This window comes from Castanea sativa, chromosome 11 (genome assembly GCF_040712315.1).
Source record: "Castanea sativa cultivar Marrone di Chiusa Pesio chromosome 11, ASM4071231v1".
In the NCBI taxonomy this organism is placed as follows: Eukaryota; Viridiplantae; Streptophyta; class Magnoliopsida; order Fagales; family Fagaceae; genus Castanea; species Castanea sativa.
Genome location: NC_134023.1, coordinates 32,191,198 through 32,263,286, shown reverse-complemented (window position 1 = coordinate 32,263,286; position 72,089 = coordinate 32,191,198). Strand labels below are relative to the sequence as shown.

The window sequence follows — 72,089 nt, the reverse complement described above, 5'->3', positions numbered from 1 at the left end:
AGATGATTTTGAGTGTTGGCTCACAAAAGTTGGAAGAGGAGATCAAGAGTCTCAGAGAGAGAAAGTGAGGCAGAAAATAATGAGTGGTCAAGAGAAAGAATGAGGAGGAATTTTTTTTTTGGCGAAGAGACAGGAAGAATAAAACATGAATAAATAATAAAAAAAAAGCATTTGTAACGTACCATTCCAAAAGGTAGTTAGTATTCATCAATGACATTTAAAACGTTGATTTGAAGGTTTTCGGTATTTGGTGTATTAAATGTCAAAATTTTAACATTTGACCTACCTAATTTTAGTGCTTTAATTCTCATAAAATAATAATAATAATAATAAAAAGCGTAAATGTACTTTTAGTCTTTATATTTTACTTTTTTTTTATTTTAGTCCCTATATTTTATTTCTACTACTTTTAGTTTCAAAACTAATTAACGCGATACATTTAAGTTCTTGAAGCACTATTCTATCACCAAACTAATGAAAAAACTGACGAAGTAATAAAATAATAATAAAATTTATAACTTTCTTATTTTTTAAAAAAGAAAATGAAAAAAAATTAAATTAATTTTGTTTCTCTTTTTTGGGGAAGAACATGAAGAATCTAGAACATGTGTTCTTCCCCTTTAATCATGTTCTTCATTTTCTTCCTAGCAAACCTTGCCGAGAAATTTAAAAAATCATTTTTTTTTTCTCTTTTCTTGTATTTCCTTAGCAATGAAACCCATACAATGCAACGAAACCCATAAAATCAATTAAATTTACAAACACAAAGACATGCCCACAAACATTTACAAACACGTATGTTGGCAATAGCCGCCCGTTCCATCTCGTTGAAATGTCAAAAGATATCTTTAATTACTGTTTTTTTTTTTTTTTTGGGTGCAAAGAGAAATTTTGTATAAAAGAAAACAGATTATAGGATCATACGGTTGTAGCATGTACACTTCTGTATAATCTTTAATTACTGTTGATGATGTAACTATGTAGGCCAAAAAAGCAAAACATCCTTTCTCTAAAACTTCTAGCAAAAAAACATAAAACTATAGTTTCATGCTGATTTTTTCAAAAAACTTGATTTTTTAAAGGTTGAATTTCAAAACAAAGACATGTTCTTAAATAGTTTCAGACATTTCAACTACTCAATAACTTTCACATGAAATTATAGCCAACTAGATCCGAGCTGTGTTGTCTACAAATTAAATCTCCCATCAAACCCACTCCTAGGTCCTAGCCATATGCTACTGCCAACCGCAACAGTGGACCCAAGCCTTCATTGTATTGCAAGTGAAGATCTCAGATCTTCTTTGCTAGTTGTTTTTCATGTGACGCTATCCCCACCTGCGCAAGCTTGAATGTGGGTCGTAGTTGAATATCTTGACATTTCACCTACTAAAAGATTGTCTTACATTATATTTGTTATTTTTTCTTCGTTATTTATTTCAATATGGACCACCACATTAATTGATGTAGGACACAATTTACTGTTTAATTATTGTAATTTATTATTTTTGGTATATTTATGTAAAAACGTTATTTTAGGTTTAGGTGATTTAATTCCTTGTTTTTAGGTGCATTTAATGCTTTTTAGGTCAAATTTGATTCTAGATATGGTAAGGTATCAATTATGAGTTATTTTAGAATATATTTTCTTGTCTATCAAGTTTTATGGAGCTCTTAAATAGGCCTTTAAGTTTGTAAACGTTTTTCATATAATATTATGGAATAAAAATCAGAAAAGGTGAGGCTTTGCTCTCTTTTGGTTCTTCAAGAATTGTGAACTTATCAAGGCTTCTTCTTTGTGGCGTTCAAACTTTATACCTTTGGTTCGTGATTCTTTATAATCATTGGGTCAAGGTCAACTTATACATTTAGTTCGCGTTTCGATTATAAACGTTGGGTCAGGGTTTCTATCAAAAATCTGAATTTTAGCTTTCTTGGGCAAGTATTCCAATATTTTTGTTGGGTCTCAAAGTGTGTCGATTGAGATTCGCATCATTTGGTGTTAAATATTCCAATATTTTTGTTGGGTCTCAAAGTGTGTCGATTGAGGTTCGCATCATTTGGTATCAGAGCACAGGTTCTAAAATCAGTTTTCTATCCCTTTTATCTTTTGTTTCCTGTTATCATACAAAAAAAAAAGTAAAAAAAAAAAAAAAAAAAAAAACTTGAAAAAAAAAAAAGAGATGGTAATTATTGAGAACATTATGGAAGATTCAATTGAGGTCAAATATGAGGATGAGTCCACAACTCACAATCCTCAAGTCTCAGTTGATTTGTTGAAGATGACTATACTATATGTTGATTTTCTTGGAGTAGAAAATTTTAATTTTATTATCAACCCTTTGTTGATTGATGTTGCAAATAAATTGAAAGTAGATGAGAAGAAATTTTCTGCTACACTTTATGAAGGATTCAAATTTCACAACTGGATCAAGTCATTAAAGCATTCGAAGTATTTGTTTATTTGGAGCGAAAGATTTCAGATTTCATCTTTTCAAAGATGAACTCGAGGACGAGTTTGTTTCAAGTGGAGGGGTCTGATGTAGAACACAATTTACTGTTTAATTATTGTAATTTATTATTTTTGGTATTTTTATGCAAAAACGTTATTTTAGGTTTAGGTGATTTAATTCCTTGTTTTTAGGTGCATTTAATACTTTTTAGGTCAAATTTGATTCTAGATATGGTAAGGTATCAATTAAGAGTTATTTTAGAATATATTTTCTTGTCTGTCAAGTTTTATGGAGCCCTTAAATAGGCCCTTAAGTTTGTAAACGTTTTTCATATAATATTATGGAATAGAAATAAGAAAATGTGAGGCTTTGCTCTTTTTTGGTTCTTCAAGAACTGTGAACTTATCAATGATTCTTCCTTGTGGCGTTCAAACTTTATACCTTTGGTTCGTGATTCTTTATAATCATTGGGTCAAGGTCAACTTATCCCTTTGGTTCGCGTTTCGATTATAAACGTTGAGTCAGGGTTTCTATCAAAAATCTGAATTTTAGCTTTTTTGGGCAAGTATTCCAATATTTTTGTTGAGTCTCAAAGCGTGTCGATTGAGGTTCGCATCATTTGGTGTTAAATATTCCAATATTTTGTTGGGTCTCAAAGCGTGTCGATTGAGGTTCGCATCATTAATCCTAGCACTATGGAAATTAAATGTGGCGCTAATTCAGACAGCAATTGTTATCAACCCCCTCCCCCCCGCCCAAAAAAAAAAAAAGTCTTATATGTTTCTTAAGAAAGAAAGGAAAATAGAAAATAGTGTCATGAAAATTTACTCAATATTGTTAGTGCTTTTAATCCATATTCTAAAAATTGAACTCTTTTTTATGATAATTCAGGTCTTTTCAGCAATGATTATTTTGTAGATAAATACTCCAAAAAGTTTTGATTATCCACAATTTTATTTTTATCCAATTATCCCCTTTATTTCCATGCAACCAAGTCTATTTTTGACACTAACTAACAACCAATCACAAAATTATTTAATTAATTTTAATTGTCTAGCCAATTAGAATTAATTTAAATTAATCATGCGTGGTTGATTCCACCTAAACACAATGCATGTAAGCCGTGCAAACTTGATCATATGATATCTTTCAATCCAACAATCCAATCTAGAAATCGGGCATACTGTCACGACCGTTAGAACCCCAATATCATTTTTATGATATGCAATGAATAAATTAATGCATGTAATGCAATCATGAATTTTGGGTATATAAATGGCCACTTTAGTCATCTTCCTTGACTAAATCATGGATTCAATATTGAGTGTCTACATTGGTGTTGGTGAAGTATGGTGACAATCAGACAATTGAATTTTGAGAATAGAGCATTCAAAGTTAGCAAAACTTTATCAATCTCGGGTCAAACTTCAAAGTTTGTTCCAAGACCACTAGATTTGATCAAATTAAGTTGAGTATGAAGGTTTTAAGTGTTTTTTGGTGTTGGTGAAGTATGGTGACAATCATACGATTGAATTTTGAGAATAGAGTATTCAAAGTTAGCAAAACTTTATCAATCTTTTGTCAAACTTCAAAGTTTGTTCCAAGACCATTGGATTTGATCAAATTAAGTTGAGTATGGAGGTTTTAAGTGTTTTCTGGGTATTGGTCAATGTTTTTAAGGTTTTCTCAATATTCATGCATTTATTGATTTCAAGTTTCAAAGTGGCAAAGCAAGGTAGTCAAAAGTTACATGTAAATCCTTATTATATTTTTCTGGAACATGATTTTAGTAAGATTTTTTTGTAGTTTTCCAAAATGACAAAGCCCAAATGGCACTTAGATGGTGTTGCCAAAGTTGCAAGAAAAATAGGGGATGAAAAATGTCCATTTTCATGGTTTTTAGGCGTATTTGTCATTTTGAATTGTGGGTATGGATTTATAAACTTTCTAGAAAGACATTTTGATTGGATGTCAAGGCAATTTTATACTATCAATGGCATGGATGACGTGAATATCAAGCAAACCTTCCTTAATTTTCTTCCGAAACCATTGGGAGACGAAACCCTTCGAATGATGAAGCGAGATCGGTGAGTTGGATTGGTGGAAGGGGTGGGTTTAAGCTGGGCAGGCAAGTTGGGTTCATGGTGGCTGGGCTCATGCAGATCAGCAATGGAGGAAGAGATAAACTCAGAGTGGAGATGGAGAGAAAAAGTGAGGAGAGAGATGGACAAATATAAATGAAAGAAAAGAGAAAAAATAAGGATAAAAAGAGAGAAAAGAAATCAATAAAATAGTCAAAGTAGTGTGAATGTAGGAATAAAAAAGTGTTTTTTTTTTTTACCTTTGAGCTACAGTGCACATCCATGTTTGGCTATAGCTCCACCAATGGAGCCTCACTTTTGCATTTGGTGGTGCTAAAAATAGCAATATAGCTTTTTAGCACCACCAATACTAATGCTCTAACCAAATTGTAGAAACTAAATGATTTCCCTCCCATTCCTTTCTCTCCACTCCTCTTCCTCTCGTTCCTATTCCTTTCTCCTCTCTGGCTTTGAAATTTCATATTACTCACCTTATTTGGGGTGGAAATGAGACTAGGTGCTAAATTTGAGGTATGAATTGGATTGAAAATTTGAAGATGATGAGTAGGGGATTTAATGAAGTCCACTTTTAGCCATGCGTTTGTATTTCACTAGCCCATTAATATTGAGCTTGTAAAGGGGGGAAGGGAAGAGAAAAATAGGAAAAAGCAAGGAAAGTTGGTCATTTTTGTTGTTTAGTTGTATTAGAGAAAAGAAAAGTTGATGAAGTGGAGTGATGCTTTTTCCATGGGGTTCACTGTTTTGGTGCCAGCCTAATTTAAGCAGAAATGGAAAGAAGAGATAGCACTAATTTCTTGGGGTCCACCACTTTATTCTATAAAATGACTAACATATCCTTAACACTTTTAAGAAGTTGCAAGTGTTCTAATAAATGAATTTCCCATCATAAGGGTAAAAAGGTAAAAACATGCATTTTTACTTTTCACTATGTAAACCAAACAAAGGAAAGATAGAATTCTCACATTTTTTTCCTATCCTTTATTTCCTTATCCTAACATATCAAAGGGAAATATTTTCTTTTCTCTTTACCTTCCATTCCTCTTTTTCTTTCTTTTCCTTTTCCCTTTCCCTAGGTACAACCAAACATAGTGTTATTTCACATTTGATCCTTTAAAAATGCTGTAAAACACATCCATATACATAATAATGGAGGTTAAAGTGGTAATATATATGTTCCATCGATGGCGACAGTGAAGTTCATGCTTAACCCACTGGAGTAGAGAAATTTGTCCTAGTGATAAATTTTTTTAAAAAAAAATCCATACCTTTTGTGTGCATCACAAAACACCAATATACTCTTAGCACTATGACAATCATAACCAGCAGCGACGACTATAGCTACAGTAAGACAACATTACACAAATGGAAAATTCGAAATCACTGCATAAATCGCAAATAGCAAAGGTAGCGAACACAAACATTGAAAACTGCCAAGGTCACGTTTATCAATTAGAAACGGAACCTTTTTATTAACATCACAGTTGTGAATCTTGCGCTTATAACTCCTTCTTATACGGATAATATCTTACCAAATCTAGAAGGTTTATTTGGTTTGTCAATCACAAATATCGTTGGTACTTCTCCAAATTAACAAGCAAAATCCTCCTCCATGCCATGTTTTAAGTACTCAACAAAGTGACCAATGTAGCACATCTGATGCAGATTCTCGTCCCCAATTATCGCAGCGGCCTCTCTGACCCGGGCTTTAAATTTATCGCCTTCCTTCGACACCATGACCAACCTTACAGCCTTGGCCATCCCATCCCTACTAAACGATCCGTCCTCTCCTCTCTCAACTTCTACAGCTAGGCCCTTCTCCACTAAAAGCCTTGCATTCAAAGGTTGGTCATAGATTAATGGCAACACAAGAAGACAGTGACCAAATTGTAATATCTCAATTGCAGACCCCCATCCAGAGTGAAACAATGATCCCCCAATTGATGGGTGCGCCAGAATCTCCATTTGCGGTACCCAGCTCATACACACCATTCCTTTGCCAGATGTAGTGTCGATAAAACCCAATGGCAAAGAGTCAGCATCATCAATAGCCCAGAAAGGTTTTTCTCAAAGTCCAAAAAAATGGCACTTGAGAAAGCTGTAGCCCATAAGCAATCTCGTAAACGTGTTCTTTGCTCAGCTGACACTCACTGCCAAACCCTACAAACAAAACTGACTTGGGTTCTTGTTTGTCAAGCCATTCAAAGATCATCTTCCATGAGCTATCACTGCCTATCACTCCATGTCTTTCCTGAGGGAGTAAACCTACGGGAATCACTGGCTTCCCCATCAATTTCTCATGTAAACTCAAGTATTCACCTTCAAACTCCCTACAACTACGAATAGCCAATGCTTTACATGCACGGAGAACCTCTGTAAGTCTCGCCGCATCACTGATCCCTGAAGCATTCTCTGCATATATCCGATGTGATCCAATAGCCTCATAACCTCGGTATGCTACAGAGGACGGAAAACTAACCCACTTCGGCGGTTCTGTCATACTCTCCGGTGATGGCCAAGCTTTCTTTCGGTGTTCACCAACAAAATAATAGTCTGGTGGCTGCCCAAAGAAAATAGCAGTAGCAGCAGAGAAGACAGAGAAGTACACGAGGCCGATGTTATAATTTTGGGCAATTTCAACCGCCCAATGAGCAGTAAAATCGATTATAATCCAGTCCGGTAATTGCTCAGCGATGAACTGGCTGATAGGGTATTGGAGGCGATCATATGCAACCCTTAAGTACTCAGCTTTCTCTAGTGGAAAGTCTATAGTGGCCTCAGCTCCTTCAGGCAATAAGCAATTGCCTAAAGAAGGTAATGGGAACTCCACCATATTTATGAGAGTTGCTAAATTTGGAGGAAGTTTAGGGAGTCTTTGGATATTTCTTGGGGTTTGCACAAAGGAAACATGAATTCCAGCTTTAGCTAAGGCCACGGAGAGCTGGAAGAAGGGTATGAGGTGGCCAAAGGTAGAGCCCGGTAGCATCACTACGTGGAGATGATCCCTACCCATTTTTTTTTTTCCAGGAACGATCTATGAAATATTCAGGAATTCACACAGAAACGTTTATGTGTGGACTTACAGATCTTGAACGGTCTATGACCGTTGTGACCCATTGTTTTTTTTTAGCAAAAGAGTATTAGGAGTGAGATTTGGCATACAAAGCCACAATAATTTTGAAAAGAAGAAGAAGCCATTCTAATGAATATTACGTAATATTTTAAAAGGAAAAATCCTACAATAAACTCAATATTTATTATGTTGTATTTGTTTGTTAAGGTTTTCTTTTTAATAGATAATTTGTTTATATTTTTTCTTTTCAAAATAAAATTTTCACTTACAATTCACACCAAAAGATTATTAGTAGCTATATAAATGATTTTCACTTACAAGATTTTTTCTATTATTCTAATTAATAGCCTTACAAAATGTTAAACAGCAACAGTACCAAACTCTAGTATATATTTACAGTGATTATCCTCCGATTATATTCTGTATACACAAATTTTTATGAACAAAATAAATTAATAAATAAATATATTTTGAGATCCTACCATTTTCTTTTTAAAACTTTTAAAAGGAGTACTTTTTTCCCCTACTCCTATTATAGGTTGTGAACCAAAAACGATTTTGATAAGATAGAAAATTTTCTTTCAGTATTCATAGAAAAAATTCTTTCAATATCCTTCTAATTAGAAGCACATTAAAGATCCATTAAAAAAAACACAAGCTAAAAGATCAGGTAGGTAGGGGGAAAATTGTAAATTTAGTGTGGAAATTATTGATTTTAGCAAGGCAGCTTTATTTCAATTTTGTTTTGGCCGTTCTTGCGGTTTTGAGGACAGCTTTATTAGTTTCCATCACAGTCCTCTAGCCTTGCTTCTGAGGATGGTGGAGGGGTTGAGCAGTCAGATTTCTTCTGGTTGCTTGACAAGCTGTGGTGGAAGCTCTGTTTTACAAATTATGTTTTAAGTTTTATATCTAAATGAGATGAGTCGTGATTTAAGTTTTATATCTCATTGAGATGAGTCGGGTAGTTGATTATCGATGAAGATCTTCATTTTAATGTCAAAAACTCTGGGTTTTAAGTATAAAAAAATAAATAAAAATAAAAAAAAGGCAGGGGTCCACTTCAATTATCCATCAAACGAAATTACGAAAATGCTTGAAAGGTTACGCAAGATAAAGCATGTAAGGACAAAAATGTAAATTAGATGCAGGCATTATTGGTTTTGAGCAGCGGGCCCACAATACATCAATTTCCCGCCATCCATCCTTGTACAACTCAGCCGTTTAAGGCAAAGCCTGAAATGACTCCATTCAACTGGGAGTTGGAGTGGAGGTCCCACTGACCCTAAAGTCTACAAAACTTTCTCTTGTAAGATGAGTTTGAAACCTTGGGATAAAATGCCTATATTTTTTTAAATATTTAGTCATATTTATCTATTTTGAAATTATTTAGATTCATGTTTTTATATTGAAATTTGATTGGTAGTAAATTGAGTTAAAGGCAATCAAATTTTTAAAAAAAATTATGAAATTCAAGTTTCACAATTTTTTTTTTTTATTTAAAGTTTGATTTAGCATAATTCGATTTTTTAAAAAACAAATTTTACATTAAAACTCGATTTTCTTAAAATCAAATTTCAAAATAGAGACACATTGTTAATAGTTTCAAAAGAAGAACATATTATTAGATTTTTTACAAAATAAGAGCAAAAGCCCAAATTTTTTCTAAAACTTTGTTTGTTAGTAGAGTTGGTGATCCTAGAGACTGACTGGCTAAGCCATTTTGATAGCGGAAATAAATCGCTTCTATTCAATTCGGTGTCTCGATCGGCTTAAATTCTAAATTTGATATGCTATTCTGAAATATTTATCGGTTTACATTAGCTGCTAAGGTACCGCACTGATATATCATTGAAACTAATTCATTAATTTTTTATTAAATTGAGTAATATAATTTTTCCAACAATCTTAAAAAGCAACCTCACCATGGCATTTGGATTTACTTGCCTTGACCGAATAGACAAAACAAGGCTGGTTCGTGTGGTGTGGGTGACAACTGACAAGGTAATACCATTGGGCGTTGGTCATGTACGGCTCGGGATTAGGAAGCCTTGTATCCGTTCTGGGAAATGGAAACCACCTGATCAACACTTCTTCAAGACAAATCTTGATGGGGCCGGGGCCATGTTTCATGTCACTAATAATGGACTTAGTATTGGTATAAGGGTGGTGGTTTGAAATGCAAATGGTGTAGTTATGGCATCTCTCTCATAGAAAATTTAAAAACCGTCTTTGGTGATTTTCCTAACTCTCTTAGAGCATCCACAGCAGTGGAGCTAAATAGCTATATAGCTATTTTAGCTCCACTCAAACCCAAAAAGCCCTCCTGCAGCAGTGGAGGCAAAGCTAAATATTTTTAGCTTTGTGCTACAATGCTCATGTATCAATACATGAGCACTGTAGCTGAAAGTTATAAAAAAAAAAAAAAAAAAGTTATTCAAGTCTGGGATTAAAAAACAATACACGCTTTCTTTTTTATTCAGATTTATTCACGCTTCCCTCTCTCTTTCTCTCTCACAATCACCGAACAAGCAAGTCTCTTTCTCTCTCACAGTTCACTCTCTTTCTCTCTCAACCCTCTCAAAGCTCACCGCCGATCAAGCATCTCGAAGCTCTCAACTCTCAACTCTCTCAAGCTCACCGCCAATCAAGCCTCAGCCCACACCAATCAACCCTCTCAACTCTCTCAAAACTCTCTCAAACTCACCACCGCCAGCCCTCTCAGCTCAGACCCACGCCGACCCACGCCGATCAACCCTTTCAGCTCAGACCCACCGCCGATCAACTCAGACCCACCTCTCTGTTTTACTTCCGTCGATCAGACCAATCCGCCAATCAAACCCACGCCTCTGTCTAGTCCACCATCTCAATGCTCACCCAACGCCGATTCACCACCGATCCGCCGATCAGACCTCCGCCTCAATCCACTTCTCTTCCGCCGATCAGACCCACGCCGACACTGTCCTCCTCACCGAAGCCCAGCTCTATGATTGATGATTTTTATTTTGTTTATAATTGGTGATTTTGTTTGGTCTGGGTTGAGGAAAAAGATTGGAGATTTCGGTTGGTTTTTTTTTTTTTTTTTTTTTTTTTTGCTGCTGTGGACTAGTGGTGGTGGTGGTGGTGGTGGTTGTGACTGTGGCTGATGGTAAAGGTGGTTGTGATTGGTTTTATGAATGTTTTTTGAGTTGTGGGATATATTATTTTATTGTAGGAGATATATTATTTTATTGTGATGTTTATATTATTTTATTGTGTTGAAAACTAAAATAGATCCACTGCTGCAGCATATATGTAGATATGTATAGGTAAAATAGATAAAGTAACCTTTGGTGAAGCTAAAAAGCTAATTTTTTAGCTCCACTGCTGTGGATGCTCTTAGCCGCTAGACGTGCTACTCAATTTGTTTAGAAAATTGGGCTCAGGGCAATCCAACTTTGAGGGTCATTATTTCTCAAAAAATATACTTTTGAGGGTCATTTTGAAATTGTCATTGAATTTTTGAAGCATTATGACAATCCTCAATCTCTGTATGGTAATTTGATTAAGGATATTCTTTCTACTGTAAACTTTTTACAGAGTTATTCTTTCTCTCATATTTATAAGCAAGGTAATGTTGTAACAAATATCTTAGCCAAGAAAATTAGATTATCTTTTCCCTTATTATTTTAGATGAAGGATGTTCCTTCCAATATTTTTCCTCTTGTTTTGGCTAATTTACCAAAAGACTGAATAAGTACATGCTGATCTTCTTCACCCAAAAAAGAAAATCGCTCTTAGTAATCAATAAAATGTAAGTTGTTCCTGATATGTCTAAACTAGAAACATTTTTTGGAAACTATTATAAGAGATCGTATGAGAGAAGACATTTTATCTTGAGTCGATTCATGTTGGTTATGAGTTTTTCAATGATTGTGTATTCATAAGCTTGCTCGTTCTGCCTCTATTAGAATATATGAAAGGGACAAATGCATTTGTAGAGGTCACATTTTACATTACCTGCCCAACCCTACAAAAGAAATTTAGGAGGCTCTGAAAAAGAAGTACATGGAAAATGCTAGTTTTAAAATATATGTTTTTGGTAGGTTCCCTGACTATAAATTGATAGGGGAAAAACCAAACAAGAACTACGTCTATGAGTATCAACCTATTGTCTTTGAACATGAGACAATAACTGCACTTGTCTCTATGGTGAATTCAGTCAATAACATGATGAATGGGTAGTAGAGACTCAGGGAACTGGACACATTTGCTCCAACATGGAGCTATTTCTTAACAACGAGGTAGTCACAGATGAAGAGAACATATAATTGGGAGAGTCTAGTACTACAAGAGTTGCAGGAAAGGGAAATGTGATTTTAAATGTAATTTTGAAATTAACTTCTAGTATGCCTCTAGCATCGCACCATGCTCTTCATGTTCATAACATGTGAAGAAACTTAGTGTCTAGATATATTCTTACTTACCAAAGTTGGAATCAAATGGTGGGTAATGTAGGTAAACATGTCTTAAGTCATAATAGGGATTTTGAGGGCAAGGGATTTGTTATGGAGGCTTATTTGTACTTGATGCTGATCGTATGAGCATGAATAAAGCTAGTACTTGTTTTTCTTATATTGTTGAATCCTTAGATCTATCGCATGGTAGATTAGGGCATGTGAATTTTGCAGCCAGTAAAAGAGTGAAACAATTGAGCCTAATTTCAAACTTAACTAACTCTGACCATTGAAAATGTCAAAGACATATAGAAGCGAAACATTTTAAAAATCCTTTCGAAACTATTGAAAGAAGTTTTGAACTCATCTAATCAAAGTCATTTGAAGGACCCATCACCATATAGAAGTGTTCAGTAATCGTTAGGGTAAATATTACAAATCTAAAATAGACTATATATTTCTATGTTCCTTCAGCAACCCCAATAGGATATTAGTTATTACCTTCTAGACTTACAAGAATACCCCTAATTTAACTAATCTGTTTACATCAAGGAAGTCAATACCGTACCGGAAGCTGTACCGGTTTGGCCACCGGTACAATATATTTCGGACACCGGTTAATACCGGTGTACCGTTTCGGGTTTTTCGCTATTTTATACACACACACACACACACACACACACACACACACACACCAAAATCTCTAGAACCATATTTATAAACATATAATATTTCACTTATTATAGTAAATATAAAAGTTTATTATAAAAAATTACCTCAATTCAGAATAAATTATTCATAATTTTAGACTTTAGTATCAAATAAAAGAAAAAAAAAACACAATATAAAAAATAGAAAGTTTAGTTGTTCATTGCATACTAAGAAAAAAAATAATACTAAGAAGTTAATGTAAATAAGTTACCATTATGCTTTTACAAAAATTCAAAAATTACAAAACTAAAAAAAAAAAAGCTTTTTTTTTTTGTACCGGCCGATATTGCCCGAAATTGGCCGGTATGGCCGGTACGGCCGGTATTTTTTTCGGTACAATATAGAAGTGTACCGATACCGGTACGGTATTGGCCACACTGGTTTACATTCCTAAAACAAAATAAATGAAGTTAGAAACATAAATCGACAAAAATTAAAAACAAAAACATTCAGGTTTAAAACTTCCCACTAGATAGTAGATAAATACAAAGTTCCTATTCAACATTTTAAAAAACCATAAACTTTCCACTACCCCATGTACACAGCCAAAAAACCTAGCCCACCTTATCCTTAAAACAAACAAAAAAACAAAAAAAAACCTACTCCTCAACACATAATTTAAAAAAATAAAATAAAAAACTCACGTAGAAACCATTTACAACTTTCTAGGAAATAAAATGAATAAAAAAAATTCCCCAATCATTTATTCCTCTCTGCCCATTTTCAACATTTTGGAATGCACAAGGAAAAATTCTAATTATGTTAAATCCTTCAGATTGCAAACCCACAATAATCATTCAGTATTTTTCTTCATACTTTCATCCTATTTCTAAGGGACATTATCTTTTTTCACACTCTCTGTTTCATATACAGAATTCTTCTCAATGGTCAAGTGTTTCTTGTCAGAGTTGGTGAGCCTTTGAACAAAATTTATATTCTACTTTCTCAATTGAATTGGATCATACTCTCTCAAGTACATATATTTTGAATGGGTAACTCTATGACATTGTATGGTGTGTAAACTACATAAAAAGTGTTATAAAAAATTTAGTTATGAATGAACAATTATGACACTAAATCCCAAAAAAAGAGCCTCATCACACATGCAAAGCACATGTGATGAGGCTAATTATTATTATTATTAGTCTATTAATTGTTTTAAAGCCATGTCAACTACTTTATTGAATGTGGGTGATCGAGGTTATACACTATTCACATCCATTCGAAATGGTTCCCATAACGATCACACATGTTTTAACAAGAGAAGTGGACTCGTCACCAATCATACAATTTTTTAGGCCTAATTAGATGACCTATTTTGTGATGGTCATTTAACCTAATTCAAACAATAAAAGGATAGTTTTGCATTATAAGGATGAAATCATCATTTCAATATTTTGATATGGAAGAGCTAGTATAATTCAAAATAAAAATTGCAAGATCTAACGATAAAAACAATACATTGAGTACAAATATCTGACCATCGGATCACCAGATTAAATCATATTAAGTTTCAACTAACTATATGCATTCTAGAGGTTAGTGTGAGCTACAAGTGATTATTAGCAATTAATTATGATTGCTTCTCAAAATGAATTAATTATGTGTCAAAATTCAATTAGCTCAAGTCTAAGGTAAAAAAATGTACATGAATGCACAAGATAATTCTAACAAATAACTAGGATTTTTGGATAATTAATTGATAATATTTTCCGAAATTTCAATACTAAAACTACTAGAGCTATTTTAGAACCCTAATAAATTACGGCTTAATTGCTTTAGTCTACTCAACTAGATGCGGAATAAAAGTAATTAATGTGCAATTAACCGGGACTATTACCTAGTGCATGAGCATACATAATTAAAAATTAAGTATAAAACACAAGGATTAAGGGTAGAGAGATGAAAATATAAGATAACACAGCAATGTATTATCGAAGAGGAAAGCCAAAGTGCCCAAAAACCTCTCCGTAGCCCTCTAAACCAAATCAATCCATTAGTGAATAAGTTGGAGTACAAGGATTACAATAAAGACCCTCTAAGCCTAGACTATCATCTATACTTAGACCCTCCAAGTCTTAGCTACCAACGGGCTTCACCGAACCTTGTTTTCACTAGCTTTTTGAATTCCACAATTATCACCAATTGCATCCACCATAAAATGGCATGACCCAATGCTTCCAAGAGCTCCAAAATAACTCACAACACTCAAAATGGGTGAGGTATGTGTTTGGGTTAACAACCTCTCAAAGGATATGGAATTAGAGGAAAACTAAGAGAAATGTGCAAAGGATTGTAGGTAAGCAATCTCTAACTCTCTAATGGATTTCTAGGGTTTTCTCTCTGAAATTCTCTTTACAATTTTGTTGGTAATATGAGCTTTTATAGTGTGGGTAAAGAAATGATGAAAGATACACAAACAAACTAGTAATGCACCTCACGAGTTGGCTAAGTTGGGAGCCACTCTTGAGATGCTATCAACACTTAAACAATTAATCTTCCAACATGTGCTCCTCACATGACCTTTCGTGAGTTTCTCCACTTGTGAGCCAGTAGCGACCCAATTGTGAGATGATTTATCTTCACAATGCTTCACCAATTTCACACACTAAACCCATTACATTGAATCCCACAAACATACATGGAAATGATCGAAGAATTACAATCAAATTTAATACAAAATTAAAGCCAACAAAACATAATTGAAAATCACAACTTTACATTTTCAAAGAAATATGCTTAATTATAAATTAGAAATTCTAGGCCATCGTTAGCATAATTTGATTTTAAAGTAACTGAAAATTATTTCTAAAACTCATGATTATCCTAAAAGTTATTGTTAAGTTTTAGACCCCTTAACACAATATATTTAACCTAATATTAAGCCAAGTTGATTAACAAGTTTGTTAATTAAGTCTAGGTTAAACAAATATGTGTAAAATAGATATAATGTGGAAAGTAAATAACATAATGATCTAATGACCCAGGAAAACCCAACCGATAAAAAACCTAGGTAGGATTTAACCTAGCTATCCTCAAGGTAAAAACAGATTCACTATGAAATAATTGAAATTTTTACAATAAGACTTAAACCACTAATATCCTCTTGCTACCTCGTGTAGAAAACTTACTACCACGATCACATGACAGCTTTGAGTCTACGAACTACTTCTTTCTTTGATCTGCAGCAACCATAAGTTCTCTTACTTGTGACTTTGAGACACCTCTCAAAGGTTTCAGATCTCCTTGAAAGTTCTTAATGCAGAAACTAAAGCAACCATCAAGTTCTTGATGTGAATCTTGATCTTGATAGTTCTATGTATGTGTATAAAGGTAACCATCTCTCAGATCTCACAAAATATTCAACACACAACTCATCAAAGACTTCTAAAACATAGCTAGGGTTTTTTCTTTTATACTTCGAGTGAAACACTTAACCCTATATGTCATATGGGCTTAGGCTGGTTTGAAACTACTGTAGAAAATTCTTGTTCTACAAGATTCGATCGATCGAGTCTAATTTTTGATCGATTGAGCCTTGCAGAATTTGACCAATAAGTTCCTGCAATTACTCGATTCCAAACTTACACTTAACCAAACTTTGAGCAAGTCTAAACCTAAACTCATTGTTTTGATCATAGTTTGCCAATATATACAAAGTGAAGTTCTAATACATTAGTTCCTAAAATCTTAGAACCTAACAGTTATAACAACAGCGAGCAAAGTTGAAAGAAGCTAAAAATTGGAGACTTTAGGACAAAGTAACATAAAAAGTACAAGGGTTAATTGGCACAAAGATGATGTTGGAATGGTTGGTACTTCAACTTTCTAACTTGATCTTTCAACTCCAAATACTATATTCTGCCACTCTTATCACGTTGCCTAAACTTATTACATAATTAGATTTCCCTGACATCCAAACCATAAAACTTAAGGTTAGCCATAAAACTTAAGGTTGCCACTTGCCATTCTTCTAAATGTACAACAACTAAAGACTTCAATCCTTATTCAAAGGACATTATGAATGCCTTAGACTTGCTAGAGAATTAGCATTAGTACTTGTAAAGTCTTGCAAAATAGAAATAGTTGCTCATTTTACACATTTTTAGCAAAAAAACACCCACATCAGTGGGTGTAAAATTGTGCATTTATGCACAATTGTTATAGTAATCGTGTATATATGCACGGTTACTGTAGCTCTTCTATTTATTATTTTATGTTTTTTTTGTCTCTCCTCTCCCTTGCTTTGTCAGACTCTCTCTCATCCACTCTTCAATGCCAAGAAGAAGAAAAAGAAGCTGACCATCACAACTAACCAACCACCACCACATCCAACCCATTACAACATCAATTTAATCCAAACACAATCAACCCAAAATTAATGAAAATCATCACAAACCCAACTTAAAATCAACTCAAAATAAAACACAACAAAAAACCCATTTGGTAAAATACAAATCAACCTAAAACCCAAGCTTTCCACTGCCATGAGAGAGAGTGTGTGAGTGTATTGAGCCATGGAAGCTCGGTAGATAGATTTTTTTTTCAGATTTGAAGAGAGCACTGATTTGATAGAGAAAGAGAGGCAGAGAGAAAGAATTTTTTTTTAGAAATGAAGAAGAAGAAAGAAGAAGAAAGAATAGTAAAAGAAGAAGAATAAGGAGAAGAAGAAGAAAGAAAGAAAGAAGATGTTGAAGAAGAAAAACGTAGAAGAAGAAAGAAGCAAGTAGAAAGAAAAAGGAGAAAAATAAAGAGAGAGTGTGTTTAAGAGAAGTGAGGTAAGGTGGTGGGGCCAGGTAAGGGAAATAATAATAAAAAATGTGAAAAAATATTATTTTAATAAAAGAGGGTGTATTATAGATAATCTGATACGAATGTTTTTGCAAATTGTTCGTGTAAATAGAAAAAGTAGATTTTCATTGTATAATAAAAGGAAACTTTTGCATATACTGATGCTAATGCTCTAATGCCATGTCACCGAACCATGGATCAATCAGACTTCACTTACCTCACAGAACTACACCTATTCATAACTTCAACTTCAAGCTTCTAAGTATAAAAATTTTGTAGGTCTCAAAGCTGTTTCTAAGTGAGTGGTAGCATAAATAACTCTCTCTCTCTCTCTCTCTCTCTCTCCTCATTTTTTTGTATTACAATCATTATAACAATATTGATTATTTTCCTATTGATATTTTCTTTTTTTTTCTTTTTTTTTGAGAACGTACTAATATTTTCTTTTTGAGAGTGAGTATTTTTGAATAATTTTTACTCTCTTATATATATACATGGGTCCTATTAAGAGATGTCTTTAGAGCATTTGTTAATAAGTCATTTTAGGAAAATTTTAATCACTTTTATGGGAAATATATATAGCTACAAAAAATTCAATTACATTTTTCTTTTCTCATAAAAGGTTTCTAATAATATTCTCTAAACTGGACATCTATTAACTTTTCCCTATATACATGCACTCTTTTAACTTTATTTAATGTTCAAGTTCCCTTGAGTTTGCAATTCCAAAATCAACCCCACCCCCCTTATAGTTTCTAAAAATTTTATTTCAAATTTTGGATTTAAACCCCTCATGTTTAGGTACATACCATTTCCATATCCCTTAATGAACTGTTTGCTAAATGCCAACTTATCTCAAAATGATGTAATTTTAATTTAAATAGCATTAAAATTATCTTGTCTTTTCTTGAAAAAAGGAAAAGAAAAAATATTTAACACTTTATATTTTATCTATATTTTCTTTAATGTTCTTTTAAAAAAAACTTTTTTTTTTTCCATATATACTCTTGTCAGAATTTCCTCAGTTTCTAATATATTCAAACAAACACACGCAAAACTAAAATCAAAATTAAAACATTGCACAATCTGCAATTTCGTTAAGCAAGGACGAATCAAATAGTGCTCAAAATCCCTCTCCATTACGATGAGACGGTCCTAGAAATCACACCCATTGAGCAAGATTCTGTCAAGGATACGCAGAAATATCGACATTGGGACGGTTGAACCGATTTTGGTCTGAGCAAGGGCAACATAACAGATAACACATCTCACCAACCCTCTTGCAGAAGTTCTCAAAATATGAAATCACGAGGGGTTAAAGGAGAAAGAGAGGTTGAGGACATTGTAGAGCGAGCGACAATAGAAATGGTCACTGATGGAGAGAGAGCAGAAGAGGCGCTAGTAGCGATAATTTGGAGGTTGAGTTTCATTTGGATGCTAAAAAGTGGTTGAAAAAAAAACACTATTTTACTCGGTTTACAGAATTTTTGGGGGTGTTTGGTACTCATATTTAAAGTTTAATCAACAATTTTCAGTATTTAAGAACATTACACATTTCTATATACTTTTTCACCCATACGTATTTCCACAAAACAACAATATTACTAGAAATCTCGGAGATTCTAGCATTTTGCCATTATTTTTTAAAAAATTTAGCAATATGTCCCTGTTTTGAAACTTGATTTTAATAAAATCAAGTTTCAATGTAAAACTCGATTGGTTTAAAATCGAGTTATGCAAAATGAAACTTAAAATTAAAAAAAAAAATTGTGGAACTCGAGTTCCCAATTTTTTTTTTTTTTAAAGTTTGATTGGCCCATACTCGATTTTCTACAAATTAAGTTTTACATTGAAACTCGATTTTGAAAAAATCAAGTTTCAAAACAGGGACATGAATCTAAATAGTTTTAAAACAGAGACATGTTGCTAAATTTTTTTAAAAAATAAGGACAAAATGCTAGAATTCCCTAGAAATATCTTTACCAAATGGACTCTTTATTATTTAAGAACAAAACTATTGTAAATTTTATTAATCAAGAGCAGCATTATAGCATTAACATGAGGAGGAACATCTTTTATTCACACTGAAAAACCATTAACAAGTACAATATGAGGAACACAATTCCCTTGACTCCTGGATTGAGAAAAATTAAAATCAACAAAAGAATCCGTAATAAACTTACCGTAACAAAATTACCACTCTTATACTCATCTCTCACTCTTCATACTCAGAAAATAGACTTATCTTACTGCTCCCATCTCCAAATACTTAAACACATCTCCATACTCTTCTCTTACGAAATCTTTTCTCTTGGAAAGAAATCTCCACAACTTCAATGGTTAGAATCTCATATTTTTACTATCTTTAACTACCACATCTCTCATACTTCCACATACCATGCACATTACAAATGCTACATCCCACAAAACACTCATATCTCTAAACATCTCTTTCTCCACTTCTCATACACAATCTCATACACATTTACTACACCATTACATATAACACACTACGCTCTTCTAAACTTCATTCTCATACTCCCTCACTCTGAAGTTCTACTATTTTGCTGCTCATAAAAACATATCAATACTCTTCTCTATCTCTCATACTAAAAGCCCTTCTCATGGAAGGTACAAACTTCTAATGCTAAAACCCTTCTCCTAGAAGGCACCAAGATCTCATATCAAAGCCCTTCTCATAGAAGGCACAAATTCATCTTGCATAAAGCCCTTCTCTTAGAAGGCACAAATACTCCATACAAAAGTCCTTTTCATGGAAGGCAACACTATTCATAACTTCACGACAACTAAAAGAGCATTGTCAAGAGGAAAACTCATTTAAGTGCATGATAAGAGGGGCAAGCTTAACCAGCCCCTATACACAGCTGGGCATACTCTCTCTCCCTCTAGTTGCACCCATTTTTCCCCCTCAATCTTGAAGCTATCATGGAAAACTGTCTCTCTACTGTTGGGATCACTCTGCTGGGAGATCATCAACTCACAGAAGTTGTACAGCTGGGCTACAAACGATACAAAGATAAGTGATTTTGCCTCATTATCTTTAAATTTACATCATTGAATACATGATAACTTCACATTTAAATACATATTACTTTATTCCAACTACTATTACAACTATTAACCAAGGCTTAAACTCATTTAAATGCATGATAAGAGGGGCAAGCTTAACTAGCCTCTACCGCTGGTATTTTGCTAGAATCCCATCAACTCACTGATACTACACAACTGGGTTACAAACCATATAAAAATAAGTGACTTTACTTCTTTATCTTTAAATTTATATTTTTGAGTATATGATTACTTCACATTTAAATACATATTACTTTATTCCAACTGTTAACCAAGACTTAAACTCATTTAAATGCATAATAAGAGTGGCAAGCTTAACTAGCCTCTACCGCTGGCATTCTGTTGGAATCCCATCAGCTCACTGATGCTACACAGCTGGGCTACAAACCATACAAAGAATAAGAAAGGCAAGTTTAACTAACCTCTACAGCTGGCACTCTGCTGGAATCCTATCAACTCGTTGACATTACACAGCTGGGCTACAAACCATACGAAAATAAGTAACTTTGCTTCCATATCTTTAAATTTACATCATTGAGTACATGACTACTTTACTTCTAAATAAATACTACTTTATTTCAACTACTATTACAACTACTAATCAAACCTATTATATCAAGCACATATTTATTCAACCATTATCGTGATTCTTAGATTTTGACTTTTATGGTTTGGTAGGCTTAAAAGGTACACCAATAGCCGTTGGATCACGTGGCTCAATGTTGAGTTCCGGGATGCAACTCCCCAAAAAGAACCCGGGCCTAGCAAGGTCACTAATCTAGTGGATAACACGTGGCCGAGCAACCGAAAAAGGCCCCCGAACATTGATTAGGCAATATAACGAAAATAAATTACTATTTTTGGGTCATTTGTAATATATTATCACTTTTGAATTTAAGTAATTTGAATATGTATGTTACAAACACATGCTAATTTGATTTATTTAGTTAGTTTATTAAATATTATTACATAAGTGATAAAAAAATTAGTCATTAATGGAATATATTCAAAATTTATAATGGATATACCATTTATATACGTATATTTAATTATGATCTTTTTTTTTTAGATTTTATTAAATGTTTGTGTATCGTAATATATATTGCCATTCTACTTAGGAAACTGGGTTTTGGACCCATTTTTATGAAAGCATTTTTCTTGATTTTTGAAGAAATTGAAAATAGATGCGATTAGATTTACTAGAAAGTAGCAACATAAATTTCAGACAATTATTCTTACTTAAGGTCTAGAAGGATGCTACTGGCTCCTATGAAAAACCAAAGCTTTATTACCATGAATGTCGACGACCACTCCTGTTTTATTCCCTATTTTTCAAATACTCAACAAACAAACCAATGTAGTATTGCTGATGCAGATTCTCATCTCCAAATATAGCAGCGGCCTTCCTTGCACGAACTCTGAATGTCTTTCTTTCCTCTGACACCATGGCTAATCTCAGAGCCTTGGCTATGCCATCCCTATTATTAAAGGATCCATCTTTGCCTCTCTCAACTTCCACAGCCAAATCCTTATCTACCAAAAGACTTGCATTTAGAGACTGATCATAAACACAAGTGGCAACACAATAAGAGAATGGCCAAATTGCAATATCTCAATCACAGATCCCCACCCAGAATGAAACAATGACCCCCCAATCGCTGGGTGTGCCAAAATTTCCATCTAAGGAGCCCAGCCAAAACACACCATTCCTCTATCAGATATTCGATTGCTAAAACCAAAAGGCAAAATATCACCTTCATCAGTTCCCCAAAAGGGTCTTAGTGCCCATAAAAAAGGCACTAGAGAAAGCTCTAGCCCATAAACAATCTCATGAACTTGTTCCTTACTAAGCTTGCACTCACTACCAAACACTACAAACACAAATGACTTAGGAACTTGTTTATCAAGCCATTCAAAGATCTTCCTCCATGACCCATCATTGGTTTTTGATGTTTCAGATCTTTCATGAGGCTGAGGGAGCAAACCCACTGAAAACACCTGTTTTCCCATCTGTTTCTCGTGTAAATTCAAGTACTCACCTTCAAACTCCTTGCAACTACGAATAGCCAACGCATTATATGCACACAGGACCTTTGAAATCCTTGCAGCATCACTTATGCCCGAAGCATCTTTTGTATATAGGTTTGCATGTACAAGTGGTGCCTCATATTCTCTCTATGCCACTGAAGATGGAAAACTAACCCACTCAGGCAGCTTTGTTAGACTTTCTGGTGATGGCCAAGTTGGTCTTTGGTCAGAAAGAAAAACATATCCTGGTGGCCTCCCCAAGAAAATAGTGGTAGCAGCAAACATAACAGTGAAGAGCACGAGCTTGATATTATACTCTTGTGCAATATCAACAGCTCAATAAGCACAAAAATCTACAAGAATCCAATCTAGCAATTGATCTCCGATGAATTTCTTGAATGGCATATGCAGGAGATCATATGCAATCTTAAAGTGCTCAACTTTGTCTAGTGGAATATCCACAGTGGCCTCGGCCCCTTCAGGTAAGATATCATTGTCTAGTGTGAGTAATAGAAACACCACCAAATCTATAAGAGATACAAAATTAGAAGGAACTTTGGGAAGTCTTTGGATGTTTCTTGGGGTTGACACAAAGGAAACATGAACTCCTGCTTTGGCTAGGGCAAGGGAGAGTTGAAAGAAGGGAAACATATGGCCAAAGGCAAACCAAGGAAGTGATCACTACGTGAAGATGACCCCTTACTATTTATTTTTGGTATGAGAGATTTCTAAGATATTGCACATACATATTTATAGATATATTTATTTTCTCTTTTTCACAACTTTTGAAAAAATCTCATTTTAGATTCAGCTTTTTCCCCCCGGTTTATTTTTCTAAGAAAGTAAGCCTTTGAACATAAGCGGTACTATAACAACATGTTTTAATTTTCATTGACTTATTTAACCTAAAATATAAGTTAGTAAAAAGTAAAGTCAAAAGTCAAAAAAGAAAAGAAAAGAAAAAAACCCTGTGATTTTAGCAAACGGAAAATGTGCAAATAAGCCAAAGAAGAAAAAGAAAAAAAATGAAAAATGAAAAAACTAAACATATAATGTGTTTGGATTAGCTTATATTTTGAGTCATTTATTTGACATAAAAGATAAATATATAAATGTACAATTGGAATACAAATCCTCTATTATGTTTCACTTTATGTTCCACTAATTACAACTTGCCATGTATTTGTGTAACTTTCCTTCTAAAATAGTCAAAGTTTAAAATAAAATAAGATAAACACATGACAAATTGTGATTGATGAAATATAAAGTGAAATACAAAACGTGATATAGATAATTTGTATTCATACAATTGTACCTATAAAAAAAATCTCTAAGAAATTTCTACCTAACTTTCCAAACCATGTTGGAGAAATCTGCTAAAACCAATTAAACCAATTATATGGCATGCAGTTTTGGTATTAGCGTGTAAGTGTATTCCCTTATCTCATTCTCCTTCCGCTATATATATGTGTGTGTGTGTTTCTAAAAATATATATATATATATATATATATATATATATATATATATATATATATATATATATATATATATGGTAGTTTAGAATACCAATTTAGGCTTATTATGTCACATTATTTTTAGATCATTGAAACAAGTAACTTGACTGTCAAGAAGGTCAAGTGGCTTTTTGTACATATTGTCAAAGTAGCAAAGAGATTGACAAAGATAAGAGCAAAGAAAAGAAGAAGAAGTCAACAAACGACAGATCAAAGAACAAAACGACAAGAACAGTAAAGGAATAACAGATGGTGTAAACGACAAGTAGCTTAGCTTTTATGTATAAGTGTTAAGAATATAATTAGCACGTGTGTTAGTTAGTTTGTTATTATTGGAGGGAAAGTTGGTTAGTTAGTGTTCGGGGGCCTTTTTTGGTTGCTCGACCACGTGTTACCCACTAGATTAGTGACCTTGCTAGGCATGGGTTCTTTTCAGGGTGTTGCATCCCAAAACTCAACATTGGGCCATGTGATCCAACAGCTACTGGTGTACCTTTTAAGCCAACCAAACCATGAAAGCCAAAGTCTAAGAATCACGATAATGGTCGAATAAATATGTAATATGTGTTTGATATGATAGCTTTGACTAGTAGTTGAAATAAAGTAGTATTCATTTAGAAGTAAAGTAATCATGTACTCAATGATGCAAATTTAAAGATAAGGAAGCAAATTCACTTATCTTTGTATGGTTTGTAACCCAGCTGTGTAGTATCAGTGAGCTAAAAGGATTCCAGCAGAATGACAGCGGTAGAGGCTAGTTAAGCTTGTATTATGCATTTAAAAGAGTTTAAGCTTTAGTTAATAGTTGTAATAGTAGTTGGATAAAGTAATATGTATTTAAGTGTGAAGTAATCATGTACTAAATGATGTACATTTAAATATATGAAAGCAAAATCACTTATCTTTGTATGGTTTGCAGCCCATCTGTGGAGCATCAGTGAGCTGATAGGATTCCAGCAGAATGCCAGCAGTAGAGACTAGTTAAGCTTGCCCCTCTTATCATGCATTTAAATGAGTTTAAGCCTTGGTTAATAGTTGGAATAAAGTAATATGTATTTAAATGTGAAGTAATCATGTACTTAATAATATAAATTTAAAGATAAGGAAGCAAAGTCACTTATCTTTGTATGGTTTATAGCCTAGTTATACAGCTTCTGCGAGTTGATGATATCCCAGCAGAGTAACGCCAGCGGTAGAGAGGCAGTCTGCCATGATAACTTCAAGATTGAAGGGTAAAAATGGGTGCAACTGGAGGGAGAAAGAGTATGCCCAACTGTGTGTAGGAGCTGGTTAAGCTTGCCCCTCTTATCATGCATTTAATTGAGCTTTTCCCTTGACAATACTTGTTTAGTTGTTGTAAAGTTATGAATAGTGTTGCCTTCCATGAGAAGGGCGTATCGAGTATTTGTGCCTTCTAAGAGAAGGGCTTTATGTAAGATGTATTTGTGCCTTCCATGAGAAGAGCTTTGGTATGAGATCTTGATACCTTCTAGGAGAAGGGCTTTAGTAATATAAGTTCATGCCTTTCATGAGAAGGGCTTTTATAAGAGAGATAGAGAATAGTATTGATATGTGTTTATGAGCAGCAAAATAGTAGAACTTCAGAGTGAAAGAGTATGAGAGTCGAGTTTAGATGAGTGTAGTGAGTCATATGTAATGGTGTAGTAAATGTGTATGAGATTGTGTAAGAGAAATGGAGAAAGAGATGTTTTGTGGGATGTAGTATTTGTAATATGTATGATATATGGAAGTATGAAAGATGTGGTGGTTAAAGATAGTAAAAATATGAGATTACAACCGTTGGAGGAGTTGTAGAGATTGCTTTCCGAGAGGAAAGATTTTGTAAGAGAACAATATGGAGATGTGTTTAAGTATTTGGAGATGGGAGCAGTAAGATAGGCCTATTTTCAGAGTATGAAGAGTGAAAGAATGAGTATAAAAGTGGTGGAATTTACTGCTGGGATTTGCTGCAGTGTGTTTAGCAATGTTGCTGGAATGTGAAAGGAATGTGAAAATTCATAGTGCTGCAGTGTGTTTAGCAATGTTGCTGGAATTTACTACTGGGATTTGCTGCTGGAATTTTCTGCTGGGATTTGCTGCAGAAATTTTTAGCTGGGATATATGAGGGTTTATGAAGGGAATTTATGAGGTTGGAGAGTTTTGTTCTTGATTTGGAGACTAAAATCTCAAAACTTCGCTCAAAGCTTAGGGAGAGAGAATAGAGAGGTTTGTGAAAGAGTTCTTCTCCCTTAGTGTCCCTCCTTTGAAGTGTTGATGAGGGGTCCTATTTAGCTGAGTTTAAGGGTGTATTTTAGCAAAGAATTTCAGTCAAAATCTGTCCTAAATAGCAATGAATTTTCAGAAAATCCATCTTAAGATTTGGGCAAAAATGGTAAGTTTAGCTTTAAGGTGCTCTTGCTATTTTGGGTAAGAGCTGCTGGGGGAAAGAGTAACAGAAAAGGAAGGTATTTTGGCAAGAAAAATATGGTTAGTTTAGTTGGTTTAAGTTTTAGCCAAATGTGGAAAAAATAGTAATGCTAAGGCTGCTGGGTCAGCTGTCCCAGCTGTTTTGAAAAATGTCCCAGCTATTAGGAAAAGCTGTCCCAGGTGTCAGAAACAGCTGTCACTTTGGGCAGAAGTAAAAGAGGTCAGCATGGTGATTTCAGAGTGTTGGAGAGGTCACTCAGCATTTATTTTATGGTTTAGGCTGAAAATGGTAAGATCTCTTTCAAGGGTATCTTGCTATCTTTGGTATAGCAGCTGACAGCTGGGATTTCAGCATTAAATGGCTGCTGATATCACTCCCAGCCAGGTGTCAAATGCTGAATACACTGCTGGGGTTCTGCTGAAAATGTTTCCCATTTTGGGTGTTTGTGTTTTTGATGCAAGGTTCCATTACAACACATTTCTAGTAAGTAATAGAAGAATTGGTTAAAAGGTAATGAAGGTTTAGAGGTTTAGTCAAGGTCTCTTTGTGCTGTGACATAATCTTGGTGAGCAAGAAGAGTATTTAATGTTCTGCTCTAGCAGCTGGCAAAGAAATATATGGTCTGATTGTGGCAGGCAGCAGCTGGGTATAAAAGATATAATCAATATTTTGTACATAGTTAGAGATAAAAGATAGCCAATTAGATTAGGCCATATGTTTGAGTTGGATTTTAGCTGAAAGTAGTAATGAGATTTATGTAGAATAATATAATGAAGTTTCCAAATCTGTATAGCAACAGCTGGGGATTGAATGAATAGTTATGTTCTCAGCAGTTAGATAGGTGGGGATATTGAATATTTGTCACATGAAGAACATTAAGCTTTTAGGAAAAGAGCAATGGAGAATTTATCATCTAAATTGCTATGTGATAAAGGATGTTTACCGTACGTTACCCGCTACACATGAACTCGTCAGAGTTTAGGGAGTTAGAGAAGACATGTCAAGCAAAATGTTTCTTTTATCAACTATAAACCGCTAGAGTTTTATTGAACATATCTCTTGGCCCTCCAAACCACGACTCCCAAAGTTTCCCCAAAGAGACTTATGAGCTTGGATCATAAGTCGAAGATGAGATTACGTATCTTGGGTTTTGTTGTGATTTTGTGTAAATATGGGCTCTTGTTGAAGAAGCCGCTTGCCATGAGCGTAAGAGAGGTGATATGGACCGTGAGCTTTGATTCATTGTGTGAGCCCAATTCATATGTTGATGTGGCATGGGTTGCCCATGAAGTAGTGCTATGTGGGGTGAAAAAAAAGTCCTCAACATTTAGCCCCTCGAGTGCATAGGCTTGTACTACAAAGGCATGCACGAGTAGAGGGTTTACTTGAAGACTTTTTTCTTTTCTTTTTAGATGAGGTAGTCCAAGATTGTTGACTGCTGGAGATGATGCTACTGGGTTGAAGGCAGCAAGGCAATGTTGAAGTTGATCAGGATTGCAACTGGGTGTGGTGCTGCTGGAGTGAGGGCAGCAAGGTAATGTTAAAGTTGGTCAAGATTGCAGTTGGATGTAGTGCTGCTGGGTTGAAGGTAGTTAAGCAATGTTGCAGCTAGTCAGGATTACAGCTGCATGTAGTGCTGCTGGGTTGAAGGTAGTAAAGTAATGTTGCAGCTGTTCAGGATTGCAGTTGGGTGTGTTGCTGTTAGAGTAATAAAATAGGTGTTGCTAGAAATGTAGAGATTTAATGTAGCAGAAAGTTGCATAGCAGGTGTAGTAGCTTTGATTTAATTGATGGAGTGACTGGTCCTTATGTAGATCTATATGTAGTCCTCTCAAATAGATAGTGAGAAACCAAGCCCTCAAGTGTAAAATGACATTTGCAAAGATCCCAGTGGTGTGATGCATAAGATTGCTATGATTTCAATAGTGTAGTGCGTGGGACTACCACGGCTTTGAAGAAGGTGCATGAGACTTCCACGGCTTTGAAGAGGGTGCGTGGGATTGCCACGGCTTGGCATAATAGTACTCCAATGGATAAAGCTCCATTTGTTTTTGCAGAAAATAACCCAGCGGTAAAGTACTTCTATAGAAAAGAGTAACCTAGCCGTAAAGTACTTCTGTAGAAAATAACCCAGCCATAAAATGTTTCTCCATTGATATTGTTGTACTTTGTTGTGATAAATTTTCAATTGCAGCCCTTAGCAATGGAACCTTTGGATTGATAAGACCAAGCCCCTAAGTGTGGAGAGGCCTTGGATAAGCATATATTAGCAAGTGAGGAGCACCTCGACAAATTTAGTAGTGAAATTGGCACTTTGTTGTTTGAAATAGTGTAGATACTTGTGGTAATGATCTTTTATGATAATTGCTTGATTGAGCATGCAAGATCAGTAAGTCTGTCTGTTGGGGGCAACTATATAGACTGATGGATCTGCTGGAGCTCTAAACATGAGTAGCTGGGGTTTATTCTGTCTACCCAGGCAAGCTGCTGGGTGTGTGTCAGTTTACTGCTAAAGTAATATTTTCTTGATTTGAATAGGTGATTCATCATTCCGAATGACTTTGTGATTTGTTGAATGTAATGACTATTGAGTAGATGATAATGATTGAAAATATTTGATCTTTGTGCCATTGTCAATGAAGGAAATAGAATTGGTAGCTTCTAGGAAAGTATAGCTAGCATGAGTCCCAATAGTAAGATAGGAAATACCAGATTGATGACGATAGTCTGGATCCAGCAATAGAACAGTATGGTGGCAGCTTCCACCTTGTGTTCAGGAAGTAAGTTCAGCTGAACCTCTTGTTGCCCTTAAGTAAGAATCAAGGGTGCCACTTGAAAATGTTAATAGATGATTCTTTGTTGGACTTAGATAGTTTGGAGACTACTTCATCTTTCCCAGCGATAGATGGATTCTTGTCAAGTTATTGGCCATTGGCTACTTGCATTTTTCACCATTCGTTAAGTTATGATCAGAAGTAATAAGGACTATGGAGTACTCATCTTGCTTCCCAGCGGTGCAAGGCTTTTACTAATGCAGTAACTTTCCAGACCTTTGTAGCAGCTAGGTAGATTGTGTAATGTGAAGATACAACAGTAGGTAGTTTGGAATAGTGCCATGGAATTGCTGGATGCAATCAAGTAAGCCTTGGGTCTGATTTTTGCTTATGGAGGGCAGCAAGAGTGGTCCTTAATTCTTCATGAAAACATTTTTTAGCAAAGATTTCCCATGTAGCAATGGAAGTAGGTTGAATAGTAATGTAGCTAAATGTTGGCATGATCCAAGATGGATTAAGAAAGTTCTCTTTTTCTTGAATGTAGGCCTCGAATGATAACCTGTATGTTAGTAAAATAGAGATAATTGCCATGAGATTTTAGTGAAATGGAGATAATTGCCATGAGATTTACCATGGGCTTTGATAAGTAATTGCCATGGGCTTTTAAGATGGGATTGAATTCCATTGATAAAATAGTTTTGCCATGAACTTGAATCATGGGCTTTTGAAATATATTGTTGCCAAGGTATTAACTTTGGGCTTTGAGCATAATATAATATTAGTTGCCAAATAATATTTGGGCTTTTATGAAATAATTCTTTGTCAAAAAAAAGTAGTAGTTTTGGGTTGTTGATAAGATGTTGCCAAAATAGTATTGGACTTTTGTAAAATATTGCCAATGATAGTATTTGGGCTTTGTAAAAATTTTCCAAAATAGTATTTGGGCTTTTGATAAAATATTGCCAAGGATATTACTTGGGCTTTTGAGTATTTCCAAATTTTGCCAAACTAGTATTTGGGCTTTTGATAAAACATTGCCAAGGATAGTACTTGGGCTTTTAAGTATTTGTAAAATTTTGCCAAACTAGTAATTGGGCTTTTGATATTTGATTTTTTTTGTAAATAATTGCCAAAATAATATTGGGCTTCTAGAAATAGTTGCCAAAATAGTATTTAGGCTTTTATAAATAGTTGCCAAAATAGTTTTTGGGTTTCGTAAAATAGATGCCAAAATATTTTTTGGGCTTTATAAAATAAGAGCCAAAATAGCTTTTGGGCTTTGTAAAATAGGTCCCGATATAGTTTTTGGCCTTTATAAAATAGATGCCAAAATAGTTTTTGGGCTTTATAAAATAAGTGCCAAAATAGTTTTTGGACTTTGCAAAGTAAATGCCAAAATAGTTTTTGGGCTTTGTAAAATAGGTGCCAAAATAGCTTTTGGGCTTCGTAAAGTAAGTGCCAAAATAATATTTGGGTTTTGTAGGATAGTTGCTAAAATAGTTTTTGGGCTTTATAAAATAGGTGCCAAAATAGTTTTTGAGTTTTGTAAAATAAATGCCAAAATAGTTTTTGGGCTTTGTAAAATAGTGCCAAAATAATATTTGGACTTTGTAAAATGTGTGCCAAAATAATTTTTGGGCTTTGTAAAATAGATGCCAAAATAATTTTTGGGCTTTTTAAAATAAGTGCCAAAATAGTCTTTGGGCTTTGTAAAATGGGTCCCAAAATAGTTTTTGGGCTTTGTAAAATAGGTGCCAAAATAGTTTTTGGGCTTCATAAAATAAGTACCAAAATAGTTTTTGGGCTTTATAAAATAGGTGCCAAATCAGTATTTGGGCTTTGTAAAATAGATGCCAAAATAGTTTTTGGGTTTTATAAAATAGTTGCCAAAATAGTGTTTGGACTTTGTAAAATAGATTCCAAAATAGTATTTGGGCTTTGAAAAATAAGTGCCAAAATATTTTTTGGGCTTTGTAAGATAGGTGCCAAAATAGTTTTTGAGCTTTATAAAATAAGTGCCAAAATAGTTTTTGGGCTTTGTAAAGTAAGTGCCAAAATAGTCTTTGGGCTTCGTAAGATAGGTGCCAAAATAGTTTTTGGGCTTTGTAAAATAGGTTGCCAAATTAGTATTTGGGCTTTGTAAAAATAGCTTACCAAATTAGTATTTGGACTTTGTAAAATAGCTTGCCAAATTAGTATTTGGGCTTTGTAAAATAACTTGCCAAATTAGTTTTTAAGCTTTGTAAAAATAGGTGCCAAATTAGTATTTGGGCTTTGTTAAAATAGTTTGCCAAATTGGTATTTGGGCTTTGTAAAAATAGATGCCAAATTAGTATTTGGGTTTTGTTAAATGGTTTGCCAAATTAGTATTTGGGTTTTGTAAAATGGTTTGAGACTTTTGTAAAAAATATTGTTGTGTAGCAACGGACTTAGTAAAGGTGTCATGTAGCAACGGGCTTAGTAAGGTACTGTGTAGTAACGGGCTTAGAGGTGTCGTGTAGCAACGGGCTTAGTATGAGTGTCATGTAGCAACAAGTTTAATAAGGTGCCGTGTAGCAACGGGCTTAGTAAGGTGCCGTGTAGCATTGGGCTTAAAGGTGCCATGTAGTAACGGACTTAGAATGGTGCCATGTAGCAACGGGCTTAGTAAGGTGTTGTGTAGCAACGGGCTTAGTAAGGTGCCGTGTAGCGGGCTTAGAGGTGCCGTGTAGCAACGGACTTAGTGGTGCCGTGTAGCAACGAGCTTAGAGGTGCCGTGTAGCAACGGGCTTAGTATGATTACCGTATAGCAACGGGCTTAGTAAGGTGCCGTGTAGCAACGGGCTTAAAGGTGCCGTGTAGCAACGGGCTTAAAGGTGCCGTGTAGCAACGGACTTAGTGGTGCCATGTAGCAACGAGCTTAGAGGTGCCGTGTAGCAACGGGCTTAGTATGATTACCGTATAGCAACGGGCTTAGTAAGGTGCCGTGTAACAACGGGCTTAAAGGGGCTTAAAGGTGCCGTGTAGCAACGGACTTAGTGGTGCCGTGTAGCAACGGGCTTAGTAAGGTGCCATGTAGCAACAGATTTAGAGGTGCCTTGTAGCAACGGACCTAGTAAAGGGTTTTGTTGGGCTTTTTGGGTTTAGCCCGCAAGGTAAATGAGTTTAGGTTTTTTTGTAGAGATGGTATAATTTTGTGTCTCAATATGGTAATGGTATGGTGAGTAGTTGTATAGGCCCAAAATAATTTATGGGGCTTATATAGAGAATATTTGTAGGAACTTAAGTTAGGTAACTATGTGGAGAGTATTTGGGTAATATGTGGGAAGTATTTGTGGGGGTTATTTGAGTATTTTGTATTTGGTGAATGGGAAAATAGGGGTTTGAGAGGTAATAATTCATCCAGCTGAAGAAGTGTTTTCTGTTGGGGGCTTTTTTTGATTGAACTGCTGGGGAATAAATTGTTCAGCAAAATGAGGGCTTTTTGCTAAAAAGGCATGCTGCTGCAGAAGTGATGGATAACCATGAATATATTTAGCAGCTTGAGGGCTTGCTGTTGATTAGGCCCTTTGTTGTTGGATTGCTAGATAATAATAAATATGCCCAGCTGTATGAGGGTAATCTGCTGATAAAGCCCTCTGATGATAAACTGCTGGGTAATAGTGCAGCCAACGAAGGGTAATCTGTTGCTGGGATGATGAATAATAGGAAATATCCCAGCGGTAAGAGGGGTCTCTGCTGCTAAGACCTTTTATGGCTGGAATGACTGATAATAGCGAACATCTCCAGCGGGAAGAGGGGGTTCACCTTCTGAGGCTCTCTGTGGCTGGAATGATGTATAATAGTGAATATCCCCAATGGTAAGAGGGTTTTCTGCTGCTGAGACCCTCTATGGCTTGGATGATGTATAATAGTGAATATCCCTAGCCATAAAAGTGTTTTTTGCTGCTAAGGCCCTCTGTGGCTGGGATGATGAATAACAAGGAATATCCCCAGCGGTAAGAGGGTTTTCTACTGCTGAGGCCTTCTGTGGCTGGGATGATGAATAAGAGTGAATATGCCCAGCGGTAAGAGGGTTTTCTGCTGCTAAGGCCCTCTGTGGCTGGTATGATGAATAAGAGTGAATATCCCCAATGATAAGAGGGTTTTCTACTGCTGAGGCCCTCTATAGTTGGGATGATTGATAATAGTGAATATACCCAGCGGTAAGAGGGTTTTCTACTGCAGAGGCCCTTTGTGACTAGGATGATGGAAGGGCCTCTTTTATGGGTCAATAAGCTCATAATAAGAATGTTGTAGCCATAGAGCTGCTTGAATGATAGAGAGACAAGTGGAATAGCATTTCCACGAACAAATATGAGATAATATAGTTGTGACTCAGCACCGTGAGCTACTGGGTTAAGAGATTTTGTGCATTTGGAGTCGAGTTCTCCTTTATGATATGTGATTCTAGACTTTGGGGGCATGATAAGGCAATACAAGCAATTCCCCAGTGGAGTCGCCAAATGTTCGGGGGCCTTTTTCGGTTGCTCGGCCATGTGTTATCCACTAGATTAGTGACCTTGCTAGGCACGGGTTCTTTTCGGGGAGTTGCGTCCCGAAACTCAACATTGGGTCATGTGGTCTAACGGCTACCGGTGGCCTACCAAACCATTAAAGCCAAAGTCTAAGAATCATGATAATGATCGAATAAATATGTAATATGCGTTTGATATGATAGCTTTGACTAGTAGTTGAAATAAAGTAGTATTCATTTAGAAGTAAAGTAATCATGTACTCAATGATGTAAATTTAAAGATAAGGAAGCAAAATCACTTATCTTTGTATGGTTTGTAACCCAGCTGTGTAGCATCAGTGAGCTAATAGAATTCCAGCAGAATGCCAGCAGTAGAAGCTAGTTAAGCTTGCATCATGCATTTAAATGAGTTTAAGCTTTAGTTAATAGTTGTAATAGTAGTTGGATAAAGTAATATGTATTTAAGTGTGAAGTAATCATGTACTAAATGATGTAAATTTAAAGATATGGAAGCAAAATAACTTATCTTTGTATGGTTTGTAGCTCAGCTGTGTAGCATCAGTGAGCTGATAGGATTCCAGCAGAATGCCAGCGGTAAAGGCTAGTTAAGCTTGCCCTTCTAATCATGCATTTAAATGAGTTTAAGCCTTGGTTAATAGTTGGAATAAAGTAATATGTATTTAAATGTGAAGTAATCATGTACTCAATAATATAAATTTAAAGATAAGGAAGCAAAGTCACTTATCTTTGTATGGTTTGTAGCCCAGCTGTATAGCTTCTATGAGTTAATGATATCCCAGCAAAGTGACCCCAACGGTAGAGAGGTAGTTTGCCATGATAACTTCAAGATTGAGGGGGAAAAATAGGTGCAACTGAAGGGAGAGAAATTATGTACAGGTGTGTGTAGGGGCTGCTTAAGCTTGCCCTTCTTATCATGCACTTAAATGAGTTTTCCCCTTGACAATGCACTTAAATGCTTTTGTATGGAGTATTTGTGCCTTCTAAGAGAAGGGCTTTATGTAAGATGGATTTGTGCCTTCCATGAGAAGGGCTTTGGTATGAGATCTTGATGCCTTCTAGGAGAAGGGCTTTATTAATATAAGTTCATGCCTTTTATGAGAAGGGTTTTTATAAGAGAGATAGAGAATAGTATTGATATGTGTTTATGAGCAGCAAAACAGTAGAACATCAGAGTGAGAAAGTATGAGAGTGGAGTTTAGATGAGTTTAGTGAGTCATATGTAATGGTGTAGTAAATGTGTATGAGATTGTGTAAGAGAAGTGGAGAAAGAGATGTTTTGTGGGATGTAGTATTTAAAATATGTATGATATATGAAAGTATGAGAGATACGGTGGTTAAAGATAGTAAAAATATGAGATTACAACCGTTGGAGGAGTTGTAGAGATTGCTTTCAAAGAGGAAAGATTTTGTAAGAGAACAGTATGGAGATGTGTTTAAGTATTTGGAGATGGGAGCAGTAAGGTAAGTCTATTTTCTGAGTATGAAGAGTGAGAGAATGAGTATAAGAGTGGTAATAGTGCTGCAATGTGTTTAGCAATGTTGCTGGAATTTACTACTGGGCTTTTCTGCTGAAATTTTCTGCTGGGATGTATAAGGGCTTATGAAGGGCATTTATGAGCTAAGGGCTGAAGAGTTTTGTTCTTGATTTGGAGACTAAAATCTCATAACTTCATTCAGAGCTTTGGGAGAGAGAATAGAGAGGTTTGTGAAAGAGTTCTTCTCCCTTGGTGTCCCCCCTTTGAAGTGTTGATGAAGGGTCCTATTTAGCTAAGTTTAAGGGGGTATTTTAGCAAAGAATCTCAGTCAAAATCTGTCCCAAATAGCAATGAATCTTCAAAAAATCCATCTTAAGATTTGGGCGAAAATGGTAAGTTTAGCTTCAAGGTGCTCTTGCTATGTTAGGTAAAAGCTGCTGGGGGAAAGAACAACAGAAAAGGAAGGTATTTTGGCAAAAAAAATATGGTTAGTTTAGTTGGTTTCGGTTTTAACCAAATATGGAAAAAATAGTAATGCTAAGGCTGTTGGGTCAGCTGTCAGCTGTCTTGAAAAAGCTGTTCCAGCTGTCAGGAAAAGTTGTCCCAGCTGTCTAGAACAGCTGTCACTTTGGGAAATAGAAAAAGAGATCAGCATGGTGATTTTAGAGTGTTGGAGAGGTCACTCAGTATTTACTTTATGGTTTAGGCTGAAAATGGTAAGATCTCTTTCAAGGGTATCTTGCTATCTTGGGTATTGCAGTTGGCAGTTGGGATTTCAGTATTAAATGGCTGCTGATATCACTCCCAGCCAGGTGTCAAGTGCTGAATACACTGTTGGGGTTCTGCTGGAAATGTTTCCTCTTTTGGGTGTTTGTGTTTTTGGTGCAAGGTTCCATTACAACACATTTCTATCATGTAATAAAAGGATTGGTTGAAAGGTAATAAAGGTTTAGAGATTTAGTCAAGGTCTCATTGTGCTGTGACATAATCTTGGTGAGCAAGAAGAGTATTTAATGTTCTGCTCTAGTAGCTGGCAGAGAAATATATGGTTTGATTGTGGTAGACAGCAGCTAAGTATGAAAGATATAATGAATATTTTGTATATAGTTGGTGATAAAAGATAGCCAATCAGATTAGGCCATATGTTTGAGTTGGATTTTAGTTGAAAGTAGTAATCAGATTTATGTAGAATAATATAATAAAGTTTCCAAATCTGTATAGCAACAGCTGGGGATTGAATGAACAGTTATGTTCCCAGCAGTTAGATAGTTGGGGATATTGAATATTTGTCACATGAAGAACATTAAGCTTTTAGGAAAAGAGCAATGGGGAATTTATCATCTAAAGTGCTATGTGATAAGGATGCTTACCATACGTTACCTGTTACACATGGACTCGTCAGAGTTTAGGGAGTTGGAGAAGACATGCCAAGTAACATGTTTCTTTTATCAACTATAAACCGCTAGAGCTTTACTGAACATATCTCTTAGCCCTCCAAACCACGACTCCCAAAGTTTCCCTGAAGAGACTTATGAGCTTGGATCATAAGCCAAAGATGAGATTACGTACCTCGGGTTTTGTTATGATTTTGTGTAAATATGGGCTCTTGTTGAAGAAGCCGCTTGCCATAAGCGTAAGAAAGTTGATATGGGCCGTGAGTTTTGATTCATTGTGCGAGCCCAATTCATATGTTGATGTGGCATGGGTTGCCAATGAAGTAGTGCCACATGGGGTGAAAAAAGAGTCCTCAACAGTTAGTTTCTCCTCTAATCATCCTCTGTTTTCATATATATATATATAGTAGCATAGGAGCTTGTATTGAATATACATCAACAATACAATTCTCTTTAATTTTCAATATGGTATTAGAGCAATTCTATACTTCCGCTTAGATTTTTCTTCCTCTTTCTTCGACAAGAATTCCTTTTCCCCTCTTTCAAAGGCTAGGTTTTCTTCTTCAAAGCTTCATCAATGGCTTCCACTAATCAAGCATCTACTAGTATCACCATTGATGAGTCACATCCATTTTTTCTTCACCATGCTGAAAGTCCTGGTGCAATTCTCGTGTCTCAACCACTCATTGGAGGGGAAAATTATCCTACATGGGCACGATCAATGGAAAGAGCCCTTAGAATCAGGAACAAGTTTTGGTTCATTAATGGTTTTGCTTCTTTGACTTCAGCAATGGAGAAATTCATCTTCTTGTGCAAAGTTGGGCACGAAGCAATGACATTGTGGTTTCTTGGATCATTAATTGTGTTTCACCTAAAATTGCAACTAGCGTGGTGTATCGTAAGATTGCCAAGGAGGTCTGGAAGAAACTTCATGATAGATTATTTCAAGGTAATGGATCTAGGGTTTATCAATTGTAGAAGGACCTTGCTATATTTCTCAAGGGGAGCTTTTTGTGAGGGATTACTTCACCAATCTTTCAATTCTGTGGGATGGAAAACATAATTTCAATCCACTTCCTCTTTGTTCATATGAGAAGTATGTATGCCATGTGAATGACAAGATTTCTAATCTTGACCACAGAGAAATGATTATTATGTAACTTCTAATGGGTCTCAATGATTCTTTCTCTCAGATTCAAGGTTAGATTCTATTGATGGATCCTATTCCACCAGTTGACAAGGTGTACACCTTGTTATTTCAAGAGGAAAGGCAAAGATCAGTTGGACAAGGTAGCAACAATGGTCCTTTTGTTGAATCCACAACTCTTGCAGCAAAATCAATGACTCCTGGTCCCAAGAATTCCAAGAAAGGAAAGGAGATTCCTACTTGCAGCCATTGTGGATTACTTTGTCACACTGTTGAGAAATGTTACAAAATCCATGGATATCCTTCTAGATACAAGACCAAGTCAAGGGCCAATCAAGTGTCCACTCTTAAGTCTACTAAAGAATCTGCTCCAATTTCCATACAACAACAACAGTCTTTCCCTTTCACACTTAAGCAGTGCCAGAAGCTGCTTGCTATGATTGGAGGCAATGATGCTCAAAATAATGCCATTGCTATGGCCAACAATGTCTCTTTCAATCAAGCTTCAACATCTCAATCCACTCCATTGGTAGGTAATCTCAAGCATTCCATATTCTTTGCTAAGCTTGTGAATAGAATTGCTTTTGGTAATGATACATGGGTCATGGACACAAGAGCAAGTGATCATATTATATGATTCATATCTCTTTTTCAATCTTATGCCACTGTTTCCCACTGTGTTATTGAATTGCCTAATGGTGAATTAGTACATGTCACCCACATTGGATTTGTTAAACTCTCAGCTTCTCTAATTCTTGAACATGTTCTTTGTGTTCCATCCTTCTCTTTTAACCTTTTATCTATTAGTCAACATACTCAAAAGTTGCCTCTTTGTCTTGTGTTTTGTCTCAATTTTTTTTCATTTAGGATCTATCTTATTAGAGGATGATTAGAGTGGGTGAAGTCCACAATGGTCTATACTTGTTGCAGAAATCAATCTCTGGGATTGCACCTTTTCTGTCTGCCTACCTTTCCACCAACAAGGGTTTCAAGTCAACTTTTTCAACTTTTACTTCCAATAAAGATATGTCAATCATATGGCATTTTAGATTAGGACACCCTTCTTTCAATAAACTGTTAGCTTTAAGGGATGTATTACCTTCTTTCTCTGATAAATGTACTAATGTTTGTACTATCTGCCCCTTGGCTAAACCAAAGAAATTGCCTTTTCCTTCCCATAACAATTTGTGTGTTGAATCTTTTTCTCTAATCTATGTGGATGTTTGGGGTCCATATTCTATCAATACATATGATGGTTATAAGTTTTTCCTTACTATTGTTGATGATGTTACCAGGTCTACCTAGGTTTATCTCATGAAAGCCAAATCTGATGTCAAACATCTTATTTCCTTCTACAATATGATTCTTACTCAATTTGGCATTGGAATTAAGGCAATTAGATCAGATAATGCTCTAGAATTTTCTTTACTTGAATTATTTAGTGCTCAAGGCATCATTCATCAAAAGAGTTGTGCTTATACCCCTCAACAAAATTCTGTGGGTGAAAGGAAGCACCAACAACTCTTGAATGTTGCTAGGGCCCTAAAACTTCAATCTAATCTCCCTTCGGCCTATTAAGGTGGTTGCATTCTCACTGCAGCATATCTTATAAACAAATTGTCTTCTCCTTTGTTGAAACAAAAGTCCCCTTTTGAACTGCTTTTTTTACAAACAACCCTTTTATAGTCATCTTAGGGTCCTTGGTTGTCTATGTTTTGTTTCAACTCCTTCTATTCATCTTTCTTTTGTTGAAATCTCTAATTATTTTACTTATCATAATTCTTATCCCAATCAATAAATTCAAATGTCTTAATAAGTTTCAATTTCTTGTGGTTCTCTATCTCATTTAAAAAAAATACATATGGTTATTTATATATCACTTTTAAGGATTACGAAGTATAACACTAAACCAAAAAATAAATAAATAAATAAATAAAAAGAGTATTATTGTTCTCATGAAGCGTGTATGATGAATCTAATTGAAATATAAATATACAACTATAATTTTAAATGTTATTGAGTGATAGGCAAAAAATGTATTGACCCTTTATGATAAATTAACTAATTAATTAGCCAAGTGAATTAATTAAGTTCAATTACATGCAATGAGCGTGGCAGCACAAACAAATCACCAAATAACTAAATATGCAGTGGAAATTAAATGACACAGTGATTTGTTTATGAATGGGGAAAACTTACACGGAAAAAATCCTACCGGATGATTTTAAGGTCACCACTCCCAAGAATCCACTATTATCAAAACAAGCAGTTACCAGTAAAGGAATCTCAGTACCTTATACCAACCTACAGTTGAACCCTTACCCCAATACACAATTGGACTTGTTTTGTAGTGACAATCTCTCATTTTCAATGCATGGCTCCTAGTATGTGACTAACCAATCGATGCGAGGATCCTAGTACGTTGCTTACTCCTTTGCACGAATCCTAGTACGTGACTAACACCACAACAACCCTTTGATTATTGAAGTTGATTTGCAGCAGCTTCACATAGAAACACCATTAAGATCTTCAATGTTGGTGCAAGAGACTTTGCTTGGTTACAGAACCCAAAGGCGTACAAGAAATGCAGCAAGAACTCTTTCTTCTATGAGAGGAGGCTAGGGTTACCATGTCCTTTAAATAGTAGCTTAATGGGTTGTCCTATTCCAAATAGGTTTACACCAATCTTGGGCTTTCTTAGTCCAATAAGGATTATATAAACTCATAAACAATTAGCCTTTTAGAGTAAAAACGTTACTAGCTATAGTTTGAATTCCGTAAGCTCGATAGATCGAGACATGTGTCATGCTTTAATGAATCTTGACAAATCGAGTTTCTGTTGAGGAGGTACCAAGACCTGCAGATTGTACTTTTCTTGAGTGGTTCTTGAGTAATCTTCATGTCTTCAATTCAACAACTTGTAATGATCATCTTGAACCTACTTAGATTTACCCAAATACAAGTAAAGTGCATTTTGTCAAAGAATATTCCAATTACATAAAAATATGTCCCTAACATTGAGCTATTTTCTCAATAGGTTATCCGAATTTAAAAGCAGAAGATTAACCTAATGTAGTTACAAGGGTTTTTCATATGAAGCTCAATCAGTTATTAAATGATTTAAATCATTGATAGCAGGTATTCCAATTTTTTTTCCCTATATAATTTATCCCTACTAATATAATGAAGCTGTTTTTTTAACTTCCAGACGTCTACATTATTAAATATCAAAAGAGAAGACTACCCCATGTACATATATTTCTTTGTCTACATCCTAATGACAAACATCAAACACCAGCAACAATATATGGATAATCTCAAAATTGTAGAAGATACATTTTACAAGAGAAACAAGAACTTACTACCAAGATATTTATGATATCATGCATATGTTTAGTTGATTTATAGAGCTATCTCAGAGTTTGTATAATATCATGTTAACGATTAGACTCTGATTGAAAGTGGTAGAATAAAATAGTAACAATCAATGATTTAAAAAAAAAAAAATAGTGAAAATTGTATTATCTTATTAATAGAATTTATTTACAATTTATAGATATTATACTATGGAATAATAATTTTACAAATTTTACGATAAATAATAAATAAAAGCATCCTAATATTAAAATAAATAAATAAATAAACCTTTACAACACATTGTGGTTTTTTTTTTTTTGGTTGAGAAGCAACAAATTGTGGGGTTATATGCTTTGTTTTGGTTATTTGTCTATTATTGATGATGACACAGGGTAAATGCATTACATTATTATACTTGAATTTACATTGCTCAATGTTGATACCCATTTTTGGCAAAAGGGCCCAATTACAGAAGAAGCCCAACAATATAAAAGAGATAAAGAAAGAAAGTAGTAAAGTAAAGACTATTGGGATAGAATGGTAAGAATAATAGTCCACAAGTCTACAAAATAGTAAAAATGCCCTAAAAAAGCAAATGGACTCAAAGGAGCCCAAAAGAATGAAGTAGTAAGCCTATGAGAATTATTAGAAATAGAAAGAGAGCAAAAACGGGCCGGAGGAGCCTAAAGAAAGAAATTAGTAAATGAGATTAATTCAAAGGCCAACAAACCCATAAGTAAAGGATGGTAATTAGGACGAGAAAGTCCATGGGAATGTAAGAAGTAGGAAAGAATGAAATGGATCAAGGATACCCCAAAGAATGAAGTAGGCCGAGGATGCCCAATGAATAAAATGGGTCAGGGAAGCCCAAGATGTTATAGGAACTGACCCAGCTGGAATATTGGGCAATGTACGAAGGGATAACACATAAAACTACCATGGCAGGCACTTTAGCCCGCAAGCTCAGAAGTGGTACAGTAAACAAGGGTAAACAACATCATAGCAGGAACAATGCAATGGCATGGCAAGAGCACCAACTAGCCAACGGACCAAAAGTGAAATGAGACATGGGCCAAATTAAAGAAGAGAAAGCCCACACCCAAGCAATGCCCAAACCAAAGAAGAAATGAGAAGCAAAAAATGAAGACACAATGACTCATCCACGCCACAAGAATTAAACAAGCAACAAAACATGTAGCAGGATCAAATAAACCTACAGGCAATGGAAAATGCATGAACTCTAGAAAAGCAATGGACTCATATGGGAGTGGAGCATGCATAAGGCTTAGACACCACCTACTTGTACCCAGCCAATACAGGAGAAGTGGGCCATGGGTCAGACATAAGAGAGGGTGTAATCTGGTTGTGGGGAGAAGGGGGAGTCTATTCTGGAGTTCCCGCTCAAGCTCTTTTGGGGAGATGTCCTATTGGGTTGACATACCACCCAAAAAAGGCAAACATGAGCTGGAATCATTGGGTGCATACTATAGGAGTTAGTAAGAGAGAAACCTAGCCCTTATCCGGATGAGAGTACCAAGGGAAGCAAGAAAACAAAACAAAACTACTTTTGTTGAGGAATGAAGCATGGCACAACCAACATAGGGTAGTGGTGGTGGCTGGGCAGCCAACAGACTAGTGGGCAGGCCGGGAAGGACACCCATAACAGGCCAAAAGTAGTTGAGGGGTAAAAATGATAAATCTTATCATGGCAGACAGTATAAAAAGGCCTTAGCCATGCACAATAAACATAGAAGGAAGAATAGGAGAAAACACGAAAAACAGAGAAGTAAACGGGAGAAAAAAAAAAGAAGAAGAAATAAGATAAATCAAGAAAATAAGATAACTGAGAGTGAGAAAGAAAATAGGAGTGTTAGGAGTGAAAAGCATTTACTAGTAAGCTACCCACTTCTTTCCTTCTTAATAGCCTACTCTCTAGCAAGTTAAGAATCGAAGATTAAGCCACTTAAGTCCATTTTCCAAAGTGAGTAATTTTTATAGTAGGATTCCCCTGTGAGGTTACCCACATTGGAGATTGATTCCCTTCTTGGACTTGAATTTGCTAAGGAACCAAGTTCAGCAGACCAATCTTCTTCCTTCTTTTGTTATGGTTGATCAAGGACTAATGTCATTTTCTTGTTATTAATTTACTCCTGTCATAATTACATTATCGTATTTTCCTTTTGTGGAATCATTTAAGCATTATCGTTGTCAGTAGCAAGTACTTTAGTTAAAAAATTTTAGTTATCCTGCTATATTATGTTTCTTTTACTATAGCATTTTTTGTGACAATATTTCCTATCGTGGGCACGTAACTCCATCCATATTCCTACCAAGGGTTCTAATTTGTGCACAAGCTAGCCTAAGGTGAGTTTCAATTAAGCCAGTTCTGACTTTCCTACCCCAAAATCATTGGGCTATAGTACGACAGGACCCAGGACATAAAAAGGCACACCACACTCAAATAACTCCATGTGGCCTTTAACATTGGATACCTTGTCTTCAATAAAAAAAAAAGTTACCATTAAAAGGAAGTTACCTGCACATTGTGCAAGTTAAATGCTAGTTTTTTTTTTTTTTTTGCTAAACAAGTTAAATGCTAGTTATAACAAGTTTAAAACTAGTTATCTCATCTGAAATTCAAAATTTAATCTAAAAATAATAACAAAAATATGGATTTTATTATTCAGTTATTGGATACTTTGTCTTCAATGAAAAAGTTACCATTAAAAGGAAGTTACTTGCATATAATGCGGTTAAACACTAGTTATAATAAGTTTAAAACTAGCTATGTCATGTGGAATTCAAAATTTAATCTAAAAATAATAACAAAAATATGGATTTTATTATTCAGTTATCCCCATGATTAATTGCTTTGCACAAACTATTTAAAAAGAAAAAGGAATTATTACGTCAAGAATTTAAGATCCTTCTGACCCTCTCGACCCACACTTATTAATTTTTTGGACCCATTAGTGGCAGACCAGACGAAGGACAAGTACAAGATTTGATATCATACGTATATATCTCAGCTATTAACTAAGTTAATTAGTTAATTTAGATACATCTAGGTTGCGGGTCAATGAATTTGAAGAATGGCCCATTATTTGGAAAAAAGTACAATAGATTTGATATCTTGGCTAATAACTAAACTAATCGAATTTGCAAAACTGGCCCCTTGAATGAGCTACCCGTAAGTGGCAGACAAGACCAAAGAAAAGTAGTATAAGAATTGATGTTGTATATATCTTAGCGACCAATTAAGCCAATTCAATTTGCAAACCATAAGCACTATTATTGACAAAGAGACAAAAAGAATTGCAAGCACTACTCGCACGAAACCGAAGTTGGCGTTAAAGCATACACTACCATATTAGAGCATCAGCACTGAATGTGGCAAATGGCAAATGTCAAATGTAGGCCACTTTTGCAATTCTTTTACAATTCAGCCCAAAATCTTTGCTCCATTGAATGTTGTATTTTGTAACTACTGTAAAAAAAATAAAATAAAATAAAAAAAAACAATTGAGCTACAGTACCATCTTAAATGTAAGATGGTATTGTAGCTAATGGGATAAATAAAAAAAAAAAGATTTTTTAATTCTCTCTCTCCCCCATTTAACCCGGGAATATCTCTCTCCTTTCTCATTGTTTCTCTTCTTTTCTCCCTCTTCCTTCTCTCTTTCTCATCTGCTTTCTGCACTGTTCAAACTCAAGACCCCGTGGGTTTTGACAATGGTGGAATCGGACGGCTCCAATGGGTTAGCGTGACAGCTTCGATGGGTTTGAATCAGAGCTTCGATGGTTTTTTGGTATGGATTTTTTGTTGTGGGTTTCGATCGGCGTGGTATGGATTTTTTGTTGTGGGTTACGATCAGCGTGGGTTTCTTTGGAGGTGTGGGTTGCAATCGGCGTGGTATGGATTTTTTGTTGTGGGTTTCTGGTATAGATTTTTTGTTGTGGGTTGCGATCAGCGTGGGTTTCTTTGGAGGTGTGGGTTGCAATCAGCATGTGGGTTGATATGGATGATGGAGGAGGAGTCTGGGTGTGCGATCGGCGTGGGTTTCTTTGGAGGTGGTTTTTTTTTTTTTTTTTTTTTTTTTTTTCTAGTTTCGCCGATCTGGGTTGATATGGATGATGGAGGAGGAGTTTGGAAGATCGGCCTTGCGGTGGCTATGGCGTTGATATGGATGATAGACGAGAAGTCTCGAAGAGAAGAAGGTGAAAAGTAAAGTAATGGAAAGTCAATGAGGATAAAATTGGGAAAAAAACAAAAAAAGGGAAAAATATATTTTATTGTGAATATATATTATTTTAATGAGTAGAATAGAAAACTAAAAGTTTTGATGTTGGGGTATTGTAAAATGGTATAGTATAATTGATAAAGTATATTTTTGGGAGGGTAAAATAGGATAGAATTAGAAAAATGAGTGCTGATGCTCTAATTCTATTCTATTTTACCATCCCAAAAATCTACTGCTCGTTACAATATCCACGAAGAAATCACCTACTCAGGCTATCCCACCTGCTCGTTTAAGTAATGTCAAGAGTGGATTTTCTTAACTTAATTAAGTCTTTTGTCATTGAAAGAGAGATTTGAGATTTGAATCTTATATGTACTAAGAACTGATTGGTGTTTTAATATGATAATAAACAACAAACATAATGGAACAACTTTATAATCTAAAATTCTATCCTATCTAAAAAAAAAAAAAAAAAAAGGAGAAGCTAATGTCTGGACTGGAGGCCTTACATAAAATTGCAAGCACTACTTTGTCTTTCTCATTACTCTCACTGACAGTAGGCTCAACTAACAATCTCATGTAGGTTCCAGTTAGCTCAACTGGTAAAGTTTCTAATGGTTGTATAAGAGATCTGGGGTTCAATCCCCGCCTACACCAAAAACTGATTGGTGTCTTGGTTTGATAATAAAGAGCAATTATCAAGAGCGGACACCATAAGTATCAAGAGCGGACACCCCGCCTACACCAGAAACTCTCTCAAAAAAAAAAAAAACTAACAATCTCATCATTAATATTATTTTCCCAACATATCACTTCAATAATTATAAATATTTGTAATACATTTTTCCCTCACTTAATTTATTGGCACAAAAAGCAAGTCTCACTTAATAATGATCCTCTGTGAAAAAATTCCATTTTTCCAACAAAATTCCATACACTAATTCTTTATCACCAATTTTAAAAGTTAGGTATAGCTTGGCTGCTTGGGCATGAGTTAGCTAACACACATTTTAACTACCTTTCTACTAGTTTTGGGAAAAAATGAAAACAATATTTGGTTCCTAAAATTTGGATTAAGTTTTATTTTAGTTCCTGAATTATAAATTTTATTTTCTTCAATTCTTATTTTGAAATTTTTAAAGCATTTTTTTTGGCTTGAAATTGATGATACAAATGTTCATAGTGTTAGAAGTGATAAACCAAAAGGCGTCTCTTAATGTTCAATAGCTGATGGGACTGACGAAATCAACCACAGACGAGGTCAATAAGACAGACGAGACCGCTCTCAGAGACGAGCCTAAACAAGTGCCCACGTCACCGACGAGGATATCAAGATCATTCAATATTGCCAATAATGTCCTGGACGGTTACAAAACTAGCTGGACAAACCGTCGAGGGCATATTAAAACCCCATTACTCAGTAGGAAGTGTTATCAAGAAAGGATTAACATCACAATACCAACCACAACGGCTAGAATCTGAAGAAACATATATAAAGCCCTCACATTGCCAACACAAGGTACGGATACAACTACAAGATATACAAAAGTATTCTTAACTATTGACATAAACTCCTCGGTCCTGACTTTGGCATCGGAGGCGTTGTGGCAGGCACCACACCAGTGACCATTTCAGGAATTGTTGCTTTCACCACGACGCAAGCGAACATTCGGCTCCATCTGGACGAACTCACTATAATTGACAAAATTATCTACTTACCTACCTTCCAGCAGCTGAAGCTAAATTTAGGAAGATTGCGCCCATTTGACTCCCCCCTCGTCAACTTCAGTGGGGACAGGGTGTACCCAAAGGACATAGTGACATTGACAATCATGATAGGGACCTACCCGAGGCAATTGACTCGTTAGTTAGACTTCTTGGTGGTAGACTGCCCTCATCTTACAATGTGATTATTGGAAGGCCCACGGTTAACCGTTGGAAGTCAGCCACGTCGACCTATTGCCTAAAGGTAAAGTTCCCAACTAAGAATGGTGTTGGTGAAGTAAAAGGAGATTAGATCCTAGCCAGGGAATGCTACCAGGCTGTCCTAGCTGCTAAGGAGAACCATACATGGATGATCGAGGGGAAGGAAGAAGATAAAGTAGAAGCCCTAGAGACAGTGGAACTGGTCGAAGGTGAAGAAACCAAGACAACAAGAATAGGGATGACACTAAAACTCGAGATGAGTGCGAAGCTCGTCCAATTTCTTAAAGAAAACCTAGACGTCTTTGCATGGAGTCACGAGGACATGCCAGGCATATCTCCAAAAGTCATCCAACATAAGCTGAACGTGGACCCAGAGAAAAAACTCGTCCAGCAAAGACAACGAGTTTTCACGCCAGAGCAAAACTAGGCAATTACAGATGAAGTTAATAAGCTGCTGTCAGCAGGCTTCATCTAGGAAGTTTACTATCCTGATTAGCTGGCCAACGTCGTGCTAGTGAAGAAAGACAATGGGAAATGGAGAATGTGCGTGGACTTCACGGACCTGAACAAAGCTTGCTCGAAAGATAGCTTCCCACTACCGAGGATAGACCAATTGGTGGACTCTACGGCCAGGTATAAGTTGCTAACGTTCATGGATGCTTTCTCAGGATACAACCAAATAAAAATGGTTGAAGAAGACCAAGAAAAAAAATGCTTTCATCACAAGTCAAGGGCTCTATTACTATAAGGTGATGCCCTTCGGGCTGAATAGTGCAGGAGCAACCTATCAAAGGTTAGTAAACAAGGTGTTTAGTAAGCAAATTGGCAGAAATATGGAGGTGTACGTGGACTATATGCTCGTCAAGAGTAGAGAAGAACTTGCCCATTTGGACGACCTAAAGGAGACATTTGCCACCCTCAGAGAATACTAGATGAAGTTGAATCCTAGTAAGTGTGTTTCCAGTGTAGCCTCAAAGAAGTTCTTGGGATTTATGGTGTCCCAAAGGGGGATAGAAGCCAACCCAGAGAAATTTTTGGCCATATTAGACATGACATCGCCCAAGACTGTCAAAGAAGTCTAAAAACTCATAGGAAGGATTGCGGCACTCAATAGGTTCGTCTCTAAAGTGACGGAAAAGTGCTTACCCTTCTTCAAGACATTGAAGCAAGCTTTCGCATGGACTGATGAGTGCAAAGAAGCATTTCAAAAACTCAAACGTTACTTGAGCAATCCTCCCCTCTTGAGCCCGTCCAAGGAGGGAGAAAATTTATACCTGGCGACGTCAGCTTTAGCAGTAAGCGCAGCCCTGATTTGAGAAGAGGACAAGAAACAACTCCTATTTTACTACGATAGCCAAGCTCTCCAAGGAGCAGAAGCCAGATATCCCAGGATTGAAAAGATTGCATTCGGCTTAATAGTAGCTTCGTGCTAGTTGCGGCCGTACTTCGAGGCAAACCCCATCGTGGTGATGATGGACCAACCCATTAAGAAGTCCATGAACAGGCCTAAAGCAGCCAAAAGGATGGTCCAGTGGGCAATCGAGCTCAGCCAATTCGACATTGAGTATCACCCTAGAACAGCCATCAAGGCACAAGCTCTAGTGGACTTCATTGCTGATTTCACCCCCCAGAAGATGACAAGCCCAACAATGAGATAGACCAATGGATGATCTAGACTGATGGTTCATTAGCTCAAAAGTGGGGGGGAGTAGGAGTCATAAACACCCCCGACGGAGAAATGCTTAGATGAGGAGTTCAATTGAAATTTCCAGCCACTAATAATAAGGCCGAGTACGAAGGAATATTGACAGGGTTGAGACTCGAGAAAGCACTCGGGGCTAAGAACCTGCTCATCTAGAGCGACTCAAAATTAGTAATAAGGTAGATCAAAGAGGAGTATGAAGCAAAGGAGGAACGAATGCAGAAATACCTCAAGTTAACGAAACATCTAGCTTGGGAGTTTGATAAATTGGAATTCGTATAGATCCCAAGAGGCCAAAACATGGCAGCAGACGAGATCGCAAAAATGGCCTCATCAAAGGAAGGGCCAACGAGCATGGAGTTAGACATAGAGATGTAAAAACGACCCAGCATCGAAGAAGTTCCAGCATTTGCAATCCAAAGCATAAACAGCTAGATGACACCGATCGTGTCTTTTCTCCAAGACGGTCACCTCCCTCAGGACACCAAGGAGGCCAAAAAGATCAAGAAGAGGGCAGCCAGATTACGATCCTAAATGACACCTTATACAAGAGGGGCTTCTCCATGCCTTACTTGAAGTGTGTTGACGAAGAAGAAGCCAAATACATCCTGGAAGAAATCCACGAAGGAATTTGTGGAGACCATGCTGGCCCCAGATCCCTGGTAAGCAAAGTCATTCGAACAGGTTATTTCTGGCCAACTATGCAAGTGGACGCGATGGAGCTTGTCAAGGAATGTGATAAGTGTCAGAGGTTCGGGAATGTCCAGCGACTTCCAGCAGAGAAACTGACGACGATAGCATCCCCGTGGCCATTTGCACAATGGGGAATCAATATTTTCGGCCCGTTGCCCCTGGGTAAAGGTCAGGTAAGGTTCCTACTAGTTGTCATTGATTACATCACAAAGTGGGTTGAAGAAGAGGTGATAGCAACCATCACAGAAGCATGGATCCGCAACATCGTGTGGAAGAATATAATTTGCAGGTTCGGGATTCCAAGAATAACCATATCAGATAATGGGCGGCAGTTCGACAACCAAGGCTTCAAGAACTTCTGCTCGAGCCTAGGCATCAAGAACCAGTTTTCATCCCAGGGCATCCACAGGAAAATGGGCAAACAGAGGTGACGAATCGAACACTGCTCAAGATTATTAAAGCAAGGTTGGACGATACGAAGGGTGTCTGGCCAGAAGAATTGCCCAATGTCTTGTGGACCTACAGAACCACAGCGAGAACCCCAACAGGAGAAACTCCCTTTAGGCTTACTTATGGCACTGAGGCGGTAATCCCGGTCGAGGTAGGAGTGCTTGGATGAAGTAAGAGACAAAGCTTCCGACAAGATGACAAAGTACCAGCAGAAGATGGCAGAATACTACAACAAAAGGGTAAAACTCCAACGACTTGAGAGAGGCAACCTCGTCCTGCGTAAGATCACTATGGCGACTAGAGACTCTGTCCAAGGAAAGCTCGGCTCCACATGGGAAGGACCCTACTGAGTCGTCCACTATTCTAGGCAAGGTAGTTATCACTTGGAAACCCTGGACGAACAGAGGCTCCCACGACCATGGAACATTGAGCACTTGAAGAAGTACCACCAACAGATGTAACAAATAAATGTATTCATTCTTGAAATTGATAAAAGTGCTATCTTCATGTAAACAGGTCTAGGCAGCTGTAAATCACAAAAATAAAAAATGGCTAAGTAATAAGATTCCGCCTAGACGGATGTACATTACTGACGAAGCCAAAAGATAAAATAAAAAATGACTAAGTAATAAGATTCCTCCAAGACGGATGTACATTACTGACAAAGCCAAAATAAAAAATGGCTAAGTAATAAGATTCCGCCTAGACGGATGTACATTACTGACGAAACCAAAAGACAAAATCAGAAATGGTTAAATAGTAAGATTCTGCCTAGACGGATGTACATTACTGACAAAGCCAAAATAAAAAATGGCTAAGTAATAAAATTCCACCTAGACGGATGTACATTACTGACGAAGCCAAAAGATAATCTCAAAAATGGCTAAGTAATAAGATTCCACCTAGACGGATGTACATTACTGACGTGGCCAAAAGATTATCTAAAAAGGGGCGAAGTAATAAGATTCCGCCTAGACGGATGTAAATTACTGACGAAGGAAAGAAGTCATCCTTGAAAAAGCATAAGTCACAACAGAAAGACAACAAGCGTGAGGAGCGAAACATGGACAATTACGATCGTACACAGTCATGAATGCAAGTAAGTGCACTGCTATAAAAGCCCAAAAACAACAGGTAGTCACCATTGTTTTTACATCTAAAGACCCATAAACATTGGGCTAAAAATATTGTTTTCAAGGTAAATTAAAATAAAACTATTCTGGAATTTGAGCCCAAGACACAACGGGCACCCAAAAAAAAAAAGAGAAAGGGAAAAGAAAATTTTCATAAGTATCAGGTTCAAACATCCGTGGCAACATCATCATCGGCATGGGCATCAACGGCTGGGGCATCAACGACTAGCTTGTCAATGGCAGGGGCATTCGCAAGGGCGTCAGTCTTAGTGGTCAAAGATTGAGCAGCCTCGTCAGCAGCCATCTCCTTGTCTACCTCTTCCATGTCCAGCTTTTCCAAGTCTACTCCAGAGGGGTGCTTGATAAAGTATCTCCTCAAAAGCTCAAATCCTTTGAAGCACCAGGTAAAGAGAACAGAATTGTACTCCTTAGTTTGTTGGAAGCCCTTAATGGCCCTAGCAGCAATGGCTTTGATTTTCTTCCTAGCAGCCACTAGCTGCTCGTCCTTCTCCAAAACCAACTGCCGTTCAACCTTGAGGTCATCACTTAGTTTCTTGACCTCTTTCTTGGCATGGTTAATGTCGCCCATTGAAGTTATCAAATCTTTCTTCAACTTCGAGTTCTCTGCCTCTAAGGCCTTTATCTGAGAGAGCGCAGACTCGACCTTAGCCCCCTGAGCAAGATACTCCGAGGAAAGATGAATGCTCTCCCCCAACACCTAAAAAACGCGCAAGGGAATCGAACCTCAGAACAACGTAAAAAAAATTAAAAAAAAATTAAAAAAAATAATAAAAAAAGAATAGAGAAGAGATAAACTTGCACAAGCGCGTTACCTAAACAAGCTTATGAAGGTGACAACCCACCAGCTCATTTGGAGATGAACCCAAGAATACCTTCAGATCTTCCACAGTCACGACCCTATGAGCCGTGTCCACCGCCAGCCTTTCATTGTCCCAGATAGTAGATGAGCAAGCATCAACTTTCCCTCTATCAGATATGTGCAGCCTTTTAGAAGCGGGGGTAGGGATCTCCTTAATCGAGGTGGCAGGAGAGGCCGTCCTCGTTGTCTCGGTACCAGAAAAAATTGGAGTGACGGGAGCAGTCAAAGTGACGGAGGAACCCTTCCCCGTGACGCGTACCACCTTTTTCCCATTGTTGGACAACGGCTCATCCTTCTTGGACCGCATCTTCTCATACATATTTTTGTTGAACTTGGTCGTCATCTCTGTAAGAAGGAAACACTTGTAAAAAAAAATCAAGTGCCGATAAGGGGGTCAATATTGACGAGCTCAACACTTACTCTTTTTTCCTTCAATGTCGATAATGTGCAGGATGTAGGGGGACGAGTCAAGACCAAGATTGTAGAAGGCAAGTGTCCGCAGGTCTACCAAATCGGCCCGGCTTTCGATCGTCTAGGCGTATTCAATTGCTTTTTCAACATGGTCCTTATGCCTGCTTTTGAGCCTAGGCCGTCTCTTGATTGCATAGGACAGTAAGCAAGGGAGTTAGTGACAATAATAGCAAATACAACGAAATTAAAAACGACGAGAAGAAATACTGACACACCTAAATTCGAGGTCCCCCACCGACGGAGCAACCTCGGGATTTCACCCTAATCCCTGCTAGAGAGAGTCTCAAAATCGTCCCCAAACACAAAGAAAAATCTAGATTTCCAATACCTAAAGGATGAAGGTAAACCCCTAACAATCCTTGTTCTCCTCTCCCAGGGTACTAACTCATAGTATCCATACTCTCTAGACTCTTTCAAACGGTACAGATAGACGAGTTCACTCACCTTAATCATATCCCCGTTAGTAGCCAACCATATTTCCATACAATTGACCACTATCCTCCATGAATTGGGCATAAGTTGCCCGAGAGCAATACCAAAGTAATCTAAAAGTTCCATCATGAACAGATGGACGGGGAGTCTAAGTCCACAAGTGAAAGCGGCCTTATAGAAGCACACTTCACTAGGAAAAAAGTGGCAAGCCCTTTCCTCATCATTGGGCCGACGAACACCACCCGCTCCGAAAATTGAAACCTATCTCTGAACCTACCCACGGTGTTAGCATCCAGCCCACACACCTCCACGAGGGTGTGAAAAGCCCTAACCTCTCTAAGGATCGAAACGGCAGTATCTCCCTCTACCGGGTCACCACTAGATGATAACCCAGTCTCGAGTTCACTGGACCTAACCTCAAACATCAATCCCCGCTCCCTCACCAAACCCTCGAACCAATCAATTGACTGACGAAGCAAAGGAAACAACTCAGCCAAGACAACGCCCAAGCTATTACCCTCAACAACAAATTTCTCAAGGTTTGGGAAAACACCTAAAGACCCCCCCCCCCAAACGCACGAAAAGGAAGGAAACTGAGGAGCAAGGTATCATAACCTCAGAGTTACTAATCATGGACACCCAAGAAAGACACAAGAGAATAGGAAAAATGCTAAAATTCCCAAAACCAAGAAACAGAAACCAAAAGAAAAGGAAAGAAAATCAGATGTTTACTACAGCCAAAGAAAGAAAACAAGAAAAAAAGAAAGAAAAATGTACCTCAGAAAAGAGAAGATGAAAAGCCCAACACCAAACACGCACCGGCCCAAAAAGGAGTGGCAAAGGAAAGTTGAAGAAGAAAACGCTCAGAAAAATAATTGAAAGCTTGGGGAAAACGAAAAGTAAAGTAAGGAGAAGAGAAGTTTAAAAATCAAGGCAAAAACTGAAAATCAGCGAGAAACCCAAGAGTCATACAATGAGAACATAAGCCCCCTCAACCAAAACACGCCATGTGGCCACAACCAGTATGGCGTCGCCACTACGCATTTGATGTGGCGCGAAATCCCAAGGGTCGCCTGTAGTTAAAAAAAAAACCTTTCATCTTCTATGGTCATTATGACACGTCATGACAACCACAGAATCCGGGGGCAGCTGATAGGACTGACGAAATCAACCACAGACGAGGTCAATAGACTGACGCGACCGCTCTCAGAGATGAGCTTAACAAGCGCCCACGTCATCGACGAGGATATCAAAATCATTCAATGATGGCAATAATGTCCCGGACGGTTACAAAACAAGCTGGACAAACCGTTGAGGGCATATTAAAACCCCATTACTCAGCAGGAAGCGTTATCAAGAAAGACATTAACATCATAATACCAATCACAACGGCTAGAATCCGGAGCAACATATATAAAGCCCTCACATTGCCAACACAAAGAATGAATACAACTACATGATATACAAAATTATTCTTATCTATTGACATAAACTCCCTGGTACTGACTTTGGCATTGGAGGCGTTGTGGCAGGCACCACACTAGTGACCGTTTCAGGGAATTGTTGCTTCCACCACGACGCAAGCGAACATTCGGCTCCATCTGGACAAACTCACTACAATTGACGAACCTTTGCTTCATAAATAACAGTTTGTGTTTCTTGTTTTTCTATAATTGTTTGTGTCTATTGTCATTCCATAACATTTGTGTCTTTGAGTATTCCACATTCTAGAATTTTCTGTTATAAAATAAACAGTTATCACAATAAAGATAGCTCTTGTAATTAACTTCATCCTATAAAATGCGTTAGAAGTGTGGTGTGAAAGTGTGTGAGAGAAAAAGTTGTAAAAGTTGTCAAGGGAACATCTTCATTTCTTTGTTTGAGTTTGAAGTTGCATCTAATAAAATATTCATTCCACCTCTTTCTTGTTAGTGATTATTTTGTTATACTTCCTGTCAGGGCTTTGCAAAGCCAACAAATTAGTCCAACTCAACGACAATACTTGCAATAAATGAAGAGAATGACCCTTAGGTACCGGTGTGATGTTGTGCCATTGACTATTCGACGCTAGAGTTAGATCTCTCTTTCAAGTGAAATGATAAGTTTTGCAAGGAGTAAATACCTCTCTGATGTAGGACATATTCTATTATTTAATTCTTGAAATTTATTAATTTTAGTATTTTTATGTAATTTTCGTTATTTTAGGTTTAAGGTATTTATTTTCTTGTTTTTAAGTGTTTTTAATTCTTTTTAGGTTAAATTTAGTTCTTATTATGGATAGGTATTAATTATGACTTATTTTAGAATATATTTTCTTACTTTGTATAAACTTAGTGAATATGCTTTGTGTTAGTAGGAACGAATATAGTCTAATAGAATCCGAGTGGTAAAGGCAAAATTTGTTCATGGTCAAGGATGAAAAAGATGCTACCCATCAAATTTTATCCTTTGGATTGTGATGAAATTTTATCATGTAAGAAATAAGATTATTATTGGCCAAGAAGTTCACACTTGAATTATTTTGAAGGGTCATATGTTCACCATTAATAGATGAATTGCATGTTGAAATACTTTTCTTAAAATATATATAAAAGTCAAAGAAGAAAATATATAAGTTTATAAGAAAATTAATAAAGTCCTTATTATAGAAGAACCTGAAATCAAGATTGTGATGAAGATTAATGAAGACCTTATTATAAAACAAGATCTCGAAGTCAAGAGAGTAGAGACCATTGAGGAAGAAATTAAGAGGAAATTTTTTAGGATCTCAATGAAATCAAATCATATGATTGTTAATCTTAAGATCCTTTATTTTGGTAGTAAGCAATACAACAAAGTTTATTGATTTTATTGTGGCTGATAGATTTAATTCAATTGCCAATTCTTATTTGGTAAATCTCTACAATTTCATGAAGACCAAGGAAAAAGAAATTCAAGTTGATTTGTTTATTCCATTGATGAGTTGCAAGTATAGAAAGAAGATTAGGGGCTCAAGTATTCCAAATATTTGTTAGCTTGGTATGGAAAATTTCAAATCTCAAAAATAAACTTGAGGACGAGTTTGTATGAAGTAGAGGAGTTTAATGTAGGACAGATTCTATAATTTAATTCTTGTAATTTATTAATTTTGGTATTTTTATGTAATTTTCGTTATTTTAGGTTTAGGGTATTTATTTCCTTGTTTTTAGGTGTTTTTAATGCTTTTTAGGTAAAATTTCTTATTATTGTTAGGTATTAATTATGATTTATTTTAGATTTTACTTTCTTGTTTGTCAAGTTTTATGGAGCCTTTGAATAGGCCTCCAAGTCTCTAAACTTTTCTCTCTCTTTTTTTGGTTTATTTCTTTCTCTAGTAGATTCCAAAAAATTATCATCTCGTGGATTCGAGGTTTATTACCAAAAACTAACAGTTTAATTTTTGTTTCATCAAAGCGAGCATTGTGTATACTTTCTTCAAGCTTCCTTGGCATCACTCTTAAATCAAGTTTCTTTAGTTTTAAAGATGTCATGCTCATTGTTCCTAAGTTTCCATTTTCGAAGGTGAAGCATAAATAGTCATTAGTGATTCGTAACTGTTGGTGCCTAGTAGAGTGTTATGCATTATTGGCTTTCAACACATGGGCGTTGGAAAAATTTGCCAGATAGCATGATTTTAGAAAAATTTTAGAAAAGCAACACACTGATGAAACTATTTTGTTAGACTGTTTTTGAAATTCAAGTTTGGGCTGGAACTCGAGTTCCATTCAATATTGCTGCACACTGCTTGGAACTCGAGTTTGTCAAACTCGAGTTCTAGCCCAAAATCGAGTTTACCTAACTCATGTTCCAAAAACAATTTAACTTACAAAATAGTTTCAAATGCATGCTATGCACCAAATTTTTTCTAAAAAGCTACCATTCTGCAAATTTTGCCCATAGGCGTTTATCCCTTTATTTGGCTCGCTAAGTTCATGTCACGGCTGACCCACGATCTGACTGAAACCTTCCTTCGGCCATTCCTACTCTACTCCTCTACCGCAGCCTCCAAAGCACACAATGTCTCCACATTTTGATCTTTCTTCATCTTCTTGCTCCATAAGCACACTTCATTTTGAACCTTGAGTATGGTATAGAAGATCCAACCCATACTATATGTTCCAAAGGACTTAGCATTGAACCTTACTGTCTTTTAGAGCCTAGTCTATACAAAAATATATCACAAAATTGAGTATGTAGCAAGCACATACGACTATCCAATATATGTCATGTTAATTAGGGGGGGCGAAATTCTAACCTAATGTGCATTAAAAAACACCAAATCACTCTTAACACTGACAATCGTAAGCAGCAATGGCTATTGGAATAGTACAACAACATTTTATTGGAAAATTTGAAATGAATACATTAATCACAAATAGTAGAGCTAGCCACGATAGAGAATGGAAACTGGTTTGTCAATCACAAATATCATTGGTACTTCTCCAAATAAACAAGAAAAACCCTCCTCATTGTCATGAGTGTGGTAATTAGTAATCACTCATATTTTTTTACTGCCCCCATGTTTTAAATACTCAACAAAGTGACCAATGTAGTTTACTTGATGCAGATACTCGTCTCCAAATATTGCAGCAGCCTCTCTTGCACGAGTTCTTAATTTATCTCCTTCTTCTAACACCATGGCCAGCTTCACAGCCTTGGCTATGCCATCCCTGCTAAATGATCCGTCCTCTCCTCTCTCTACTTCTACAGCCACACCCTTATCCACCAAAAGCCTTGCATTCAAAGGCTGATCAAAGATAAATGGCAACACGATGAGACAATGCCCAAATTGTAACATCTCAATTGCAGACCCCCACCCTGAGTGGAACAATGATCCCCCAATTGATGGGTGCGCTAGAATTTCCTTCTGAGGTGCCCAGCCCATACACACCATGCCTTTGCCAGACGTGGTGTCAATAAAACCCGATGGCAGAGAGTCTTCATCATCAATAGCCCAAAAAGGTTTCCTCAATGCCCACAAAAATGGCACTTGAGAAAGCTGTAGTCCATAAGCAATCTCATAAAGCTGTGCTTTGCTCAGCTGACACTCACTGCCAAACCCCACAAATAAAACTGACTTGGGTTCTTGTTTATTAAGCCATTCAAAGGTCGTTTTCCATGAGCTATCATTCCCTTCGGTCTCTTCATGTCTTTTTGGAGGAAGTAAACCTATGGGAATGACCGGCTTTCCCATCAATTTCTCTTGTAAACTCAAGAACTCACCTTCAAACTCCCTGCAACTACGAATAGCCAATGCTTTACATGCACGGACAACCTTCGTAAACCTCGCAGCATCACTTATCCCCGAAGCATCCTCTGTATATGCACCCGCATGTGCCCAAACCGCTTCATACCCTCGGAATGCAACAGAGGACGGAAAACTAAGCCACTCTGGCGGTGATGTCAAACTCTCTGGTGATGGCCAAGCTTGCTTTTGGTCACCAACGAAAAAATAATTTGGTGGCTTCCCAAAGAAGACAACAGTAGCAGCAGAGAAGACAACGAAGTAAAAAACCCGACATTATAATTTTGGGCAATTTCAACAGCCCAATGTGCGGAAAAATCAGCTATAATCCAGTCCGGTAATTGCTCAGCCACGAACTGGTTGATAGGATATTGGAGACGATCATATGCAAGCTTTAAGTACTCAACTTTGTCAGCTGGAACGTCTACACTGGCCTCAGCGCCTTCAGGCAAGATATCATTATTGTCTAGTGTGGGTAATGGGAACTCCACAAACTTGATGAAAGTTGCTAAACTTGGAGGAACTTTGGGGAGTCTTTGGATATTTCTTGGGGTTGATACAAAGGAAACGTGAATTCCAGATCTAGCTAAGGCAATGGATAGCTGAAAAAAGGGTATGAGGTGACCAAAGGCAGACCATGGAAGCATCACTACGTGGAGATGATCCCTATCCATTTTTTTTTTCTTTTTTCAGTTACAGCCTGCGGTAATAAGATATTCAGGAATCAGGAATTCGCACTCAGACTACAAAGACCATTGATATATGTGTCAAAATTCTATTTACGACCCATAATGATTTTTGGTAGCTAAATAGAATCCCAGTACAACTTAAGTAAATACTGATTTTATTTTGGTTAATATGCATTAAATGCCCATTTTATAATAAATTTAAGACTATGTCATGAACATTTATGCACCTGGAATTCATAATTTAATCTAAAAATAATAACAAAATATGGATTTTGTTATTCCCCATAATTAATTGCTTTGCACAAACAATTTCGAAAAATAAATATATTACGTAAAGAAATTAAGATCTTATTATCAAATTTTAATCACTTCTGAAAGGAAACAATAGTATTTTTTTTTTTTCTTCTCTCTTTTAATTAATGCTCTTATGAAGCTCTAAAGATATTTAATAAAATAGGAAATATTTTATTTATACTTCAATACGAAAAGTATTAGAATTCATACTCATTATATATATGTAGTCCGGATCCTATAATTCCTCCCTATCCTCGACCACACTTAGCCTTTGGACCCATAAGTGCCAGACCAGACGAAGGAATAAAAGTACAAGATCAGATATCATACATATCTTAGCTATTAACTAAGCTAATTTGTTGATTCAAAATAATAATAAAAAATAAAAAATAAAAAACTAAGCTAATTTGTATGATTAGTGTTCGTTTGCCCATATAGCTTATTTGATTAGCTTTTAATTTTTAGTTTTAGTTTTTGTGTACACTTTTATAAAACTTTTTTTTTTGACTTTCTTAAAATACAAATATACTTTCTAAAACCAACATAAGGATAAAAGATAACCCCAAAACCATTGAAATACGGAAAAAATACCTCTTGAAAACTTTAAAATGATCACATTATGTCTTAAAAACTCAGGAAAATTCCTCAATTTTAAAAATTGCACAAAAACGTCTTTCAAGAGCCTCTAAGTACTAAAGGGCTATTTTGGTTATTTTCGAGGTAAAAACATAATTTGATCATTTTGAAGATGTGAGGGGCACTTGGGGCATTTATGGGTATTTTAGTCATTTACAAGCTTTGATGGGGTATTTCAATCATTTTAAAGGCTTTCGTAGTTCATATTGGTTATTTTGTAGTTTTTATTAGTATTTTGGAGGTCTTGTGAGAACTCTTGTTGGGGCTTTTTTTTTCGTGTTGGGCCACATGCCTACCGCTAGAAGGGAAGGGTTACTAGGCCCATGTTTGTTTTTGGGAGTCAAGTTTTGAACTTAACATCGACCCAAATAAGACAATAACTACCCACCCATACACTTTTAAGCATACACAAGAAACAAAGTCCAGAGTCCAAGAGATAGTACAAATAAAAAAGAAGCTTTGATTTTCATTTAGAAATAAAATGATGATCATGATAGTATGGATCTAGTGATATAAACTTAATAATAACAATAGATTAGTAAACACTATTGAGTTTACCCACAATGCCATTGGATTAAGAAGGATATTGTGTAGTGAAAGAAGAGAGAGCATGTTCAACTGTGCGCAAAACTTGGTCAAGCTTTTTTGCCTAGTAAGCACTTTAGAAGAATTTTCCCACGTTTCTAGTAATTGAAGTTTTCTAATAGGCGGGTACAATGACGTGTATCAAACTCAAATTCAACATTTGACCATCAAATTGAAAGAATGGGGAAAGATATTGGTTTCAATAAATTTTGAGCTTAATTGAACGGTGAGATTGTATGAATGAGGTCAATCAAAGTTTTCCGGTTGGTGGGTACAACAACACACGTCCATCATGCGATAGACTAAGCTCCAAAATATAACCATTTGATTGGAAGAATGTGGTAAATATTGGTGTTGGTGAAGTATGGTGACAAGCAAACGATTGAATTTTGAAAATAGAGCATTCAAAGTTTGCAAAACTTTATCAATCTTTGGTCAAACTTCAAAGTTCGTTCCAAGACTACTGGATTTGATCAAATTAAGTTGAGTATGGAGGTTTTAAGTGTTTTTTGGGTATTGGTCAATGTTTTAAGGTTTTCTCAATATTCATGCTTTTATTGATTTCAAGTTTCAAAGTGGCAAAACAACGTAGTCAGAAATTACATGCAAATCCTTAATTATATTTTTCTATAACATGATTTTACTAAGATTGTTTGAAGTTTTCCAAAATGACAAAGCCCAAGTGGCACTCAGGTGGTGTAGTCAACGTTGCAAGAAAAATAGGGGATGAAAAATGTCCATTTTCATGGGTTTTAGGTGTATTTATCATTTTGAATCGTGGGTATGGATTTATAAATTTTCAAGATTGGGTCTATTTTTCAAATCAAACACACTACTAAAGAATAATCAATTAGGCCATATTGAAATATGGCAATAGGAATATTAATAATTTTATTAAATATAAATTAGGTCAAAGTTTTCATTTTAAAAAAAATTCTATTTTTGGTTTTTTTTTTTTTTTGACGGTTGAAAATTTTGGGATATTAATATTATTATTAGGGGTTGTGAGTTTAGGGTTGAAAAATATAAAACATTTTCGTGACAAAAGCCGAGAACTCACACCCCTTTATATATATATATATATATATATATATATATATATATATATTCAAGGGTGTTTTGACTTATTTGGCGGGTTTTAATAGCCTTTAGAAATAAAATTTAGTAATCTATGCGCCTTGCTTTTAGTGAATGTATCAATAATTTTTAGTGAAGGCTTGATAAAATTGGGTCAAAACAGTTCATGTTTTTTTTTTTTGCAGCGTACAAATGATGCGTTTGGTTCATTTGCCTCATTGGAAAAGGAACTCAACAAGACTTTTCTTCAATCAAGCCATCATCTCTTCCAGGTCTACACCTACCTAGTATGTCACATTAATCCGTGATGGTGGAAGAGTGGTATTTAACTAATTATTAACTTTTACTCTACTGTTTATTAATTTTTGGGATATAATTAATTTTTTTTATCAACTTTATTAAATAAAAGAGAAAGATAAATATTAGAGTTAGTGGCAAAAGAAAGAAACATTGAAGTATAATTAATCTAAAATAAAAATAAATAGTTTAAAAACAATCACGTAATTAAGGGCAACTCCTGCCGTGTTCTTACCAGTTATACTCTTTTATCAAAAAAAAAAATTTATTATTATTATTAGTCGAAACATTTGACTTTTTGTTATCCGCGCCTCATTATGACATGTGACTACATAAATTTATGCAACGTTTACAATTAAAAACACACAAAAAAATATGTTTTTTTGTTCAATTTTTTTTTTAAAAAGTTTAAACTTATAGCGTCCGCTTCTTATAATAGCTCTTTATCATCAAACTAAGACACCAATAAATTTTTGATGTAGACGGGAATTGAAACCCAAATCTTTTATACAAATATAACGAATATTACTACCAGTTAAGCTAACTAAAACAACTTCTCCTTGTACACTTAAACAAACTGTTTCAATACTATTGGTGTTTAGTTGCACTATACTAGTGGGTAGTTATAAAACTGAAACGTTCACCTCAAAAATTTAAAAAAACTGCCTATTGCTTTGCTACAAAGGGACACAACGTTGTGTCTTTTCTTGCAGCAGTAATTATAAATAACACATCACTTCTTTTTTATATCTTTCTCATTGTACGCTCTTTTTTCCTCACTCTCTCCTTCACTCTCTTTTTTGTAACACTAGCCAGCAAAGCCAAAACAGGTTTAAAGGTCAGATACCTTTCCTCAAATGTATGGTAAATAAAAATTGGGTACAGAGTAACGTAGTACAGTATTTGTATTATAAACTCAAAGGAGTAAGTGAAAATCACTTTAAAAAATAAATTGATTCTATTATCTAAAGTATGGGAAAAACTCCACTAAATGAAATTGCCAAATTACACCCATCTTAAACCGAAAACAATAAATACATTGATTTTTTTTATTATTAACTTGTATTTTGTTTTGTTTTATTTTTTGTTTTTTGTTTTTGTGGTTTTTTTTTTTTTTTTTTTTTTTGGTATTGAGTTTTAGTTTTTTGAGCCCTAGCATGTGACTAACATAAATGATAAATGACAAAGGAGAGTGGAAAATTGAATGGTGCCAGTTGAAAGTGTCAAACTATATGTCATTTCAATTATGAGTTCCTACCCCACGTGATAATGATATGTACGTATCATCTATCATGCTCTCTCTCTTCTTCATTTTTTGTCAACGTCTTCTTTATTTTTTGTCAACGTATTCTTCTTCTTTTTCATTATTTTTAGGTTCATATTATAATTATAATATTCTAAGAAATGTAGTTGTTATTGTTATTATTATTATTATTATTAAGTACAGATTTGGGTTTGATATTGATATATTAGTTCAAATATTTTAAAAATTATATGGATTTTGACCAATATTATATAAATAAATCTCTCTCTTCATATTTAATTTGACTATTTTAATTAATTTTTCTATTTGTACTAATTATGATATCACTGTAATTCAACTTTGATTTGACTTCGATCCAACCTCAAAAATCCTAATCCTTTCTTTTTGTAGTTCATTGAGCAATTCGGGTCTGAAACTAACAATAAAATGAATGCTTTTGTGAAAACTCTTTTGAAAAAAGAAAGAAAGAAAGAAAGAAAGGAGTGCAAGATTTTTCTTATAAAAAAAACATAACATATTTATTGTTTCTCTGAGTGAGACTAAGAAGAGAGAGTGAGGAAGAGAGAGAAGGGAGAAGATGTACTGATTTAGCTTATGTAGGATTGGGAAAATAAAAGATGAGGCACTGGAAATATTTAAAAAAAAAATTAATGTGTAGACAAGAACAATTCAAGATAGGAGTAAAAAAAATAGAGATGAGAGAATTTAAAAACCGTGGAGAAGGAAAAAAAAATAGAAGAAAAAAAAGACAGGAAAGTGAAAATAGGTTCACAAATTTAAATGTACAAGAATTTAAAACTTTTTTTTACCAACTACTTTCCCACGCTCACGTCTCTCCAAATGTTCAGATTTTTCTAGAATTATAAAATAGGTTGACCCATATTGGATTGTCTACCTCATTTCCTTTATATATTAATAACTTAAAAATACTTATTTTGCAGGTCCTACTCTTTTTTAGATAAACAACTACAAATTTAATTACTACTACTCCAAGTTTGTTAACAATTTTTTTATTTTATTTTTATATATTGTTCCTATTACATATGATTTTTAGGTACTGAGAATAATTTTTAATGTCATCTTTAGCATAAATTTTAGGTATAACAAATTATTAGTGATAGCAAAAAAATATCAAACTATATTGGAGTTGGACTTATCATTATTGGTATTAGTATTTTTTTTTTTCCACTTAAATTGTAACTTTTATTTTAAAGTGATCATAATTTTAAGCAAAGTGAAAATTTAAAACTATTGTTTGACTCTCCCTGCATTGCATGGCTCAGCAACTAGTATGTATATAAAACTGAAACCTTTAACTTTTTATTGACTTTTCCAGAGCTTGCTACATCATTATCATTTTTTTTAAATAAAATTATTTTTGTTTAGTCCAAACTTAACAAGGATTGAAACTTTATCTCTCTAATAAGTCCAACTTAAACTCAAACTCATCATTATCATTTTTTCAAAACAAAATTATTTTTGTTTAGTCTAAACTTAACAAGGAGTGAAACTCTATCTCTCTAACAGTCTAACTTAAACTCAAATTCAAATATTAATAATTTATCTCCAAATATGTGAAGTTAATCATGAACACTATAAAAGCAGTGCAAACTCCAGTATTTTTTTTTTAAAGCCGAATAGAGTTATGAGCTATTCTTCTGTTATTTTCTTCTCCTTTACTTTGTTTAAAATATATATATATATATATATATATATTTTATACTTTTTCATATATTTTTTAAAAAGTAATTTTCGTATATGAACCATCAAACTCTCTTTAACCTTTTTTTACAAGATAAAAAAGCTTGCAATAATTGAAATTTAAGGTTGCTGCTATTGTATACGTCTTTGCTTCACCTCACAACATAAAAGTATGTTAATTTCTTAGGCAGAAACCTTATATACGATATATTAAGAGGAGGTATGGCTTTCATTATTTCAAAGTAGGCTCCTACTCGACATTTTTATAGCGTGGGCCACATGTTGATAATATTCGTTTAAAGTTTAGACCCATTAAAATTTAAAACTTATTACTTTATGGGTTCGTGTACTTTTTTCTTCTTCTTATATTTCTCTTTTTTGTAAGTTATTGCACGTTCAAGTAATGACTTCTTCATCAAATTGTAACTCAAGTTGAAGTTATACAAAAGTAAATCTTGCAATGGTGTAATTTCTTAAATTTAAGATTTTATAAAATTATTTTAATTTATCTCACAAATAAATAGGTTTCCGTGCATAGCAATTGTTAGTGGCTAGTATTACAAATTTAAAAGTGTATTTGGTATACTTTAAGTGTATTTACTTTACACACAATTAACAAAGAAAATAAAGTCTTAATTGTGAAATAAAATATCTCTATTTTAAGTGAAAAAGAGAGGATCACGTTCCTTTAGCAGCTCCAATAAGATATTAGAATTTTCCCTGTCTCCCGCACATCTAGGATTAATCAGGTGCTTAAAAAAAAAACCCGGAGGTATTTCAGGAGAACAAAAAAAATTCAAACCTTTTTTGTGCATCACAAACACCAATTTATTCTTAGCACCATGACAATCATAATCAGCAGCCATGACTATAGCTAGGGTACAACAACATAAAAATAAAAATAAAAAATAGAAATCAATGCATAAATTGAAAAAAACAGAGTTAGCCAAGATATCCAATATATGAAAAGAGAGATACTACGTCCACAACATTTTTATAACATTTTGACAATAAATCACAAGTGGTTAGTTGTTATTGGTTTAAATTTGAACTTAACACTAAGGTGGCGTTTGGTACGGGGGAATCCACATTACTTCTGGCATCCAGATTCCTAGGAATATGATTCCTAGGAATCACATTCCTAGGAATGTATTTATTCCTATATTTGGTTTCATTGGGAGATTCCCAGGAATGTGAGATGATAATGTTTGGTGTATTTCCAGAAATCTTAAATGAATTATTTATTTTTCCCATTTTGTCCTTAGATTTGAATGTGAACTACTAAGTCCTTTAAAAAAAAACTTCCTTTAAATAAATAATGAAATATATATATATATAAACTATTAAAAATATCTTCCTCTAAATAGATAGATAAAAAAAATATTTTAGAATTAATATGAAATTGACGTTTTTAATCAATGATATTGTAATTTGCTCAATCGACAGGTAAACAAGGGTGTCACCTAATTTGAACTAATTAATGGTACCTCTTTGTTAATGAATTATTTTGACACTACTTTTATGAAATGCATAAAAAAAATGGCAGAAAAAATCAATTTAAAAAAAAAAAATTCCTAACAAGTTTCTAGAAATTTAAAATTTTCTTTTCCATTAATTTTTTTTCCTTACAAAATTGGGAAAAATTAATAGTTAACTAAGAGCATAGATTTCGAAACTTTTTTTTTTATGAAATAAGAAAAAAAAAAACCAACATCCATGTCCAAGCCAAAGCAAAAGCAAAAGCAATCCTATGGGCGGTTAGTTTGGCTAGACAATTGAATGTAGATTAGATGGTGTTTGAAGGGAATTCTAAGGCCTGCATTGAAGCTTTGAGTAATTGCCAATGGTGCGTGGGTCGGCGATGATATGTGAGCTTGGGTGTGATGGTGCGTGAGCAGCGGCGATGGTGTGTAAGCTTCGGTGGCAGCGATGAGGAGGATGATGAATCGGTGAGGATGATGGATGAGGAGGATGATGGGTGAGGATGATGGATGATGGTGAGAGTCCGAGGATGAGAGAGAGGTGAGACTGTGAGAGCTTTGAGAAGGAGAGAAAAAGAAACGTCTGGAGGCTGAGTAGAAAAGAAATAGAAAAAGAAAGAAAGAAATATTATGTTGAGTGGGATTAAAAAAAAAAAAAAAAAGAGTAATAAAATACCACCAGCTTTGAGCTACGCTGTACACAGCCATTACTGCAACAAGAGTCTAAAGATTTTTAACTTTGGTACCATCATTGCATACAAATACCATGGGTTGTTAAAAATTTATGCATTCTGTATCATTGTAAAATAAAAATCAAAAGCACTAGAGAGGATACAAATTATTGACATGTACTGTAACATATGAATTTAGAAACAAAGCTATAAATCCAAAAAAAAAAAAACAGAGAGACTACATGAAGCTACTAATTAGATCTATATTTCTAGAAACTAAACAAGACTAAGCTCTGAGATACGGATAGATACATGAACAAATTCTCATGAAAATAAATTCATTAAAGTTTTGTTGAACAATACACACAACAGTAAATGTGATTTCTCAAAAAAAGAAAAAAAAAGAAAGTAAAACTGAATACCTAGCAATAATGGAGAGTCTTCTTCAAACTTTTTTTTTCACACGCAAAATCTAAATAGAACCTTGTTAAAAAATATATTAACAGGGTTGTTTATCCTTATATTGTTTTGGCGGGAAAAGATAAAGACAAGAGAGAAGATATTGATAATTTGTTTATAGTTTATCTTAATTGCTTAAATGATAAGGAAAAATGGTTAAAATTGTCAATTTATAAAAAATATAATTTCTTTTAAGCTTGGAAATCTGGATTCCTACATGTTTTAAAGGGAATCCACATTCCCACTGAGAGGGGTTTAAGGGGGGAATCCAGATTCCCCTAGCATCTGATTCCCAAGCGTAATTTGCAACCAAACATAAGAATCTTTAAACATTCCTGAGAATCCTAAAACATTCCCCCATACCAAACGCTACATAAGATTACTTTTTTACCTCAACAATAACAACCTACCACTTAGAATTTGTTGTAAAAATATTGTGAAAATATTGTGGACATATCATTTCTCATATGAAAATTGACAAGGCCATGTTTACTTCTGTAATTTATGAGCTATGACTCACATCTTTTTTTAGTAATACCCAAAGTGTCAGAATACTCAGAGGTGGGATTGGAACCCCCGTGTTTTTCTTTCTTTAAGAGTCTGTTTGGTTGGAAGAGTAGAAAAGTGAGAGGATAGAAAATGGTGGGAGAGTGGAAAAGTAGGAGGATAGAAAATATTTTATTTTCTCTTCTATTTGTTTGGTTGGGGGTGAAAAAGTGGAGGGATGAAAAAAATGGGTTTGAATAAATTTATTCATATACCCTTATTAAAGAATAATACCTAATTAAAACAAAAAAGTGATAAATAACCACACAAAAAAAATCACCCAAATTTATTAAAAAAATAAAAATCATGTAAAAAAAAAATCACAACTATTTAAAAAAAAAAAAAAAAAAACTATCACGCCGCCCAGGCCTAGAAAATCAAAAGAAGAAAAAAAGAATAGGAAAAAAAAAAAAAGGCAAATGTCCCGTAGAAGAAAAAAAAAAAAAAGAGGAAGAAAGAAGGCACTCATGCCCAGGCCTGAAAAAAAAAAAAAAAAAAAAAAAAAAAGCAAAAACAACATTTTTTAGAAGTAAAAAAAAATGCAACTTAAAGAAGTGTATATATGTATTGGGCATTTTTGTCAATCAAGAAAATATTTATCCTCACTCAATTTTTTCTCCATTTTGAAAAGAAAATATTTTGGTGGGTCAGGAGAGAAAATACTTAGACCTCACCATTTATTTTCATTCTTCTCCACCTAACCAAACACACTCCAAAAAACTTTTCTCTCCAAAGTTTTCTATTCTCCCTGTTTCACCTCCAAACAAATACACCCTAAAAGAAAAATTGGATGGACAATGACTATACAAGATAATTACAAGAAAATTAGCATCGGGGGTTCTAAAAAAAATTGTCATTTAGACATATTTTAAAGCTACTTTTTTATATTTTAATATAATATTTTATAATGAGTTTAGTTAATATATGTTCTAAGAGTATATATTAACAAATTTATTTTTAAAAATATTTTATCAAAAATTAAAAAAATTGTCAAAATTTTTTCAATTTTCGATAAAATTTTTTTTCAAAAATAATATACTATTATATGCTTTAAGGGCACGTGTCAATAAAATCCATTTACAACATGTCATTCTTTTATTTATCATTTTATTTAAATATTATTTTTAATTATTTCTTTATTATTTGATATTCGGTCATACTTTCAGGTATCGTACTCGATTTTCTGTTAAAAGAGTTTAGGCAGTCCAGAGAGAGCCCAAAATATATACATATATTCAAATGCATATCTGAATGCACAACAAATTGAAAAAAAAACCCTAAGTCAAGAATCAGAAGCATTCAAGTAATTATTCGTTTATGCAAAATATTTGAAAAAAAAAAAACCATAACACAACACATATGAACCAAGAAGATCGAGCGAGTAGTAGTACACACCGAAATACTGAGAGAATCGTCGAAGAAGACAGAGAACTTACCTGTATGCAGAAGAAGACAGAATTGGAGAAACCAAGAGAATCGGCGATACCTTGAGCAAATCGATGACACCAAAATACAAAAGTAACAAAACCCAAAACGAAACTTTAATCCTCTTTTGCTTTGAGATGATCCAAACCACACAGAGACCCAAAGCCAAATTGTCTTTGCTTCGGTTCTGCGATGAGAACAGAGAGGAGAGAGTGAAAAAAAGAAAATAAAAATCGGTGAGGGAGATGGAGATAAAAATTAGTGATGCTAGACTTTGTGTGATAAAAATGGTATAGATTATTTTGAGTGTTGGCTCACAAAAGTTGGAAGAGGGGATCAAGAGTCTCAGAGAAAGAGAGTGAGGCAGAAAATAATGAGTGGCCAAGAGAAAGAATGAGGAGATATTTTTTTTGGCGAAGAGACCGGAAGAATAAAACATGAATAAAAAAAAAATAGCATTTGTAACGTACCATTCCAAAAGGTAGTTAGTATTCATCAATGCCATTTAAAACGTTGATTTGAAGGTTTTCGGTATTTGGTTTATTAAATGTCAAAAATTTAATATTTGACCTACCTAATTTTAGTGTTTTAATTCTCATAAAATAATAATAATAATAATAATAATAATAATAAGACGTAAATGTATTTTTAGTCCTTACATTTTGATTTTTTTATTTTATTTTAGTCCCTATATTTTATTTTTACCACTTTTAGTCCCCAAACCAATTAACGCGAGACATTTAAGTTCTTGAAACACTATTCTTTCACCAAACTAACGGAAAAACTGACGAAGTAATAAAATAATAATAAAATTTATAACTTTCTTATTTTTTTAAAAAGAAAAGGAAAAAAATTAATTTTATTTTGTTTCTCTTTTTTGGGGAAGAACATAAAGAATCTAGAACATGTGTTCTTCCCCTTTAATCGTGTTCTTCTTTTTCTTCCTAGCAAACCTTGCTCAGAAATTTAAAAAATCATTTTTTTTCTCTTTTCTTGTATTTCCTTAGTAACGAAACCCATAAAATCAATTAGATTTACAAACACAAAGACATGCCCACAGACATTTACAAACACAACGAAACCCATAAAACGAAACCCATAAAAACGAAACCCACAAAGACAATTACAAGCACAACGAAATCAACGAAACCCATAAAATGAAACCCACAAAGACATTTACAAGCACAACAAAATCAATGAAACCCATTAAACGGCTGCGTACAACAACAACAACAACAATAACAACTGCTGGTCAGTGGGTTTGCTGGGTTGAGAAGCAAGAGATCGTAGATCTGGGTTTGCTTACCCAAACGAAAATCTCTAAAGATCTCTTTCTCAGACCAAATTCTCCCTCTCTCTTTCATCTTTCTAAAGCTCTCAAGCTCTAAAGTCTCTCTCTTAGATCGTGGATTTAGAAAAATCTCTAAAGCTATCTCTCGAATTAATGGTTGTGAAGTGGTGGTTGGTCTGGTGGTCATTGGGGGTGGATCGTTGGATGGGTTTGATGTTGGTGTGGGTTGTAGTGGCTTGATGGACTGATCGGTGATAGTGGTGGTGACTGGTGGTCTGATCTGTTCGTATAGGTTTCAAATTGCAGGAGTAGTTGGTTGGTTGGTTAGATCGGTGATCATTGGTTGGGTTTGTTGTTGGTTTGGGCTTCGGATTGCAAGGTATTTTCTGGGAGTGGTTTCGTTGATGTGGTAGTGGATGATTTGATTTGGTGGTGGTGCTTTGTTGGTTGCTGGGTTTCTATTCTATTGCTTGGGTTTGATTTTCATGTTCTTTGATTCGATGGTGGTGATTTGAGGTTTTTTTTTCTAGTGGGTTTTTTTTTTTGTTTGTTTGCCAAGAAAATTTATGGGTTTGAAGGCAAAGGTTTGCTTTACTGGGGATATGGGTTTGGGGTTTGGGGTTTGGTTAAGATCTGGGTTTAGGGTTTGTGTTTTGCTGGAGATTGATTATACGGAAGAATACAAAGAACATGAACATGTTCTTCTGAAAATAATAATAATAAGAAAGTACAAGAAAGGAAAAACATAAAGAACATCAATATGTTCTTCTAGAAAAAAAAAAAAAAAAAAAAAAGAAGAAGAAGAAGAAAGAAAGAAAAAAGATCAGAATAAAAAAAAATTTATTTTAATTAAAAGAAAGTAAAATTTTTGTTTGAAAGAAAATAACTTTTTTTGTTTGTTTTGTTTGTTTTTTTATATTTTTTAATTAAAATTGAGTAATTAATTTTTTTAAAATTTTGGCATTTAAAAAATGTTAAATAATTTTTTTTAATAATATTTTAATACCCACGTCAGCCACGTCAGCTTTTCCTATTAATTAATTGACGGAATGGTGCTTCAAGGACTTGAATGTCACATGTTAATTGGTTTAGGACTAAAAGTGGTAAAAATAAAATGTAAGGACTAAAATGAAAAAAAATCAAAATGTAGGGACTAAAAGTGCATTTACGCCTAATAATAATAATAATAATAATAATAATA

At 35.1% G+C, this 72,089-nt stretch overlaps 1 protein-coding gene and 3 pseudogenes across 2 annotated transcripts in view; all 4 read right to left on the bottom strand.

Moving 5' to 3' along the window:
* The window catches only part of LOC142614967 (putative UDP-rhamnose:rhamnosyltransferase 1), a 10,766-nt gene extending 10,627 nt beyond the window's left edge, over positions 1-139 (bottom strand). Inside the window, exon 1 of one of the 2 annotated variants that reach the window (XR_012840619.1) lies at positions 1-139. This exon is cut by the window's left edge and continues 283 nt beyond it. The gene's annotated coding sequence lies outside the window, so the exon portion shown is untranslated. The other variant, XM_075787616.1, reaches the window with a different exon arrangement.
* A 5,778-nt stretch (positions 140-5,917) lies between these two features.
* Positions 5,918-7,729, bottom strand: LOC142615515 (putative UDP-rhamnose:rhamnosyltransferase 1; annotated as a pseudogene).
* A 14,236-nt stretch (positions 7,730-21,965) lies between these two features.
* Positions 21,966-33,909, bottom strand: LOC142616366 (putative UDP-rhamnose:rhamnosyltransferase 1; annotated as a pseudogene).
* Positions 33,910-57,498: 23,589 nt separating this feature from the next.
* LOC142615337 (putative UDP-rhamnose:rhamnosyltransferase 1) lies at positions 57,499-70,034 on the bottom strand (annotated as a pseudogene).
* Between the last annotated feature and the right edge of the window lie 2,055 nt (positions 70,035-72,089).